Raw genomic sequence first — 71,552 nt, forward strand, 5'->3', positions numbered from 1 at the left:
TCCAAGCTTCCACCAGGTGCCAGCTTGAGGCTTTCTGAGTGATCCGGAATCACAGCTAGTTATGCAACAGGCAGGGCCAGATGCCAGTACTTTGTTTAAGAAGGGAGTGAAAGGAGCTGACTGACGAGCTGGTGATGCCAATAGTGACGTCATGTACACACCTCATGAATAGTCCCGGATCCACACACAGATGTACTGCATACCTAAAGCCTCTTTATAAACTTAGCCATCTATAACAAACTAGCATGGACCTCTGTTGCATTTGGATACTATTCTGAAGTCATTCAGAACAACTGTGTTCTACAGCCCTGCAAGGACTCTGCCACTTCATAATGGTGGAAGATTGCATGACTAAATTACAGCCCCATGTCAAAAAAACCTCCCTGCTCAAATACTGTGTGGTCTGTGTTTTTCTTTTGCCTCTGAACCTTTTCCTTCACAAATAGTTTGACAGAAATATTAGGGGCAGTTGGTAAATGGGAGTTCTCACAAATCGCAAACCAAGCACATCAGCTTTTATAAAAAGGTAAAGGGACCCCTGACCATCAGGTCCAGTCGTGACCGACTCTGGGGTTGCAGCACTCATCTCGCTTTATTGGCTGAGGGAGCCGGCGTACAGCTTCCAGGTCATGTGGCCAGCATGACTAAGCCGCTTCTGGCGAACCAGAGCAGCGCACGGAAATGCCGTTTACCTTCCCGCCGGAGCGGTACCTATTTATCTACTTGCGCTTTTGACATGCTTTCAAACTGCTAGGTTGGCAGGAGCAGGGACCAAACAACGGGAGCTCACCCTGTTGCAGGGATTCGAACCGCCGACCTTCTGATCGGCAAGTCCTAGGCTCTGTGGTTTAACCCACAGTGCCACCCTATAAGCTTTTATAACCTTTCGGTTATTTTAAACAAGCAAACAAAAAAGCATTAATAAGAGGCAGTGGCAGACAAACTGGCACTTCTCAGCTAGGAAGGGGACACAGCTTCTAACCTCAAAGAATGGATAATATCTTACAACACATACTCTCCAACTCCAGTTTTCCTCAACTCTCCCATACACCATGGGGAGTGAGAGGTTAAAAAAAAAACCCTACCATGAACTGTACTGATGAAGCCCATGGCTAGATAAGCAGTTTCCTATTCATGTCACCGTCAGCAGTCAATGCTATAGGCTGGAGCCAGAATGAGGTCTCTTGGCACTTGGGGCAAACAACATGAAAAGTGCCCCTAAGCAAACCCCATATTTTATTAAATAAAATATCAACAACAATTCACAAAATCATAGAACTGTGGAGTTGGAAGGAATCCTAAGGGTCATTTAATCCAACTTCCTGCAATGCAGGAAACTCAACTCATCCATGACAGATGGCCATCCAACCTCTGCTTAAAAACCTCCAAGGAAGGAGAGCCTACCACCTTCCAAGGGAGACCGTTCCACTTGCTCCAAGTGCTGTTTATCGTTTTATTACAAGTACCGGTATGTTTCCAAGTTTGGTGAAGACTCCGTGGATTTCAGGAGGTCTCAACTTGTTGCTGACTCAGAGAGAACTGATAGCACTTGGGTGTTTGAATCTTTGGATATCTGAGGACATTTCTGCAGGATATAACTCACACTTGTATTTTAGCACCAAATAATGTTGTTGTTGTTTAGTCGTGTCCGACTCTTTGTGACCCCATGGACCAGAGCACACCAGGCACTCCAGTCTTCCACTGCCTCCCGCAGTTTGGTCATACTCATGCTGGTAGCTTCAAGAACACTGTCCAACCATCTCGTCCTCTGTCGTCCCCTTCTCCTTGTGCCCTCAATCTTTCCCAACATCAGGGTATTTTCCAGGGAGTCTTCTCTTCTCATGAGGTGGCCAAAGTATTGGAGCCTCAGCTTCAGGATCTGTCCTTCCAGTGAGTACTCTGGGCTGATTTCGTTAAGAATGGATAGGTTTGATCTTCTTGCAGTCCATGGGACTCTCAAGAGTCTCCTCCAGCATCAAATAATAATCTCACCTAAATGTTAATTTTGTATATAGTGTGCATAATGTCAATAATAACAACAACATTAATCATGATTTGGGTGCCCCCTTCACTCACAGGACCATGGGGAAAACTTGCTTGCCCCACCCTTGTTTTGGCTCTGTTATAGAGCAAATGGATCACAGGCACTAGGCTGCTGCGTTTCAAGATGGGGTGAACTCTTGAGTCCAACAGCCAGTGGTGTTGTACAGTAGGAGGGGGGATTTTCTATGTCCCTGCATGACTTGTTGCAATCCCCAATTAATAATTCTATTAGTCACCATGAACCTTTCTTTTGCTAAACAAATATGGAACATAAATATGGAAGATGAGCAAGATGCTTGTATTAATTCCATTCTAAGTTCTTTACTGCCACAAAAAGTTATCAGACTCTGACAGAATATAACACGTGTCTCTATTATCCTGCTCAGCTGGGCACAGGGAGGAGTGGAACTCTTTTCTCCTTAGTTGCCGGAAATGTTGTGCTTTGCTGCCACTAAGTGTCTGTCGTTGAGAACAGCAATGTTGTTGAGGAGCACACGCACACATCCACACACCTGTTCAACTAGCTAGGATTATGAATGCATTGAATTCTGTATCACCTGTGCTCCCTGCCAACTCTTTTTATCCTAGTCACTTAAATGTGAGTTTTGAAGCAAACAGTGGGACGTCTGGGTCTCCCTTCGTTAAGAGGGTGTTGGGGATAGGCTACTGTCAGGCTGAGGTTGGGGTGCCTGTAGCCGGTCACCACTGTGTTGCAACCATCATGTCCTAGCTGAAAGGAGCCCTGTTGTTGTTGTTTAGTCGTTTAGTCGTGTCCGACTCTTCGTGGCCCCATGGACCAGAGCACACCAGGCACTTCTGTCTTCCACTGCCTCCCGCAGTTTGGTCAAACTCATGCTGGTAGCTTCGCGAACACTATCCAACCATCTTGTCCTCTGTCGTCCCCTTCTCCTTGTGCCCTCCATCTTTCCCAACATCAGGGTCTTTTCCAGGGAGTCCTCTCTTCTCATGAGGTGGCCAAAGTATTGGAGCCTCAGCTTCAGGATCTGTGCTTCCAGTGAGGACTCAGGGCTGATCTCCTTAAGAATGGAGAGGTTTGATCTTCTTGCAGTTCATGGGACTCTCGAGAGTCTCCTCCAGCACCATAATTCCAAAGCATCAATTCTTCGGCGATCAGCCTTCTTTATGATCCAGCTTTCACTTCCATACATCACTACTGGGAAAACCATAGCTTTTACTATACAGACCTTTGTTGGCAAGGTGATGTCTCTGCTTTTTAAGATGCTGTCTAGGTTTGTCATTGCTTTTCTCCCAAGAAGCAGGCGTCTTTTAATTTTGTGACTGCTGTCACCATCTGCAGTGATCATGGAGCCCCCAAAAGTAAAATCTCTCACGGCCTCTATTTCTTCCCCTTCTATTTGCCAGGAGGTGATGGGCCCAGTGGTCATGATCTCCGTTTTTTTGATGTTGAGCTTCAGATCATATTTTGCGCTCTCCTCTTTCACCCTCATTAAAAAGTTCTTTAATTCCTCCTCACTTTCTGCCATCAAGGTTGTGTCATCTGCATATCTGAGGTTGTTGATATTTCTTCCGGCAATCTTAATTCCGGCTAGGGATTCATCCAGCCCAGCCTTTCGCATGATGAATTCTGCATATAAGTTAAATAAGCAGGGAGACAATATACAGCCTTGTCGTACTCCTTTCCCAATTTTGAACCAATCAGTTGTTCCATATCCAGTTCTAACTGTAGCTTCTTGTTCCACATAGAGATTTCTCAGGAGACAGATGAGGTGATCAGGCACTCCCATTTCTTTAAGTGAAAGGAGCCCTAGGGAACTACATTTCCCAGGCTCCCTGCTACTGCAGATGTTGCTGTTCATGGACAGTAGGTAGAGGCTCGTGAGAGAGCAGAAGTAAGGCAAAGTCAGACATTGTTGCTGTTGCTGCATGCTGCTCCTGTCCCACCAGAAAAAAATGACACAGAAGTGCCTCCTCCTGCTGCCTTTTCTCACCGGAAGACACCTCTGTTGTCATAGTTAATGTGGAATCATGTCTGGTGAACCTGCTTTATACTATTGTTATCATCATCATGTTGTTGTTGTTGTTGTTTAGTCGTTTAGTCGTGTCCGACTCTTCGTGACCCCATGGACCAGAGCACGCCAGGCACTTCTGTCTTCCACTGCCATGAGTTTGGTCAGACTCATGTTTGTAGCTTCGAAGACACTATCCAACCAATCATCATCATAATCACTTTTAATTTGTATACCGTCTTTCTATCTTACAATACTCAAGGTGGTTTACAAGCTGAAGAAACAAAGAATGTACAATGTACAATCTAATGCCATACAAAAATGTGATAATAAAGCATAGCTTTTAAATAAACAATCTACATCAAATAAAGTAACATTCAACCATTGTTATGTTGTTGTTTGCAAGCTGAAACACCCACAAAATGGATTAAAGATTTTTTATTTTTAAAAGAGAATTGCTAATGGAAGTGATTCATTTTTATGACTAAGAAGCTGTTCATCTAAGACAAGTTATTCAGAGACCTGAGTTTTTTCTTCCATTTGCTTACCAAACTTTTATCAGCTTCCCTTCTGCCCTAGATGGAGCTCTCACTGGGTGGGTGGTTGAAGATACACTGGGTGGGTGGTTGAAGATACCCTCCTGGCGTTCACTTTAGTCTCGCAACTGTGGAGTTTTTTTGTTTTTGTTTTTGTTTTTAATTTGAAAGACTCCCACTTCATATAGTTGCATCCTATGTGGTTTTGGCAACAGATGAGCTGAGGAAATTAACATGGAGGACAGGTCTCCTGTGTAGTTTTTGTATCAGAGCCACTGACCCTCATTTTTATGTGAGGACTACGGGAAGATTTCCACGTAGCCTGTTCCAGCCACATAATTTTAAATTCTGAAAATCTATCCCCTGTACTAGCCCACAAGCACTGCGTAGACAGGCGGAGTCCCCCCCAACTCCAGGTGACTCCCGAGTGGAATAATGACTCAAGACAACGCGCTATGGGATTAAAATTGGCCACAACTTTATTAAGTTTCGGATGTAGGGAGACCTTGGCTCAGGCATTGGGCGTTTATCCTTCCCAGTCCCCAGCCGGGGATCTGGGAGACATCAGAGTTATCCAGAATGTGTGGGGACTGGGCTGGCTCTGGAGAACATATCTTCAAGCAGAGAGCCCGCCCTCCGTTTCGCTGCCGTTGGAGGGGAGAGCAATGACAACCTCTTGGTGTATGGCCAATGCCTCCCCTCAATACCCCTTTAAAGGGGAACCCTGGGATCACCGCCACAAGGGTGGTTCACCGCTTCATCTCTCCCCCCCCCCCAATTTAGGAAGATAGACTAAAGGATTACGCCCAAGGCCTGAAACCACCAAAGTTGTGACGTTTTGCTACAGGGAAGGCAAAACCTGCCAATGCAGGAAAATTCCTTTCTGGCCCTTCAACAGCAACCATGACGTAGCAGCGCCTGCATACCTGTGGAGAAGAGGTTAACCTGCAAAAGAAGAATTATGGTAACTGAGGGAGGGCAGGGTGGGAAAAGCTCTGGAGTCAACTGACACTTCGCAGGTAATATTCACCTTCTGTCGTGTTGGCAGGGTGGTCCCTCCCCCTACCTGGCCAATCCCCTGGCAACGCCTCCCCAGGCAGGATTGGGCAACTGGCTGAGGTAGGCAGAGACCTCCAGGTATCCAGCCTGGGGAGGGCAAACCAGCCCGTACTACTGGGAGCCACACTGGGATCCAGGGGGCTGCGTGCGACCACGCAAAAGGTGCCCCCCATTTGATGTGGGGAGCGGTCATTTCTGAAGCTGGATCAGTTTATGAGTCCTGCTGCTATTAGGAGTCACTGTGACAGAACTTCAACTCTTCCAACTGTCATCCTCTGGAACCCAGGATAAAAGCAAACAGTTGGCTGGCTCTCTTGGAAGTGGGAAAGATGGCTCAGCAAAACTGATACAGCCTTGGCAAAGAAGGTACTTTAAAATGTGAAGTGGTATAGAAATAGTTTAAAGAAAGAAAGAAATGCTTCATTTGGGCACAAGATAATGCCAAGTATGGCACCCCCATGCCAATAATACGCAATATCGCAATTCATTAATCTGATGAAGTATTCACTCTTTCTGTTTAATGATAATAATGATATAATTAACTATATAATTATAATTACAGGTTGCCAATATGGTATAGTGGTTAGAGTGCTTTATAATATTATTAACATTGTAGGAAGGACAAAGAGATTCTTTTGCATATATTGAGAATATTAAATAGGTCTTTGTTATTACTTTGGTTTTATCATTATGCTTGAGGCCTTCAAATGAGTTTTTTTTAATGCAAAGACCCATATTTAGCTTTCAGTTCTACCATATGTCTGCATTGAAAAAACAGGAGAAATGGAGGTTGAGTATTATTGCTGCCTGTTCATAAGAAATAATTTGATCCTGCACAAATCAGTTGCTTACAGTTTAACAAAGTAGTCCATTTTTTTAATCTATTATCTTTTCTTTTTTTAAAAATATATCTTTATTTTTAACGTTCATACCCTGCCTATTTATTCATTTGAGATCCGCACGGCATCTGTTTTGTTTGTTTGTATGAAACAAACAAAACAGAAAACAAAAGTAATCCAGTTATACAGAGCAGGAATAGGGAACCTTTGTTTCTCCAGTTGACATTAGACTTCAGCTCCCATCACTCCTAGAGATGGTCACCGGTCAGATGAAGTAGTAGAGCAACATTAGGAGTACAAGTTCCACATCCCTCACAGAAACAAAGATTTGTAGAGTTGGAAAGGGACCCTGAGGATAATCTAGTCCAACCCCCTCCAATGTAAGCATATGCAGCTGTTTCATAAGTGGACTGAATCCTTAAATCCAAGACTTTACTTTTCCCCTGTGGCATTCACATGTAGTAGAGAAAGGCAAGGCATTTAACTCAGGAGTGCATTTGCATACCCTCCAGCATATCTCCAAGGAAAATAGAGGGACATTCTGGAATCAAATCAGAAACCTGGATGGCTTCTGCAAATCCAGGACTGTCCCTGAAAAATAGGGACACTTGGAGGGTTTGCATCTGGGGTGGGAACTAAATCTTCTTTCTGCCATAGGTGAACCCAGGGTTTGGAACAGGAAGCAGGTTTCAGCTTGCAGTTTCCATAGCACCTAAGGGAACTCTTTGATGACCAAGCATGTTGCTTTTACCTGCATCCTTGTTGTCTTTCTTGATCACTGTATATATTGTGTGACTATTGGGGGACCAGCTTTATATATAGCTTTGAATTAAATGCACATTTATATTATTTTTACAATTACAGATGGCGCTGTTGCAGCTTTATCTTGTGCTTGCCGCTGTTCTACAGCTTTCATCAGGACTTTCCTACAATATAAATAGTAAGTTGTATTTTACTTTATTTCACCTTCCTATTCTTGCATACAGGTTAGTTACTAGTGCACTGAATCTCACAGCCATGCATTTGCATGTGCTGTGATTTGCAAAGGACTCCATAAAGATCAGAACTTTATTTTGCCCGAGTGATGTATCACTATAGGGCCCACCTTTCAAAGGGAAATGTGTGCACACAGTTTTGGGAACTGAATCCCGTATTTTTTTATTTTTTTTACTGCAGCAGATGCAAGAAGCTTCTTAAAAAAAACCCAACATATTAAAGAGCAAGAGATATTTGCTAACAATGTTGAATGCGTGTTGTCTAGGAGTCAAGTGAGCCACAGTGAGAGAGCTTGGAAAGATAGGTTAATTTGGTTCTCCAAACCCATGCAGTCTAGCTTTGGTTTAAAGATTACCATAAATATATTATTTATTTTCTTATTGCCCACCCTAAACCCTACGTCTCCCAGTAAAACTTCCTTCCTGAGACTGTTAATAATAATGAATGTTGTTATTGTGGTTATTACTACTGTATTTTTTATTTATCACTCACAAAAGCCAATGCTATCCATATCAGCCCACAATTTCACTTTTGATTTGCGTTTTAGTATATTCAAGTTCTGTAATATCATCTTTGAAAATATTAGTGATCATATTTTTTTCTCACTCAGTGGGGAGCAATTCGAGTTTTTCTTGCTACACAGAGGATCAATCTATGACATCTAAGACAATTAAATTGTTTCTTTCAGATGACACTTTGGTAAGTTTCCAGCAATGTATTTCCAGTTGCAATTGAATGGGGAGTAGCTCAGCAAATACATTGGTACCTTGGTTTACAACCATAATCCGTTGTAAACCAAAACAGGTTGTAACCCAAGGCACGCTTTCGCCAATGGGGTCTCCCCCCCAAAAAAAGGGTTGTAATCCAAAAAAACGGACACGCACTTCCGGGTTTGACATGGTTGTAATCCAAAAAGGTTGTAATCCAAAACGGTTGCAAACCAAGGTACCACTGTAACGCACTTGTATTAAGGCAGCGGGGAATAACTTGCCAATGCACCCTTCTTTGGTTCGGCAGAATAAGTTAATCAATTCTTTTATTTTCTTCCCCAAATTTAGGAAAAGGAAAGGGAATGAGAAAGTAATTAAAATAAGGGCATGGTAATATTATATAAATAAATAAATACAAAAGTAATAAAGAACTCATCGTCAGTTCACATTATGGATACCATAACCATTGGTGCATAAATCATAGAAGCTCATTTAAGTTCTCCAAATGTCCAGATAGATATCCACAAGAAGTTGATATCTAGATGACATATGTTTAAATGGATTGTTTGCTGTCATCACTAGCTGAATCGGAAGCGGTTAGACTAAGAAGCTTAGCTAAATGGAGTGAAATATTATTGGTTGTTCAGACTCCCCTTGGATCTAACAACACCGTATGTTATTTAAAGAATTTGTATTTATTTATAGGTATCAAAACAAAACATAGTATTGCAGTTTGTTTATTTAAATAAACAATAAAAGGGTGTTCTAGCTTCTGAACTTACTGCAGCTATGAATATAGCCAGGTAATTTCTTTTACATGCTGCAGGGCTAATGAGTCTGGAATCAGGATTCTCCCTTTCTTCCCTCCTGCCATATGGACAGCATTGAACTTCATGGAGCTACATCGGGGTTGCCAACCTTTTGGAGGGGGGGCAGTGGGCACATTTTGAATTTGAAGGAAGTTCTGTGAGTGCCAGTCACAAAATGGCTGCCATGGGGAGTGTGGCATAACACATCCTGGCTGCTGTGCGGGGCATGGAAAAGACACAAAATTAGACACATTAGTACAGCCATTGCTGCTGCTCCCACCCTCTTCCTGAACAGCCTCCCCATGGTTGGCAAGCAAATAGGATGGACCAACAGGCAAGAAGGGAAACCATCCCTGCCAGTTTTTGCCCTGTGCAAATCCTTCAAAACCAACCAGATTGTGAGGGGCATTTTTTCTCTTTTGAGATACAGTGGTACCTCGGGTTACATACGCTTCAGGTTACATACGCTTCAGGTTACAGACTCCACTAACTCAGAAATAGTACCTCGGGTTAAGAACTTTACCTCAGGATGAGAACAGAAATCGTGCTCCAACGGCGCGGCAGCAGGAGGCTCCATTAGCTAAAGTGGCGCTTCAGGTTAAGAACGGACCTCCAGAACAAATGAAGTACTTAAACCGAGGTACCACTGTAAAACTTAAAATAAAAAGCTAGAAGAAGGCCTGGCCTGGTGAAGTCTCTCCCCTCACAGGTCTTCCTCCAGACATTGCTCCCTTATGAGGAGTCCCAGGGCTGGAGGGTAGGGCAGGGCAGGTGGAAGAAGGCCTGGCCTGGTGAAGAAAGCCTTGCCAACACAGCCTCAGGATATTGTCAGGGATGAAACAAAGGGCAGCCTTGATTGCCCATTTAGAAAGGAAAAGGAAGGATGGCAGGAAGGGGCCTTGGGGTGCAACAGAAGGTCAAACTTAAACATTTTAGGGATTTTGGCTAATTAAACCATTTATGGCCTTTTAAATGTGTCTGTGGGGGATTTATTGTGGGATTTTTTGCCATTATGTTATGTATTTTGTGCTTTTCAGGTATATTAATTTGTTAGATAATTATCATTTTCTATACTTTAACCCTAAACTTCCCAATTCTCCGTGGCACACTTGCCCATGCCAGCCAAAAGCAGGCAAAATCACTTGAGAGGGCAAGGGCAAGTTTGTGTCGCACAGCGGTAAATTAATCAACGCAGAGTCTTCTTTATAAACAGAATAAAACTTTTACTTGAAGAAAATAAACTTGTTCAGAAACAGCATAGTTTAAGAGCATACACAGAGTGCTCATAGCAGCTATCTTAGGCTTCAGAGAGGCACAGTTTTAGTTACTGATTAATTGGGAGTCCTGCAGCCGCTTGCTCTGTCTGCAACAGCTATACATTTACATACTGAGCTGAGACTGACTCTGATAGAGACTGCATTACAGACTGACGCCCAGAGAGAAAATGGCTACTTTATATAGGAAGAATGAGTCATCACTCAAGATGAGTCATGTGTCATGATGAATTAGCAATTTACTGTTAGCAGTTACAGCTAGCAGGCTTGAAAAGATTGTGTAAGGCCTTGTAGGCCGTGCCTAGGCCTAGCCAGCTTCTGCCCTCAAAAACCTTTGTCTCATGACAAGTTGTCCCACAAAAACGAGGATTTCTGCCTACTTTTCCTTTTTGACTCCTTAAATTATTATTATTATTATTATTATTATTATTATTATTATTATTATTATTATTATTTTATACCCCACCCATCTGGCTGGGTTTCCCCAGCCACTCTGGGCGGCTTCCAACCAAATATTAAAATACAGTAGTACATCGAACATTAAAAGCTTCCCTAAACAGGGCTGCCTTCAGATGTCTTCTAAAAGTTTGGTAATTGTTGTTTGTTTGTTTGTTTGTTTGTTTGTTGCAGCTTCCGCTTTTGAAATCAATGCAGGTTGCCATTTAAAGTTTTAATAATTCCAGATGTTGTGGATTTGTGCTTCATATGTTAATCCTGGGTTTTTTTCCCGTTAAAGACTGTCCGCTGTCATTTGTATAATATTAATAAACCCGACACCGAGGAGAACAGACGGAAGAATCTAGTTCTTTTTACTTCAGTTGGTCTTGCTCCCAGCATCCAGATCTTCAACAGTACCTACTCCAAAGTCTTCTACTTCAAAATGACTCTGGTAAAGCATTGCGGAAGGGCTCATAGCACATCATTTACATGCAGAAGGTCCCAGGTTCACTCCCTGGCTATTTCCGGTTAAAAGGGATCAGGTAGCAGGTGGTCACCTCTGCCTGAACTCAGGACAGCCACTGTCACCAGAATACTTATTAAACAATGCCCTAACATTCGGCTGGAAACTTACAGTGGTCCAAAGTGTAGCCCAAGGACCGCATGTGGTCCTCAAGACCTTTTTTGGTGGCCCTCAGCAACATTTGACACCCCCTCAGCCCTTGCATTGCCTTCCCAAAGCCAGCTAAGTGAGGTGCTTGGTTTGGGAAAGGAGGCGCGAAGGCTCTGGCAAGGTCCTAGAACCCTATTACCTCCTTCCCGAAGCTGGGAAAGCGCTAACTGCATCAAGGCAGTTTGTTGCCCACAGATTACATGGTCAGAGTACTCTTGCAGCCCACTTGGTATAAAAGTTGGGCCGGCCTGAGCTAGATCTGACTTGGTTTAAGGCAGGTTCCTGGGGTGGATCTACACTCATGGTTTTTAACGTTAAGGAAGGCTTAAGGAACGGTTTTAATAACCATATGGACACATCACGTCCTACTTTTAACGTTCATAATGCTTTATTAAAATGTGATACCAGAGGGTGCTGCAGAGCAACCAGCAACTGGCAGTAGGGAGACAGCTGTTTTGATTTTTAAAAGATGTAAAAAAAGAAAAAGAAAGATGCTTTATTTTACAAGTATGCCCTGTGACGTTTTGTAACGATATATCTAATATCGTTCTAATAACGTTAAACAAATCAGTGTAGATCCAGCCCTGTATCCCCTTTGAACTATGGTGTGGTATTATATAATTTTTGAAAATGTGGGGTTTTTTGTTTTTATTATGTATTTAGTGTTTTTATATTGTGATTTTATTTTGTAACTGCCCTCAGATCTGTGGATATAGGGCAGTATACAAATGTAATAATAACGATAATAAGCAATAAGCAATAGAGTGGCAATTTTAACTTAACCTTTTCCTTAAAAGAATGCAAACCCCACATGAACTCTGCAAATAAATGCATGTGAAAAGCATTAGCAGGAATCAAGTATCATAGTCATGGAGCTTTTCCTGATGTGCTTTACATTGTTTCCAACAGTGTAAGGTGCCAGTGGCATTTTCTGTATTAGCAGGAGCCGGGCACCTTATTCTCTGGATCATGTTGCAGCATGCCAGAAAGGGGAAGTTTCTGCTTGCTCTCTGCTACTTCAATGGAGGATGTCTACTGGTGGCTACTAGCAATGATGGAGGCGATGCTGTGCCCTCCATGGACCATGGATGCAATGCTCTGCTTCCACAGTGGGAGGCTGTATGCTTCTGAATACCATTTGTTGTGATCGTAGGAGGGTCGTTCCATGTCAAGTTATCCAACTTTTATACCTCATGTCATCCAATTTTCTTCATATTTTGCACACTTGTTGAATGAAGAAAACTAAGTTTAAAACTTTTTTTTAAAATCTCAGCCCATTTTTTAGTTATGAAGGTTTGAAATTTTAAAAAATTGACAATTTTAGTCTTCCTGGATTACACAAAAAGCTTAAGAGCTCAGCCCAGAATTGAGGTACATCAAAGCTAAAAACACCAATCTCTTCATAACTTCATGGGCTTTAATAGCACATGTCACATAATGGACTTACTTTAAATTTTAAATGTCAGCTAAAAAAAATATTAAAAGTGATTAAAAAAAAATTAATATGGTTTTGAAAAATCCCAAAACATTGTATGGATTATTTAATATTTCTAAGGGCTGCTTGCAAAATTTCATCTTGGGGTCTCACTGGGATCACGTATATATATATATGGAGAGAGAGAGAGTACATACATGTCTGCCATATTGGGTTCTATTTGTGATAAATAGGTCTTTTGGGAGTAAAATATAACAGAAAAAAGCAAGACTTCAAACTATAATATCAGTTACTTTAGGCATTTCTTTAGAAAGTTTTTCAATTGAAAGGTATCTGAAAAGCTTGTCAGGCTTTTCTTTTAAAAATGTGTTCCAAAGCCAAGTGATAGCTTTCTGTTGCACAATAGAATTAACACTTTGAAAGAATTTTTGTTAGTACTTCATTTCATGAACATTAACAACAAAAAACATATCAAACCACTGTGAGAAACAGTTCTTAAGCTATGAGACTATCAGCTATGAAAATTCATAATTGGAAAATCAGTCCGCACAGTAGTTTACCTAAATGTATGTGACTCTTCAAGTATTTAAGACTAAAAATCTTGGGTTGCCATCCTTTTTTTAAACAAAAGGGAGACGGTGTGGATTCGTGGAGTATTGAAATCAACCGAGAAGAGTTAACATATAATACAGGTGAGAGATTTATAATTTCCACTTATTTATCCTCACTGGCTATTGATGCTTCCTTGTGTTGTTGCTGCTGTTTTTGTACTCACGTAAGTTGGTGAGTACATTTCATTTCAAAAGAAACATTTCGCACAAAATCCTGCTAGCAGGGGGGAAATTTGGAAACTTGGTAGTGAGCATTTGGCACAATCTCAAATGGTGCATAAGTAGTATACCAACTTCAGTGGAGATAAAGCAAGTTTCGGGATAATGTATATTGCATTCATTTTGACTGTGATATTTTTGTAACTTAAAACAAAAAACTTTTTGTAACTTGAATAGAAAAAAATAGAAAAATTAATTGGCTAGAAAAAATATGCAGGAATGTACATTACTAAGAATTCAGTTGAAGAGCAGTTCACCATTGTAGGCAAATTTGAGAAGAGCATGTAGTTGTCATCAACTTTGGCGATCTCTCGTAGCCAAGTAATATTGACGTAAGCATACAGCAATATCCACTTGTGTCTATCTGCAAGTGGAATGAGTTTCCAATTGTGCAACGAGTCTTTGCCCACTGAAATTTGCTCCAGAGGGTTTGGTCGTGGGGATTGCAAGAGGGAGAAGAAAAGAAAACCCTGTTGTGCGAGCAGAGGCCTGTTTGCTTGACGTTGGATATCACCCATAATACTTGTGTACTTATATGACTAATCTGTCTCTGTCTTTCTCGTACATGCCGCTGAAACAGATATTAATCCAATTGAGGAATGGTTTGTAAAATTTAATATGCATCATGGTTTAAATATGTTCACTACTACGGGAACCTTGTTGGATGTCATACGAGGTACGTCATAGCTCATAGGGAGTGTTTGCGGTTTTGTAAGTAATTGTGGTCTTGTGGAAATTAGCACGGACATTAAGTTTTCTGAATTTATTCATATGATATGGAATGTTTTATTTATATTCCGCTTTTTTGGCCCAAAGGCTCCAAAGCAGTAAACAACATTGATACATATGAATACAAAAGAATTGAATGATAAAATTGCAACACATAAAATATCTCAATCAAAACAAACTATAATACTGGCAGGATTTCGATAGCCACCATCATGAAAAAAGAGAGCATCCCGTGTGTGTGTGTGTGTGTGTGTGTGTGTATGTGTATGTGTATTTTACTAAGAACAGGTCTAAGGAAGGTACTCATTACTTGAAGCGGTCTCCTAGTACTCTTCAATTTCCAGCAGACTTAGACAACCTTGTCTCTTCTGTATGCCTTCACCCACTTCTGTATTTCCCCCTACCTTCCACCACAGTGATGGCAGTCCCATTCCCATCCCCCACCCCAACCCTGGACCAGACTGATAACATCCCTTACTCACCTCCAAGGGTGTCTCCACAAATTTCAGAGATAGTTGCATATTTCCTTCACTCTTTAAGTAAAAAGCAGAAAGAATTTTTGCTTTCTTAAACATTAGTGCTCTTTTGCAGATCCTCTTCTTCAGTGGTATTGGACCCTTGGTGAAAACGTGAAAGTTCATGATACATTGTCTAAAGTAGCCAATATCAAAATAGCAAAAACTCCTTGTGCAAGTGATGTAGCATTACTTGGTCTGATCTATAAAACTAAAAATATAGGTAAGTATCTTGCATTTTTACATAATTAGCTGATCCACCAGCTTCATTTTCCGACTGGGTAAAGTGGGATGTAACATTTTAAAATAAGTATACTTGTTTACTCAGAAGTAAGTCCCATTGTGTTGACTGAGTTTCTCCCAAAAAGCTCAGCAACTTTTACTTCTAGAAATACAGCAACTCTAGGCAGCAGGGAAAGGCCTTCTTGCTGCCATGTGCTTTGAAAGGAGTAGAGGAGCAAGCTCCCCTTAGAGCAACAGGACTGAGGACATTCTGTTGTTCTCAGAGGGCCTGGTGCAGCTTTCATGGACAATTCCCTCTCACAGCAATGGAAAAGACTTTGTTGTTGTTGTTTACAAAAATATCATTTGCAGTTTTGCAAACCTTGTGCATCGCTGGCACTATTTTAGCTCAGCAAGCAATGACACTTGCATACTGAGCATTCAAAATAGATGGAATAAATGGTAGGTATGCATTTTTTGAAATGGTATTCCCCCCCCCAAAAAAAAGAAACAATTAATTTGAATTAATTGCTCACTGGTTTGTTTGTTTTTAGTCAAATATGTGTATGATGGTGAAAAGCATGACTACTAGAGCATTTTCCTGAGAATCTCAGGTGGGAAGGAGAGGACAGGACACAACCACTACACTGCAGCGTATTCTACAATAACCACAGGAATACGCCAGGGATATGTTTGCAACTGTCCCCCACCCCATACCGAACCACCTGCTTGTGCTTATTAACTTAGATATGTGGTACTAGTAAAGCAGACAAACATGCTTTCTTTCAGTGTGTGCAAATAGGTTTGAGCTGAGTTTTTAAGGTCTGTAATTGTATCTGTGGATACAGGGGTGCTTATTTCCTGATTTTGCTGCTGTTGGGGTGATAGGTTGTTCTTCTACCTAGACTCAACATATATTTGTAAATAAACTCAAATATCACAGAGAAACCTCCAAACCAAACCAGCTACACTGCTGAAATTTCTGGGAAATATGAAGCTTTATAACAGTTTAATAAATGCTGGTAGCCTGGCTTTATACTGTGATTCAGTTTTCATGTAATGATTAGTTTTCTTTTGTATTTGAAGGACTAATTTTAGGATTGACTGACAGTGGATTTACGGGTGAGGATACGGTATGGTTTAACTTGTCTGCTACCATTTGTGCCATCTTGGAAAACGGTAATTACTCTATAAACGGTAACATAGCTTCTCTATTTATAAGAGTGTCACTATAGACTGCACTCAGCTTTTATGTGAGCCAGATTTGGGGGGGGGGGGAGTGTGGCCTATATTCAGACCAATACAGTAATTGTAGGTGTCAGAGTGAAGGTTGTGGTGTGATGTGGTGTTGTTCAAAACCCTAGGATCTGGAGAGCCCTCCCTCATCCCTTTTCTTTGGACAGCGATAAGAAAGAATCTCTGCCTCCTTGGGTCCCAAATTTCAGCTTCTTGGATATGGGAACCCTCATCCCTCAGCATTTAGGGTCTTCTCTCCCTGGGGTGGGATTGACAGGTCAGATTCTACAGCCTGTTTAGGGCTTTTGACTGACGCCAGCCTTGAATCTGGCATGTTGGGCTACTGGTGCTTTCAGCTGTGGTTCCCCGGGTTGCCATTTTTTTTACTCTGGAGTGCAGAACCTCCAAGTGTCCCTATTTTCCAGAGACAGTCCCAGATTTACAGGAGCTGTCCCGGTTTCTGATTTGATCCCAGAATGCCCCACTTTTTCTTAGGATAGCCCTATTTTCATCAGAGAAATACTGGAGGGTATGGAGTTATCTGACCCCCAAGGCATCTGAAGGCAGCCCCTATAGGGAAGGTGGTTTTTTAAATGTTTAATGTTTTATTGTTTTTTATAAATGTTGGAAGCCACCCAGAGTGGCTGGAGCAACACAGTCAGATGGGCAGGGTCGGAAAAGTCAGCCTCTATTCTTGCTGCCCCCTGAACTTGCCTTTGCTATATCTTTTTTTAAAAAAAATGCAGCAAAGGAGCAGGGTTCGAAAGAGCAGATTTCATCACTCCCCCTCTCTAAAAACCACATAGATCTAGACCTTCTTCAAATGCATATCAGGTGCATGGATTGCTCAACAGATCTGGGTGTCTCAATATGGGTGTAATTTGCCATGTCTATAACAAGTAATGATAGAAGTCTGAGAGATGCAACTCAGGTTACTCACAGTGCCTTTTCTCTCCTCAAGATTGTTACGGACTTGCGCTTGTGGATCTCACCGTAACAAATACTCGTCTTGTACTCCTCACCTCACTAGGATTATTTATCAGTGATGATCTGCGCATTGTAACTGGAAAGCTGTTGCAGGTACGTATGTGTACTTCTAAATATCCCTGTGTCCCCTTCCCCCAATCATCTAATGTTTTAAAAACCACTGGTAAGCATACTGCGAAAAAACTAAGTTTGGAAGATCTCCTCCTGAAATCTATTAACAGTTCAATGCCATACAGGTCTGCTCAGAAGATAATCTCGTTCAGTTTAAGACTATAACCCTACTATACACATTTCGCTGCAAGTAAGTCCCATTGAACATGGTGAGAACTATGTCTGGGGAGGCACATCTAGGATTGTGTTGTTAATCTGTGTACTAATCATTCTCTCTCCAGTTCACCTGATGAACTAAGTGTATGAAGAGGCTAAGCTGGTTGCTTCGTATGTGAACCATTTTAACCTTACCAAACTTGTGGTCTTTTTCTATGCTAGGGGAAGTGGGAAACTTTGGAAAGAACTTTTTTAAAGGTCTTGACAGCCTGGAGCAACCTAGCCAGATGGGCGGGGTATAAATAATAAAATTTATTTTCATATTCCCATGCTTCACTTTTGCTGCATATTTTGTGATTTTAAACATCTGTCGGGGTCTCTCAATAAAGAGTACTTGCCCCAAACTTGGATCTTGGTATCCAGGACTTCTCCTTTCTGTACCTTTTTTTTTCTTTGCACCAACAGTAGCTTTGCTGCAATTAATAGATACCTCTTATATTAAGATCAATCTCTGTGGCCCTGCTTCAGGAGTGGTACCTTTAGAAGTGAAGGGGGTTGTGACAGGGCCTTTTCTGTTGTAGCCCTTGTCTTTGGAAGCCTCTCCCCAGAGAGTTTTGCTGGCACCATTGTTGAATTCTTTTTAGTGATGGGTATGGTACTTGATTTCCTTAGGTGTTTTAGCTGTTGGTTTGTAGCTATTGCTTATTTCCTGTTATCTCACAGGAAAAGTACATGCCCTGGCTAGGTTGCCCCAGGCTGTTGGTGGAGACAGGCTTCTTATGTCACTCAAAACAACCAATGACCATGTTAATAATATGGAGTGTAAGTGGTAAATGAATATGTAAAGTAATACACTTGTGAAATTGCTTGTGAAAAGTGTGGGAAAGAAAGTGATGATTCATACAATTTGGTCTTATTGTGTTTTATTTCAGTTCAACAAACCAACCTTATGTGGCTTTGAAATGGTGAGAAATTGCTAAATGTTGTGTTTGTTGTTCTCAGTGGTGTGTTTTTGTAACATCTCACAAATAATGTTTTCTGAAACTCTTTGTGGCATTCATTTTGTTAGCCATTTAGAAATAAGTGTCCCAAGGATCATAAATCACGTAGTATACGGATCCTAACAATGAAATCCAGAGACCCTGGTACACTGGGCAGAATGCTAACATTGGCTTAGTATTGACATCAAATGTGTTGTCTGAATCCTGTGCATTTCCAGCTGCAAGTTCAAATGTAAGTGGCAGCACTCTAAAGGAGAGAAAACATAGCAATATATTGTGATACACACACCCACACCCCAGCACTGACACAATGCAATCTCTGTATGTTAGGCAACTGACGCCTGCAAGTCAGCCGTGTTGCTTCCATGCCCTCACCCACCTCGACGACACATAGAAGACAGAAGCTTGCAGGCACACACACAGAGCCCAATAAACATAGCTTTCTAGCGACAACACAATTGACGGGAAAACTCACAGGAATCAGTTGCTTGATAGCCAACGCCTTGCTTTTAATATTCTCCGAAGACACTGAACTTCATTTCTCCACCCCACCCCACCCCACCCCCCATGCCGACCAACTGCATGGTTTGTAGACAGGGGAATTATTGGGCTGTCTTTGTTTTTATTTTTATTATGTAATCTGCGTTTTTTAATTGAAATTTATTGTTGTGAACTGCCCTGAGATCTGCAGTTATAGGGCAGTATATTAGTACTACTACTACTACTACTACTACTACTACTGGTTTATCACAGTCGCAGTTCACAGAGGAATTGCTGTGCTGAGGGGTGTGTGTAGATGAACTCCTTTTACTCTTGTCCCAGTCACGGGGCCATCCTGGATATTGCTGGAGTAACAAGCTGAATGAGGGTTGGAGGAAAGGATCCCTCTTGGCCCATTCCCATTAATACAGAAAATAGAGCTATAACTCACAAAAACGTTTGTAAATTGCTTAGAGGCTATTGCAATTAAGCAGTATATAAATTACTGTGATAAAACAGTGAGTTTTGAAAGCAAGACACAGGATACTGCATTGTATAGTTCCAGTTGCTAGTTTCCACTTGTGTGCTATAATTTCAGAGGACAAGAGGAATTGGGTCGCATTGAGGCCATATAGCTATCCTTTGATCTGTGAATTCCCTGACAAGGTTATATAAACAGCTGTCAATGTGTTAAATCAGAATTCTGTGCTGCATGAGAAGAATAGAAAGAGGCAGTGGGGTAGTTTTCTTTTCTCATGGCTATCATTGGGAGCTGGAATGAGATCTTGGGGAAGTTGGTATCTCAACTACAATTTGCTCTGCTTCTGACATCTCTGTAATTCTGTCTACTTTTGGCCATCAATTCTCTTGAGTTGTTCCGCCACCAGCACCACTACTAATATCACTGGCATTGCCACTAGAAACTAGAAAGCTAGTGCTGACATTTGCCAGTATTGTCCACTGTCTTCCTTGGCTCCACAGAGGTTTTTAGGCAATGTGTGATAGTTAGAAAGGACGACTTGTGCCTCAGCAGACCCTTTCAGAATCTTAACAGCTATACTATGTGAATTCACTTGGCATGCTAAGTATTTCCTTGTCTTTTTCCGCCCACAGGATGATTATCTTAAAGCTGAAATATGGTACAACCTCCAGTGTCTAGCTAACAAAGAATTATATGAAAGTAAGGAAACCAGGGACTCAGCTAGATTGGTAAAGAAGAAGTGATTTATATGCGTTGTATATGCAGGTGGCACTGTGGTCTAAACCACAGAGCCTAGGGCTTGCCGATCAGAAGGATGGCGGTTCAAATCCCTGCGACAGGGCGAGCTCCTGTTGCTCAGTCCCTGCTCCTGCCAACTTAGCAGTTCAAAAGCACATAAAAGTGCAAGTAGATAAATAGGTACCACTCCGGCGGGAAGGTAAACGGCTTTCCGTGCGTTGCTCTGGTTTGCCAGAAGTGGCTTAGTCATGCTGGCCACATGACCCGGAAGCTGTACGCTGGCTCCCTTGGCCTATAAAGTGAGATGAGCGCCACAACCCCAGAGTCATCCACCACTGGACCTAACGGTCAGGGGTCCCTTTACCTTTACCTATAAGCAATATAACATTGTGAGACCATATGGTGATGTTGAGTCCGGTTTTCACCCCTATCGGATTCCTCTGTTTAAATTTACATCACACTTAACTGAAACGTTTTCTTGATGTGTCTATATCCAGCCCAGGTGTGAAGCAAGAAACGGAGAATCTGTAATGTTAAAGCATGTCACTACAGTCCCTCCACCCCCACTTTAAGAATAAAATAAAAATTAAAATCTTGGTATATGTTCACATGGCCTTTTAATGTGGTGACAATCATTATATATTATTTTGTTGAAATATCTATAGGTGGCCCCCCTCATATCAAGGCTGTGTGCAACCAAATGTGCAAGTACAGTCAGTCATAAAATACCATAAAAATTTCAAAATGATCACAAATAAGTTTAAACTGAATAGACTAGAACTGGCCTAAAAAAAAAAGTCTTCAAGAGATGTCTCAAAATTAGCAGTGAGGAAGCCTGCTGAACCTCTGCTCCAAGAGGATTCCAGAAAGTGGGACCAGTGTTACTAAATACTTGACTTACAACTGAAGCCAGTGAGGCTTCTGAAACACTGGGTAGTCCGGTCTTAAAGTTACCAATGCATGGACTGCAGTGGTCAAACTATCCCTGTATGGGTGCTCCTACCTTACCAGATGAAGCTGGTAAAAGGCAATTCTAGCCACAGAAGTCAATTGGGTCTGTAATGACACAATGTATCCAGGAGTATCACTAAGCTATGTACCTGCTCCTTCAGAGGTAATGCAGCCCTATACAGAACAAGCATTGGCCTGTCTTTACGCTGGCCTTTGAGGTGTAAATTTCAAGGACCCACCTTATTTTTGCAATTGTAAGTTGTTTTAATATTGTGTTTTTAAATATATATCTCCTGAACATGGGAGCCCACCAGCCTACAAAGCCTCTGAGGCCTTTGTTTTCCCAGAATTCAAACTCGCTTTATTTGCCCTCATCTGGTCCATCACAGCATTCAGGCACTGGTCCCAGGTCTTGCACAGCCACTCTAGATTCAGTCACAGAATCATAGAATTGTAGAGTTGGAAATAATCCCAGGAGTCATCTTGTCTCATTCTCTGCAATGCAGGAATCTCAACTAAAGCATCCTTGACAGTTGGCCATCCAGCCTCTGCTTAACAACCTCTAAGAAAGGAGAGTCCACAACCTCCTGAGAGAGTCTGTCCCACAGTCAAACAGCTCTTGCTGCCAGATGTTTCATTGGAATCTCCCTTTTGTTTGTAACTTGAAGCCATGGGTTCTCCAACGTTATGGAGAAATATAGCTGTGTCATCTAATGTCCTAATGTCTGCTTCCAATGTCTTCATGTAGCTGTTGAAAAGCATGGGGGACAAAATAGCACACTGCAAAACTCCATAGTGTAAGTGGAGGCAAAGAGCGCTCCCGCAATGCTTTCCTGCAATAAACCAGCTCAAGCCAGAGAGCATGCCTCTCCGCTCATATACACTTATATATTTTAAGGCATGTAACAAAAATAATTTCAAAATTTCACCCTGAGTTCTTTTTAACTGTTCACATGAAACTGGGTTGATGCCTTTTGTAAACTATATTTTAGAAGTGCAAGCACTGAGTTGTAGCTAATATATTTCTGCTTTTATTGCAGCGGACTATGTTGGTCTGTCATTCAACAAAGATAAGTCATTGAGCCAGGTAAGGCAAAGGACGATAAAACCTTACGAAAATTTGCCGACATATAATAATAATAATAATAATAATAATAATAATAATAATAATAATAATAATAATATTTTTAAAAATATTATTTATATCCCGCCCTCCCCAGCCGAAGCCAGGCTCAGGACGGCTAACAACAATCAAATAATCAAACAATCAAAGAATCAAACATTCTAAAAATATTTCATTATAAAAATTAATTAAAATCAAGTTGATGGCAACCATTAAGCAAAATTCTGTGCAGGTTGCCAGAGGAGGGAGTCAGGCTTCGCCCTGACCAAAGGCCTGGTGGAACAACTCTGTCTTGCAGGCCCTGCGGAAAGATGTCAGGTCCGCAGGGCCCTAGTCTCTTGTGACAGAGCATTCCACCAGATTGGAGCCGCAGCCGAGAAGGCCCTGGCTCTAGCTGAGGCCAGCCTAACCTCTCTGAGGCCTGGGACCTTCAGGATGTTTTTATTTGCAGACTGTAGGTTTCTCTGTGGGGCATACCAGGAGAGGCGGTCCCGTAGGTACGAGGGTCCTAGGCCGTATAGGGCTTTAAAGGTTAAAACCAGCACCTTAAACCTGATCCTGTACTCCACCGGGAGCCAGTGCAGCTGGTATAGTACCGGATGAATGTGGTCTCGCAAGAGATGGGAGTTGCCCCCTCAATCCCATATCGTCCCGTCCCAGCCAGAGGACCTCTGTCTTCGAAGGATTTAACTTCAACCGGCTCCCACGTAACCATCCAGCCACAGCTTCCAGACATCTGGTCAGTGTGTCTGGGGCCGAGTCAGGATGGCCATCCATCAACAGATAGAGTTGGGTGTCATCGGCATACTGATGGCAACCCAGCCCAAAACTCCGGACAAGCTGGGCGAGGGGGCGCATAAAGATGTTGAAAAGCATCGGGGAGAGTATCGCACCCTGAGGCACTCCACACACCAAGGAGTGGCGCGATGACAATTCCCCCCCAAGCGCCACCCTCTGTCCCCGACCAGAGAGAAACGAGCGCAGCCATTGAAGGGCTGTGCCCTGGATCCCCACGTCGGCAAGGCGGTGGTCCAGGAGTTTGGGATCGACCATGTCGAAGGCTGCTGACAGATCTAGAAGAATCAGCAGCCCCGACCCGCCTCGATCCAGCTGCCTGCGGAGATCATCTGTTAGGGCGACCAGAGCCGTCTCGGTCCCATGACCAGTGCAGAAGCCGGACTGGAATGGATCGAGAGCCGATGTTTCATCCAGAAACCTACCAAGCTGTTCAGCAACCGCTCTCTCAATCACCTTACCCAGGAATGGAAGATTCGAAACCGGGCAGTAATTGGATAGATCTAAGGGATCTAATGATGTTTTCTTTAAGAGCGGACGCACCACTGCCTCCTTCAGTTCCCCTGGGAATATCCTGGTGCCAAGGGACAAATTGATGATATCCCCTGGGGGGCCCGCACCTCGTCTGGACACGCTCTAATCAGCCATGACGGGCACAGGTCAAGAGGACAGGTGGTGGGCTTTCCAGCTTGGAGGAGTCTGTCCACATCGGCTGGAGATATCCGGTCAAAGTGGGCCAATACTGGACCCGAGGACAGTCGAGGGGCCTCCGGTTCATTTATTGTATTGGCAGGGAGGTCATGGCGGAGCAATAGGACCTTCTCCGCAAAAAAGCTCGCAAATGCCTCACAGCTGTGTGTCAGATTGTTATTTAAATTTGGCTGTCCTTCAAGGGACGTTAAAGACCTAATTATACTAAATAATTGCGCTGGGCGAGAGCTAGCGGATGCAATGGAGGCCGAGAAGTAAGACTTCTTAGCGGCCTTCACTGCCATCTCATAGGTTTTCATAAAAACCCTATAAGATGTTCTTTTTTAAAAAAGATATTTATTGAGTTTTTCCACCTTTATACATTAAAAAATCAAAAAGAAAAAAAGAAAAAAGTTAAAAACACATAAAGTTTACAATCCTTATTTTCAATAACATATTTCCCTGACTTCCCCACACCTCCCCTTCTTATATTCCAATTCAAATTGTTAATTCAACAAGTTCTTGTCCCCAATTTTTGACCTTTTTATATTTAATTCATTTAAAAAAAAAACCAATTTTAACTTATAAACATCAGTATTTAAACATCAGTACTCATTCTTAAAACTTTTTTCTAAAGTCGACCCAAATTCCCTTCCACGAATTCCCCAATTTTCATACTAATAACAAAACAAAATAAAAAAAACAGATTATAATTCTGCACCCTTTGGATTCCCAACCCCCCCCCTTTCCCGGTTTCAATCCCCAACCAATGTCCATCAGTCTTAGTCTACTATCAGCCTGGAGACCTCATGTCCGAGGCTCTTAATTCTCTCTCAATTCCTCTCTGCCGGTTTTTTTGGTAGTCCTTAATATTAAACACCAGATCTCGGAGAAGCTCTGTCCCGATAGGGTCCATATTTCTTCCAGCCAGACCTCCATACTTAAAAGTGGAGCCTGAATCTTGTTTCTTACTCCTTTTAAGTCCAAATGTCCCAAAAGCTCCAACTTTCACCTTAATCAAATTTGTAATCCATAGGTCTTCAGATCTCCACATAAGGAGATCTCTCCATTCTTCAATCTTCAATTCAAAACAGTTTTTCATCATCCAGTACTTATTTTCCTTTGTAGCCATCATGTCAGGCCTCTGGCTCTCCTTTGTCATGTGCAACATTACATCTCCTCCTTCCTTTTCCTCAGAAACAACATATATCTCTTTCTCCACACTCTCAAATCTTTCAAGTTTCTCTTCTTGTCCAGCTGCATGGACTTCATGAGTTGAGTCCTTATCAAATTCAATGGATTTGTTTACTGTTAAGTCCAGAGTTGCAACATTTGTAGCCAAAACATCAATTTGGCCTTGTAACTTTCCCAAGAGAAGAAACACTCTGTCCAATTTAGCTTGAATTTTTCCTCCTTCAGCCATTCTTGTAATGTCCCAAGTTACTTTATCTTCCTTCCAGTTCAAATCCAAAAATCAAGTTAGTTTGTATCAGTTCTTCCTTGTTTTCAACAAAATATAACCAAATTGTAGCAAATATATCCAGCAGAGATAGCAGAAACAAAGTTCTCTTTTTCCTTCTTGACAGCTAATTTGACAGCTGTCAAACTCTTCTATATCTGCTCAACAGGCTCTCTCGCGGATCACTCCCGGGTCCGGGGGGGTGGCACTTCAGCTCTCAAAATTAGCTCTTATCCTCCAGTGAAATTACTTATACTGCCAAATCGTGAAATTAATGTCTTTTACCCAATAAAGAAGAAATTCTCTCGACCTTAGTTAGCTAGTCCTTGCTTTAGATTATTTATAAGATGGGGAGACGGACTTCCTGTTTGCGCCTTCCCCGATCGTGCCTAATTCAAAAAAATTTTTTTCTTTACAAATCCAATTTCCGTATTACTCACGGGTTGTTGCTTTTAGAGTCCAATTGTTCACAAGAAGAAGTCAGCGCTCTCCGACCATGGCATGCGGCTTCACTCCGCAGGAGACTCTCAGCACCGCGCCGCTCACCCCGTCCCCCATTCCGAAGCCTTTAAAAAGGCTCCTTCGCGGGTCGGGGGGCGCAAATGGCGCCTGCCGAGTCACCAAGTTCACAGGCTTCAGCGCCTGTGATTTCTGAGGGTCCCCGTGTTGCCGCAGTGGCAAGACCCGGATCCTGCGAAGCCGATTCCCTCCGGAGCTCGGAGGGAATCCGCCATTAGCCGATGGCGCTAACCCGGAAGTCCAACCCTATAAGATGTTCTTGAGGCTCCGTCACGGGCACCCCGCCATACTCGCTGTAGCCGTCTGAGGTCCTGCTTCATTTTCCGAAGCTCCTCGGTAAACCAGGGAGCCCGGTTTCTGCAGGGTCGCAGAGGGTGCTTAGGTGCGATCTCATCTATGGCTGCCAGGAGCTGGGTATTCCAGACCTCAACAAGCTCAGTCAATGAGTCGCCAGGGGGAGCAAGGTCCCGCAAGGCTTGACGGAATCTATCAGGGTCCATCAGCCTCTGCGGGCGAGCCCAAATCGGCTCGCCACCTAAGCAGGGTGGGGGTGGAAAGTCAATCCTGGCTTTCAGAGCGTAGTGATCAGACCATGGCACCTTCATCAAAGGAGACATGATCACATCTATACCGGCGCCAAAGATCAAATCCAGCGTGTGGCCTGCTTGATGTGTGGGGCCCGAAACAAACTGGGAGAGCCCTAGAGTCGCCATGGAAGACACCAGGTCCAGAGCCTGTGAGGAGGGAGTGGCATCAGCATGGATGTTGAAGTCCCCCAATACCAATAGGTTAAGGAACTCCAAGGCCCAGCCGGCCACCACCTCCAGCAGGCCTGACAGGGTGGCTGTTGGTGCGCTAGGTGGCCGGTACACCAGCCAGACAGCCAAGCTCACCTCAGAGGCCCACACTAGGCCAACACATTCAATGCCGGGGATCAATGGCGATGGTAGAGCCCTGAAAGAACAATCTTCCCGGATTAATAATGCCACCCCTCCCCCCCGGCCCACAGTCCGTGACTGGTGGAGGACGGAGAAACCCGGGGGCGCCATCTCTCGTAAGGTAACAGTTTCCCCTTCGCGCACCCAGGTCTCCGTCACACAAGCCAGATCAACCCCCTGCGAGGGGGGGTTTGGTGTTGAGGTTTGGTGCATTTAGTTGAGGTTTGGTGCATTCTGTTCAGTACATAATTTGACTTCCTGGCCACCTTGGCAAATTAATGTTCAGAAATCAAAAGGACAGTTGAGCCAATTTATTACTGGAAGCTTTTGTGGTCGCTATCAGAGCTTTTCGGGAACTGGCTGCCATATCCTACTAGGATAAGTTCAAAGTTCTTGTATTTATTTACAAAGCCCTTAGCTTGTAGCATAAGGAGCTTATGATAGCATAAGGAGCATCTCAACCTTTAGATCACTACCTGATCACTGAGGTCTTTGGAGGAGTGACTGTTTGGGGTCCCCACACGGCTTGTATTCACCAAGGGCCATTGGTTCAGTATTGTGGGTCCAAAAAAGCAGGTTCAGAGCTCCAATCCAAAACAGGCTTCTGATCTAGGCTTCTCAGTCCCACAACAGTTTCTGGCAGAAAATTCTATCAGTCTAAACATATACATAGGCCCTGCTTTCTGCCTGCTAGCCATGTAAAAATTCACAAAATGTCCAAATGTAAAGAATTATTCTATGCCTCGCTATACACTCCACAGATTCAGATATCTGAACATCCAGAGTTTACCCACTTTCTTAATTCCTTGCATGTTTGTGCTTTGCTAGTCGGTGGCAGCTATTTGGGGGAAGAAACCATGCAGGGAGGGAGCGAGAGAGAGAGAGATTGGAGAAATCAGAGCAAGAGAGATTGGACAATTTATTTTCCCCCTTTGTCTTTCTTTTGCTGTTAAGCTGCAGCCATCTCAGGAAGAAGCCATGGAGAGACAGGATTGGGGTGGGGGGGTGGGGGAGATCATACAAAAACTACGGTTAGAAACGTTTGCACAGGAATTGATGGAAATGATGTGAATGCTTGCCCATCGAATGATTTCCAGGGAATTCATAGTGTTTGGTTAGTAGGACCTGTGTGTACTTTTTAAAAAGCATCAATAATGTGCAATTTGGCCCTTGCTCTTGTAAAATCTTCTTGCTTTGCTTCTTGTTTGCTTTATACAGGAGAGGCCTGCTGAGTGGAGCACTGACACGGCGAGTTGCTGCCACTTACGAGGAAGGAGGCCAGGAGGGGCAAGGTAATGGGGAAACCACTGCTGCATGGGTGCATCATCATCAACATCTTCATGTTGGTGCACCGTACAGCTCTGACCTTTCTGTTGCCTTGGCCCTCCACTCCTGGTCAGTGGCAGTGGCTGTCCTGCTAGGAGGCCAGGTACACATCATTGCCCCTCCCCACTAGCCACTCCTGTATACTCAGAGCTCAGTGGATTCTTTAGCAAAGCTTTTAAGTTCAAACAATGATGTATTCCTAAATCAATTACCGGTACTTTGCATCCTTTTCTTCTTCTTGTTTTTTTTATTAAAAAACCAGGAATCCACTTGTTTCTATAGCAATGATACATTTCAAAAATGGCACAGCTGCTTGCCTCACAAAATGAAAGGTGAAAGGCACTTTTCCAGACGGGTGGTTTCTTTTCTCGTTGATTATGAACAGAACACTGGCATCGCTTTGTTATTGCAACAGGTACAGTGCACCAAAGGAGTCCGTTTTAATTGATAACTCTGAACAGATGGCAATTTGCTGCTCTTGTTTAGAATGGATTCTCATTTTTTGTGATGTGATTGATGGTTTGGTGAAAGCATTTTAATTGAATTAGAAAGGGGGCAATTAGCAATGGATGGGACAACTGATTGAAAGCCCCCTCTCCCCATTTTCCCTGGCTGACCCACCAATATCAAAACTGTGTCCTGCAATAGCCTCAACTCCCTCCCCACCCCACTGCCAAGCTGAGTTCCTTCAGGAGGAGTGGTGGGATATTAATTAACTAATTAACACATAAACTTCCACAGTTCACCTAAGTTCACAGGTAGTCTATGAATGCCTTTCTGAAGAATATAGATCCTTCTGTTCCCTTTCAGTTCCACGATTCCAATATATATGTTGGATATTTTCTTCAAAACAATGGCCACGGTGATGTTTTAAAAAGGAAACATTTTAAAATGAGGCATTGTATCTTCTGGTGCTCTGATCCCTGCAATTGTTGTCTTTTCTAAAACATCTCTTCTTCTTTGTCAGTTACAAATGCCACAGGTGCCTTCTCCCTCCCTTAGAAGAATAATTAGTCGATATATTTTTGATTGCCCCTTAGAAGGCAGAGGAAGTGCCCAGATAGATTGCATCTGGGCACCTCTTCTACTTCATTCTTAAGGTCAGTAAAAGTGTGTTGTTGTTGTTTAATTGCTCTTGGCCAGTCTTTCCTTCCCTCTGAGGCACGAGGGCATTCAGCTAACTAAAGGTCCTGATTCTGGGACTCATAGGTGCCAATTCCCTGGGGCCCTGGGTGCCGAAACCCCCACAAAATTCCCCATGAAGGTGCCGCGCACCCACAAATTTTGGTGTCAGGGCCAAGCATGCTGCATGGCACCCACAACCCTGGGCACCCACGGTCGCGGGGCCAAGCTGACACTCCTGCTGGGACTTTGAGGCCTGTCTAACAAGCACTTCCTGAAGAGGCAGAAGCAGCAGTGTGGTAGAAAAGAAAATGAAATCCGTACCTGGATTACTTGATCTTCTTGCAGCAGAAGGGCATTCTGCCCATCTGAGTACAGTTCTGGCTCCATATGGCAGCTGTTTGAGCCAGCTCTTCATGTATGTTCCCTTTTCTCAGCTTCTTTTCTGAACTTAGAGGTCCCAGCCTCTTAGAAAGTGCTTATTAGCTGTTCCTAAGGGATGAACCGAGATGCGGGTGGCGCTGTGGGTTAAACCACAGAGTCTAGGACTTGCCGATCAGAAGGTCAGCAGTTCGAATCCCCGCAACTGGGTGAGCTCCCGTTGCTTGGTCTCTGCTCCTGCCAACCTAGCAGTTCGAAAGCACATCAAAGTGCAAGTAGATAAATAGGTACCGCTCCAGTGGGAAGGTAAACGGCATTTCCGTGGGCTTCTCTGGTTCACCAGAAGTGGCTTAGGGAGCTGTACGCCGGCTCCCTTGGCCAATAAAGTCAGATGGGCACCGCAACCCCAGAGTCAGTCACGACTGGACCTAATGGTCAGGGGTCGCTTTACCTTTACCTTTAAGCAATGAACCAGGGCCTTCCCTTCAATGAACACATAGCTGTCAACTTTTCTTGCAAGGAATCCTATTCGGAATAAGGGAATTTTCCTTTACAAAAAGGAAACATTGACAACTATGAATGAACGCCTTCCTGGCAATGAGAAGGTCTTAACCAGGTATGAATTTGCTCTTGTTAGGCAACTATACCTGCCCAGTTCTAACACTCTGCTTAGATACTGTGTTTCTGCTGTATCATTTCTTTCTTTGATAATGCATATGTTTAACTGTATTTCCTTCTTTTTCTTCCTAGAATCGGGCATTGATATCAGTGCATAAGTTAACAGACGGCAGCATGAATAAAAAAAGAAAATTCCCAGCCTTCTGGTTTCCAGATCCGCGATTTATACCAAAAGGATTGTATTTTCACACAAACAGCCATTTTCTGTATGCATATGGCAATCAGGTGTGTAAGAAGGAAGGTATATTAACAACTGGCACAAAGTGTTGCAAAGGTGGCATTCCAACCCCCAACCTCTGTCAATTGGTAGTAGGATTCTGGGGGTTCCAGACCCTCACCCTGCGGCCGTGTTTCCCTTGAGAATCAAGACACAGAAGTCACACATCCTCCAACATTTCTTCGATGAAAATTATTGTTCCATAACAATAATTCTACTTTTTATACCCCACACATCTTACTTGGTTGCCCCAGCACTCTGGGCAGCTTCCAACGTATGTAAAAACATAATAAAACATTAAACATTAAAAAAAACCAACTTCCCTATGGATTGCCTTCATACAGCTCGGGGGTTGGATAACTCCATGCCATCCAACATTTTTCCAATGAAAATAAGGATATCCTAAGGCAAAGTGGGACATTCCTGGATCAAATCAGAAACGGGATGGCTTCTCTAAATCAGGACATCCCTGGGAAATGGAGACAGAGGGTTTGAGTGGAGGCTGTCATAGCTTTAAGAGTTAGGATTTATTCACATAGTTACACCTGAATTTAGATGGAGGGGGTCCAGATCTTAACAGCACGGTTATCTCAAGAGAGGCTTCCCCCCCCCCAGCACTGCAGTCCAAAGCATCTTTCCCAGCTTCCCCGCGGCCTGCCTGCCAAGATCATGCTCCTTTCCTTTTTCTGTTCCAAGCCTCCTGCCCAAAGCCCCCAACTCTTCTTGTGACATCACACCCAGTTACCCTGGCAACCTTCCAAATTTCCTGTCTCTGTTTATATTTTAGGGGGGGCGGGAGGGGAGGACAGTTCTCTTGGATTGCCAGTGGCCCCATCTTAATGGCTCTGTACTTAGCTTGTGGCTAGGGTAATCTTCCTTTGTCCTGCATGATGGTTCAGCCTGCATTTTTACATTGCTAAGCTGTCTCACACCTGGGTTAAGACATCAAACCATTATTAATTTCTTTTTTTAAAAAAAATGGGTGTCTTGATTCTGGTGGGCAGTGAGAGCACACCTTGCTCCAGGAAGAGAAAGTGGTTTGCATTGAAACTGCTGCTACAGCGGAGAGGAAAAGGCTCTGATTTGGCAGCAGTTTCAATGCAAATTTGGGCAGTTGCCTGGGACGGCTCACCTGACTGCCCCCTGGCATGGTCATGATGTTGGGTGATTGAAAGGTGTGTTGTCCTGCACACTGGTCAAAAGTTGGCTTGCTGGATGTGCTTGAGTAAGATGCATGTAATCTGAGTTCTGCAGGCACGCAACAGAGTTGCTTTCCTGTGGGATATATTGTCCAGTGACTTGTTTCTGAATATTCATTCATTTGAGCATAACTCCCAGATCACCCTTATCTTCAGAGTGGTTAATAGTCAGGAGCTAACAGAGAGACAGCCAAACCTCCGTTCCTCTCCCCTGGAAGTCTGCATCTATGTGACTTTTTGTAAATATTCGTCACCATCTTCAAGACAATGTGGTGGGTGCTTCTAGGTATTTCAAATGATGGGGTGTTAGAGGAGGAGGAGTACCTTTGTTGGGGGACACGCTGTGCTCCTTCTGGGGTAGTCTGTCCACCTTTAGTTCCTACCTTGTGCTCAACTCTCACTTGTGGCTCCTATTAGCTGTCAGTATGTGACAGCGGCCACACCCCAGGAAATGGCTTTGAGTGACCTGCTAAACCAGGTGAGGGTTGCTGATGGGTTTCAAACCTTTGATGAGTTAGGGACTTACCCTGCTTGGGAAGACAGGCTGTGGTGGATTGAGCAAATAAAACCCATTATGAGTCCAGCGGTCAAGTAGATGGTTTCTGCACATTCTGTAGAAGGACATGAGGGGCAGGTGAGGCTCGTCAGCCTGGTAAGATAGCCCATCTAAGAGAAGGAAAACTCTGGTCCTAAACCTCTGCTGCGTTCTGGGCTATATTAGGGAGAAGAAAATGCTAATGAGCAAACCCTACACAAATCTGGTCTGGAAACCCTAAGATGCTTGGATAACTCCTTGTACACCTCCTTCCAGCAACTCCTGCAATCAAGTCAAACAGATTCCTCACTGGCCTTGCAGACAACTTCATTGTCCAGAAAGTGGGAGAAGCTACAAGAGGAACAGCCATTTTAGATCTGGTCCTAACCAATGTTGATGACCTGGTTAGTGGGGTAGAAGTGGAAGGATCATTAGGCGCGAGTGATCATGCTCTTCTGAAGTTTACTATACAGCGGAAAGGAGCAGCCAAGCATACTAGGACTCAATTTCTCGACTTTAAGAAAGCCGACTTCATAAAACTTAGGGAAGTGCTGGGTGAGATCCCATGGACAGTAATACTAAAAGGAAAGGGAGTTCATGATGGCTGGGAGTTTGTTAAGAGGGAGATAGTAAAAGCACAACTTCAGGCAATACCAATGAGACGGAAACATGGAAGGTGCCTAAAGAAGCCAGGGTGGCTATCTAAAGAACTTTTAACTGAGTTAAGATTAAAAAAGGATGTGTACAAAAAATGGAAAAGGGGGGAAACCACCAAAGAGGAATTCAAACAAATAGCCAGCACGTGTAGACACAAAGTCAGAAAAGCTAAAGCACAGAATGAACTCAGGCTTGCTAGAGAGGTTAAAAGCAACAAAAAAGGCTTTTATGGGTATGTTCGTAGCAAAAGGAAGAACAAAGAAACAGTGGGGTCACTCAGAGGAGAAGATGGTGAAATGCAAACAGGGGACACAGAAAGGGCTGAACTCCTCAATGCCTTCTTTGCCTCAGTCTTCTCCGATAAAGAAAACAATGCCCGACCTGAAGAATTTGGAGCAAATGATTCAGCAGAGGAAACACAGCCCAGAATAACTAAGGAGATAGTACAAGAATACTTGGCTAGTCTAGATGTATTCAAGTCTCCAGGGCCAGATGAACTGCATCCAAGAGTATTAAAAGAACTGGCAGATGTGATCTCAGAACCACTGGCAGTCATCTTTGAGAATTCCTGGAGAACAGGCGAAGTCCCGGCAGACTGGAGGAGGGCAAATGTTGTCCCTATTTTCAAAAAGGGGAAAAGAGAGGACCCAAATAATTACCGCCCAGTCAGTCTGACATCAATACCAGGGAAGATTCTGGAGCAGATCATTAAGCAAACAGTCTGTGAGCACCTGGAAAGGAATGCTGTGATCACCAATAGTCAGCATGGATTTCTGAAAAATAAGTCATGTCAGACTAACCTGATCTCGTTTTTTGACAGAATTACAAGCCTGGTAGATGAAGGGAACGCAGTGGATGTAGCCTACCTTGATTTCAGCAAGGCATTTGACAAGGTGCCCCATGATATTCTTGTAAAGAAGCTGGTAAAATGCGGTCTTGACTATGCTACCACTCAGTGGATTTGTAACTGGCTGACTGACCGAACCCAAAGGGTGCTCATCAATGGTTCCTCTTCATCCTGGAGAAGAGTGACTAGTGGGGTGCCACAGGGTTCTGTCTTGGGCCCGGTCTTATTCAACATCTTTATCAACGACTTGGATGATGGACTCAAGGGCATCCTGATCAAATTTGCAGATGACACCAAACTGGGAGGGGTGGCTAACACCCCAGAGGACAGGAACACACTTCAAAACGACCTTGACAGATTAGAGAACTGGGCCAAAACAAACAAGATGAATTTTAACAGGGAGAAATGTAAAGTATTGCACTTGGGCAAAAAAAATGAGAGGCACAAATACAAGATGGGTGACACCTGGCTTGAGAGCACTACATGTGAAAAGGATCTAGGAGTCTTGGTTGACCACAAACTTGACATGAGCCAACAGTGTGACGCGGCAGCTAAAAAAGCCAATGCAATTCTGGGCTGCATCAATAGGAGTATAGCATCTAGATCAAGGGAAGTAATAGTGCCACTGTATTCTGCTCTGGTCAGACCTCACCTGGAGTACTGTGTCCAGTTCTGGGCACCACAGTTCAAGAAGGACATTGACAAACTGGAACGTGTCCAGAGGAGGGCAACCAAAATGGTCAAAGGCCTGGAAACGATGCCTTATGAGGAACGGCTAAGGGAGCTGGGCATGTTTAGCCTGGAGAAGAGGAGGTTAAGGGGTGATATGATAGCCATGTTCAAATATATAAAAGGATGTCACATAGAGGAGGGAGAAAGGTTGTTTTCTGCTGCTCCAGAGAAGCGGACACGGAGCAATGGATCCAAACTACAAGAAAGAAGATTCCACCTAAACATTAGGAAGAACTTCCTGACAGTAAGAGCTGTTTGACAGTGGAATTTGCTGCCAAGGAGTGTGGTGGAGTCTCCTTCTTTGGAGGTCTTTAAGCAGAGGCTTGACAACCATATGTCAGGAGTGCTCTGATGGTGTTTCCTGCTTGGCAGGGGGTTGGACTCGATGGCCCTTGTGGTCTCTTCCAACTCTATGATTCTATGATTCTATGATTCTAAGTTATATGGTCTCAGTGGCTGCCCCCAGTCATCCGTTTAGCTGCCGCATGTATTGCCCTGCTTTCCTTTGAACCACATCAGCAAGACCAAGAGGGGGGCCTTGTTTTTCTGGGCAGCCCATGACCTCCACACTCACTGCCCAGGCTTGTACCCCCTTTTAACATTTACATGAAGGCGCTGGGATAGATCATCAGGGGGTTTGGGCTGGGTGGATGATACCCAGCTCTACCTTTCTTTTAAATTGGAACCAGTGAAGGCAGTGAAGGTCCTTGTGAGTGCCTGGAGGCGGTTGGAGGATGCATGGTGGCTAATGGATTGAGGTTGAATCCTGACAAGACAGAAGTACTGTTCTTGGAGGATGGGGCGGGCTGGTGTGGAGGACTCCCTGGTCCTGAATGGGGTTACTGTGCCCCTGAAGGACCAGGTGCGCAGCCTGGGAGTCATTTTGGACTCACAGCTGTCCATGGGGGCACAGGTCAATTCTGTATCCAGGGCAGCTGTCTACCAGTTCCATCTGGTACGCAGGCTGAGACACTACCTGCCCACGGACTGTCTCGCCAGAGTGGTGCATGCTCTAGTTATCTCCCGCTTGGACTACTGCAATGTGCTCTACGTGGGGCTACCTTTGAAGGTGACCCGGAAACAACATGCGGCAGCTAGACGGATGACTGGGGGCAGCCGCTGAGACCATATAACACCTCTCCTGAAAGACCTACATTGGCTCACAGTACATTTCCGAGCACAATTCAAAGTGTTGGTATTGACCTTTAAAGCCCTAAACAGCCTCAACCCAGTATACCTGAAAGAGCTTCTCCATCCCCATCATTCTGCCCGAACGCTGAGGTCCAGCGCCAAGGGCCTTCTGGCAGTTCCCTCACTGTGAGAAGCAAAGCTACAGGGAACCAGGCAGAGGGCCTTCTCGGTAGTGGCGCCCGCCCTGTGGAACGCCCTCCCATCAGATGTCAAAGAGATAAACAACTACCTGACATTTAAAAAACATCTGCAGGCAACCCTGTTCAGGGAAGTTTTTAATGTGTGACATTTTAATGTATTTTTAATCTTTGTTGGAAGCTGCCCAGAGTGGCTGTGGAAACCCAGCCAGATGGGTGGGGTACAAATAATAAATTAATATTATTATTATTAGGTCACTTCAGTGCTGCTAACACAGTGGTTTGACTTCACCCCTAGAGGCGCATTCCATTGTCTCTCAAGACAGATGGATGCCAACAAAGATCTCTTATACAATATTCATTATTGTCTCTCCCCCTCCCTTTTAGGTGTGGATTTCTTATGATGGAGGCACCACTTTTGCACCATTATTTACTTTAAATGCTGAGATGATTATAGATGTAGATTCATGTGTTTACACCCAAGCGATTATATTTGTGACTGACGCGGCAAACCTTTGGTACACTAAGGCAGGTAGGAAAACATTAAAAAGTGGAGTCTCCTGCAGTCTTTGAAGACTCAAATATGAGATTAGGCTAAGAAACCAGGTCCCCCAACCTATGTGTTCTCATAGCTAGATAGGGAGAAACAAGTGGAAGCACCTGATGCACCTAAGAAATTCACTCTCTGCTGGGCAGAACCAGGGAGCCCTAAGGGTGCCCAAACCAAGAACCATGTAGACTAGAGACATAGATGCACTGCATCTTCTATGACTTCTATTTTAAGTGAGATTGCAGGAACTTGGGTGACCAACAGCAAAGGCTATTATCTTGTCTCCTGATGCCCCTATTTTCACATTATTCTCCAGGGAATAAATGCCCTATGCATTCTGCTTGCTGATATCTCATAGTGTAGTGTGGTTGGCTGGGATCCAAAGAGCCGTTGCAATCTTCTAGTGGGTCTTAGAAGCTTTTAATCCACTCATTTGTTGCTGCAGCACCCTGCATCTACCCCCACCTTCCAAAACCCTCAATTGCCTACCAATCCATTCAGACCATGAGGCACAAGGAGCTTCTTCCAAAAAGGAACAACACCTCCTTGCATGCTTCAAAGTATTTGACCACATATGACCTTGCTAGATCCTGGCCCTTAGGAACTATTGTCTGAAGTTGCATAATTTAGATATACTTTATCCTCATCAAAACGATCTATTTCCTCATTGCATTGATTAAATATGGGTTGGAAGAGCTGTTGATCTCTCCAAATATCCACAGAAACCTATTGTTCTAGAATAAACTCATGCTTCCTATAATAATAAGATTTGATGCATGCCCATTATTTATATTTCCCCTTTTCTGTAGGTTTAATGAGATATGCCAAGGTTTTCCCCCCGGCAAAGGGTATCTTCAACATGTACTTTGACCACCTGGGAATATTAAATCATATTTCTCTGAATGATACAATTGACTCATTTGTAAAAGAGACGAGTGTGGATGTGGACACTTTATTGAAGGTTAAGTATGCTTTTGATGCGTGAATGAAAAATGTCTATGAGATTGTAATAATTGTTGTTCTTGTTAAGGAGAAACCTTCACTCTTCCAACATGTCAAAGTAGGAAGCTAGTGCTAGAATGGACACTGGAGTCATTAATCCAGCATTTTTTCACCACTATCCAGATATCCTTATTATAGATGTAATTCTTTTTTTAAAAAAAATTAAAAGTTGATTTCAGAAAAGCCACCATTATAATGGGTTACAGCAAGTAAGACAATTCTGTGGTTCCTGAAAAAAATAGCTGCTCACTGCTTTCTGGGGGGGAGCGGGGGCGATGTTTGCGGTCCCTCAAGCTCTGGCCTCACGTGCTCCAGTCATTGCAGGAAATCTCTCCCCAGTCCCAGGAACCCTGGTCGATTCCCTGCCAAGAAGGACCGTTAAAGCTGGCAGTCTGGGCATTGGCTGTTGCTCCTGCCTGGCCTGGCAGCAACACCTTGAAAGGCGGTGGGCCTCAGAGGCGCAGTCGGGTCCCAATAGCTCAATCCGAGCCATATTTCCTGTATATGTGCCCTATATGCTGAGGGAGTGCATTAATGAAACTTTCAGAAAACCATTGAGTTTGCCCCACCCCCTTAGCACAGGCAAAGTCACATAATGCTTCAACTAAGTTGCCACCTTCAACTCCTTCACTTCTTTCAAGTGGGACTTGAAAGTGCTTAGCTTTAACTGACTCCTACCATTATCTTCAGGGCCCTGAGCAAATACTGATTTTTAAAAACATAGTCTTCTACTCATTAGAAATTTAAGAGAAACTAGGGAGAAATTTAGTACTATCAGTATTATTTTTTGATTACTGCAGCTATGTCTGTGCTGCTTAATTACCAGTTTCATCATCATCAAACCTTTTATTGGCATCACATACCAACATCCATAGCAATCAATACAGAATTCCCGCCTTCCCAGTGACACAAAACATTTGTCAAATGAAAGAGACAAAGCAATCTAACATTACATCTCTAGGTCTCCAGGGAGATCAGACGTCTGCAGTGTGTTTCGACGACAAAAAAACAGAAAAAGATATTTAGCCAATAATTTGGTGAGCTCCTGATTGTTCCCCAATAATAGAAAATGTATGACCTCTAACTCTGGTTTCCATTTGGGGATGCAGAGTTGATCTAGGAACTGCAGGCGGAGATCAACATATAGTTTACATTTAAAAACAAGTTGCTGTCCCTTTATGTTAAACCGTTGTAGCCCTGGGGAAAGAAAGGGATCTAGCAAAACTTCACTAGGGAGAGGATCTTTATCTGTTGTGAGGCAGATGTGTAACCAGCATGTAAGAAATCTCGTCCAGGCTGCAGTCTATACCTTGTGTTGACCTCCTCTAGACACAAGCTGCCTGCACTCATTCTACCAGCTGGGTAAACCCTGGCAGCCAGACTGGAATTCCGTAGAGCAATTGAGCTATAACTTTGACGTTGAAGACCTTGAGGGCAGAGGGGATATGTGAATTACCTCTTGTTATAAATTACAGAAAGGTAGCCGTGTTGGTCTGCCATAGTCAAAACAAAAAAAATTTTCCCTTCCAGTAGCACCTCAAAGACCAACTAAGTTAGTTCTTGGTATGAGCTTTCGTGTGCATGCACACTTCTTCAGATACACTGAAACAGAAATTGCCAGATTTCTGAATTTCAGAAATAGACTGGAAAGAGAAGCTGCTGAATTGCAACTCATTACCAAACTTAAAACCATGGAGAGACCTGGTCTGAACAAAGACATTGGATTCTTATCTCATTATACATGACAAAGCCTTTTTTCACCTTCTCACCCCTTGCTTTTTCCTGTAAGACCTATTGCAGTCGTTAAGAGTCGTCAACAGGCTCATCACAGCTATCTGCCAATCACCCTTTCCCACCACCCTTCTGAGTAATACCCCTCCCCACCTTCTCACTATATAGAGGGATCTGGCAACTTCTGTTTCAGTGTATCTGAAGAAGTGTGCATGCACACGAAAGCTCATACCAAGAACTAACTTAGTTGGTCTTTAAGATGCTACTGGAAGGAAAAAAATTTTTTGTTTTGACTCTTGTTATAAAGAAACACAGTTTCTAAGCAATTTCCCCTCTGATTGCTATTATAAATTAAATTATCTTTTTTAAAATTCCTATTTATTCCTAAAATTGTTTAGCAAGTTTTGTATCTATAAACGCATGAATATATATATATATATATATATATATATATATATATATATATATATATAATTTTCTCACTTTGTTCCAGGATATTGACTTAGGTTTTGAATGTCCTTTGGCTGTACAGTATATCACTGAAGAGCAGATGTTACTTTTAAACCACGAGCCACTGATAGCAACAAAACGTGTGAGATTCAGTAGTCTGCAAAGAGGCAAAAGATTAGATTATGAGTAAATATCAATAACAACATATGTTTTGTTAACAAGCAATGTCTTGTTCTGTTGGGTTTTTCTTTTTAATGTACCCTGCTATTTTACAGAATATAGCAAAATAGCATCTCTCTAATTTGGTTAAATTGTTCAGAGGGTTGCCACTTTCTTGTTCTGCCTGCTCTTAGAACCACTTTGTACTAACATTTGCAATGTATACTGTGTAATACAAGTTTCAAACAAAACTTGTAGGCTTCAAAAATATATCAGTAGGTGATGTGTGTGTCATAGGAAATTGGAAATGGTTTCTGCAGTGTGTATGATGATGACATGGTTTCCCATGACTTCATCATCTGGGGGGGACGGGGACCCACCACCACATTTGGAGCAAAGACTGCTGGAGTCTGCTGTCTTCCAGGGATGTGATATTGCTAGAGCCAGAAGGAACAGGTTCAGATAATATGGCCCATGAAATATTGTACCTACTGGGTGTACCTGACTTGGAGATTAAGGGGTATTTTTGTGTGATTTGATTTAATATTTGTATTCTGCTTTCCCCACAACAAATGTTGAGTTCAAAGTGGCTCACAGTAACAATAATACCATTGCAAGTTAACAGACATTGTGATCATGGTAGTAAATTCAAAGCACAGGAGAATATAAAGCTAAAGACAAATTCATCAAAAAATTACTACAATTCAATACAAAATCATAGTGATTCAAAAGATCAGAAATAGCTGCTGAACAGCAGCCCTGTGCCAGCTGACATGCTTGAAACCACAATTTTCTCTTAGTACTATTTTCCAGCAAGGGAATCTTAGGAACTAGTCAAAATTCATAAAAAATCATTAGATGTGTGATCTGACATCATCAAAGTGGTATTAAATGTATGCTTCTTTTTAATTCAGGCCAGGAGGATCGTGTATAATCAGAGAGGTTTTTAGGACACCAGCTCCTCCGGGCTTTATATCATCTGTACTGGTAGATGTTCTAGATCGGTTTCCTGTTGAATCTAAACTTGATAGCCCTTGTACAGCAAATACTTTAAGAGTTTTGCCCCCTACAGGGACCAGTATATCACACAGGCTTCAGCTGACTTCTCGAGGTTTGTGCATCACCTGATAATGAAAAGTTTTTGGAAGGAGGGTCTTTGGCTTATGCTAATCACACTTCAGGGGGGAAATATATCGGAAAAGAATTGTAGGGAATACTATTCGTCTAAGATGGGTTGCATGGTGGTGGCCCCTGCCCAGCATTTCTTAATTTCCTATGTAGCCTCTTTTATATGTTCCTCGCCATCCAGTCATTTTTATTTCTACTAGATCCCCTTCCTAAATCAACAGCCAGCCAATCAGTCTCCAACTATGTGTAAATTCATAATTTTCTTATGGAGACAAAATGGCAAAATGAAGGAAGGATATGGATGGTGTATCCCAGAAAAGTAAGGTAAGGAGTCAATCTGGTAGCCCCATAAAAAGAAGAGAAAGAGCCCCCAATTTCCAGCCTGTGAATGAAGCATGGGATTTCAGCCTTCACTTGACACTGCCTGCATTTCTGAGGTTTCTAGCAAAATAAAAAGTTTTATGAGCTGTGGGAGTTACAGGGCTGCTGTTGACTAGGAGAGTCACACAGGTAGTGGCAGTCTGTCAAAAATTAGGAATCTAAACTTTACATCAAAGAAGCCATAGCTTCAGGTCAGTTTATCTTTTGTGTAAATTAGGCATATTCATAGCAGCAGCAGCAACAACAACAACAAAGGGAAATGCAGCTTCTGCACATTGAATGATGTTTTCATTATTTTCTTGTTTTCCAGGTCCTTATATGTTCAAACCAACCGATCTTGAGAAAACAGTGGTGATTCCAGGCAGTAGCAGTTTCTTCATTGTTCAAGTTGTGGATGACCAAAATGCTTTAGGAGATGCTACCATGCCTAATAGGGTGCTTTTAAATACAGACATTCCACCTGGGAGGTGGTTCTTGTATGACTTTGGCACTGTAAATAAAAGAAAATGGAAAATTGTTGTTGACATATGTAGATATACAATACAACAGTTTGATGACCTACCACGCCATGCCATTAAATACTTGGATATTGGGTCAAAGCTGGAATTGAAATTCAGAGTGACTCCAGTTAATGTAGGTAAGACTGCATATATTTCTTGTCTCTCTATGTATTCTCTATAAAATGTCTGAAAATGTTTGAAATCATATGAAAGCAAACTCTTTATAAGTTATGATCCTCACTCTAATAATTTAACTGAAATTCAACAAAATGTATTTTACATATATTTTTATCCTATTGACTCCCATCCTGCCTACAGATCTTTCATATGGATTTCTCATTTTGATGTGCATTTGTACACAGATGTATATGAAATAAGGGTACACTGGAATCAGCCAAAATCCTCAAGTATTTTTCAACCCAACTGCAGTCTCAGAGTGGAGCTAAGTTTTGCCTTTTGTGAGAGGTTGTTCTACAGGAAAGAAATATTGGAAATAAACATCATTCTCATTGTTTTTTCCTTCCACAGCGTATAATGTGTTTCATAATAGGCTAATGTACATTGCAATTGGAAGGCCTTCTCTTCTGGATGTGAGCACAAAAATTTATTTTGACGACAACAATAGCAATTTAATCGATATCACTGTTCACAGTAGATTTTTTGAAAAGGTAACATGCCGACAGCTCTTTTCAGAGTACCTTGATAAAGTACACACAGCTTTAATGTGCATTCAGACTCCAAAAAACTATGTTAGCAATCTTCTCCCGTGTTTTTGTACAAAACAAACTTATGTTGGTTGTAGACCAGTTTACGCTATGGCTTTCCTCACAGAACCCTCGAAATTGTAGATTAATGAGACTTGGTTGCTAGATGTGTTGGGCATTCATTGCAGATGTTAGAAGGTGTGGCGGTGAGCTGGCAGGGAGGGGCCAGCTTGTGTGCTGGGAAAAGGCATTGGGTTGGATACTTAGTGTAACCTGGGGGTGAGAGGGAGCCTCTCCTGTTGGACATGTAAAAATCTCAGAGTACCCTGGTAAAGGCGTCTGGGTTGAAATCCGAAGGTCCAGATGACATGAGGTGGGGGTGATGAGCCAAGGGCTTCCGTTCAGTGGCCAGGGGCTGTCAGCTTAGTTTACCAGCATCTTGAGGGGACCCTTAATCCAGGACTGACCCTTGTGAATAATCATCCAGCAGTCAGGTAGGATGATTTGGGATACACACCCAATGCCTATGCTAAAACCTCATGGCCAATTTATTTCCAAGTTTTCCTCATGTCGTTTTTGTTGCTTACTTCCCAGTTCCCAAGGGACACTGCCCACGGGCCTGCAATCCCCCTCCCACAAGCACAAGCACATTTTAAAAGCTATAAAATGTTAATCAGCCAAACGCCTGAGAAACATTTTCACCTGGCAACTAAAGATATGCAATGAAGGCGCCAGGCAAGCCTCCCTAGGGGGAGCCTTCCACAAATGGGGAGCTACCACAGAAAAGGCCCGCTTTTGTGATGGCACCCTCCAGACCTCTTGTAGAGAAGGCACATGCAGAAGGGCCTCAGGTAATGATTACAGGGTCCTGGTTGGTTTATATAGGGTGAGGTGGTCCTTGAGGTATTATAGTCCTGAGCCGTTTAAGGCTTCATAGGTCAAAGCAGCACTAATTGGCAGCCTTTGGGGGGAACGCAACACTGATACAAAAACCAGCCACTCATAGTGTTACACTCCTTTTAATAGCCCTCACCCTACCCCTAATCACCTTCAGGCACCAGTTTAGCACAGACACAGCTATATGGTATAAGACTACACTACAAGGTTTACTGAAAGCAATGGGATGCAAGTTATTAATGACTAGAGTGCAATTGTATCTTACACAGGCATTCCGTTCAAAGCAGTCTGCATATCTGCAAAAATGTGTATACTCAAATCATTGGAACTGGACCCCTTCATGAGCATCCTGGGACTCCAGAAGCCCTGAAGTGCTCTTGCGAGATCTCACAGGTCCATCCAAGTTCTCTTAAAATCTCCCAGGAGCACCCCAGACCCATCATGCAGATAGGCAAAGCATAGCAGAGATAGCTTAAAAGTTATTTTTTGCATCAGATTTTCCTGGTGCAAAAATAGCTTTTAAGCTCTCTGCCTTGCTTCTCAAGCAAGGTGCTCGCCTCCTGCCAGCTCCTTATTCAACTTGCAAGATTTCAACCAGCCAGACTTCAACTGCGTATGGTTGAAATCAGGCAAGTTAAATGCATGTATGACATGGTCGTACTGTAGGTCTATTGTTATGAATGGGGCCCAGTCCCAGCTATCTTTACCTGATGTGTGACCCTTGTCTTTATATGGATATATTGTTGTCATACGTTTGTTTTGGAGTATTAGATTAATAATATTTATTATTCCTGTTTGAGAAACATTTGTCATATGATAATTCTTAAAACTATTCCAATGGAAGACAGAATTTGGATTTCTTCTAGTACGTACAATGCACACATGCTGTGCTGGCGAAATGAATGCAAATGCCTTATGTCAACAGCCATGCTTGCATGGATAAGGCTCTATGGCAGGGGTCAGCAAACTTTTCTACCAGCGGGCCGGCTCACTGTCCCTTAAATCTTCTGGCAGGCTGGACCACACACACACACACACACACACACACACACACACCAGCAGAGGGGGCTTCTCTCTCTCCCCCAGCCCCTCCCTCCCCGATTTCCTACCTCCTCTGGCGGTGGTTGGGAGCCGGCAGCGGTGGCGGCAGCTCTCGCTTCTGGAAGAGCTTTCCCGGGCACCAGGCACAGGGCCAGCAGGCATGCCAAGCTCTAGCCGAAGCCCTGCGATGCGCCCATGGGCCTCTCTGTCCATGGCTGCCTCGCAGGCCAATCCGAAGCCTCACCGCCCACGAGCTGAGGAAACCTGGCACGGCTTTGAATTGGCCAGCATTGCTGCCTGCCCAGAGGCAAACAAAATTCTTTGCAATTTTCCATAGTGTTTGTTTTCTTTTGTTATAACGATTTAATTTCTGACTTATTTATAGTGGGTTTCCCCCCGTGTGTAGATCCATCCCATGATGGGAAGCTAATTATATTCATCTATGTTGGAGACCAAGTAATGTTATGCTTTTTCATAAACATCCCTAGGGTAAAACCACCATAGCTGTTATCGCATTGGGATCTCTCCGATGTGAAGTGACAACTCTTGTCTTAACGCTGAAGAATTCCTGCTCCTATCTTAAATCAATGCACTATGTTCTATCTGCTAAAACCTCTCCTTCAGACTGGCTAGTTGAGGATGTCAGCGCTGAACCAAATGGCTCAGCGATTGCCAGACTTTTAAAGCAGCTACCGGTAAGGATCCTAAATCCCACATTTTAGTTTAGAATTCTTTCGTACCCTTTCTTAAATGTTCTGAACAGGGGAAGGGCACAGATGTATCCATTGTTCTATGAAGCCCCGGGATACATTTTTCCAAAGCCATAAGCAGGCACAAGACTCCTGAGTTGGATGGATTTAAGTGTGGCCCATGAAACAGAGAGCAATGCTGAGGACATCACTACACTCTCTGGTATCTGTGTCAGTGAAGCAGACAAGTAAAAGCTAACTTTTCTTTTGATAGAAGGCAGGGTCAACATTTCCAACTGTCTTTTTTAAAAAAATCAATTTTTTAAATGTTTCATTAATAACAATCCTATGGAGGCCACATTAATTCAATGCCAAATCATGCCAAATCACAATACAATCAAAAGAGCCAACTAAACAGTTCCGAATTAAACATTTTTGGATGACTTCCCGTGTTCTGGATATCAGGAGTTGATGTTATTCCTTGATCCTGCACCAATTCCGATCTTAATCATCTCCAGATCAAAACCTTGGCACTCAGTGGCTGATTCATTTCGCAGGTTACCATTCTCTTTCTTCCAAAACACGTATGTTTCTTAAGTCCGAAATTCAGATACATCTTAAAAGAAACAGAGTTACCTCCGCTCATGGCGAATGCATTGGGGAGTTTCCAATTTGTGCAGTGCTATGCCCTCAGCGTCCCTTCAATACGTCTGGGCTTCAGAGGTCTTCTCAGGATATTTGAATCAGAAGCCCTTTTATTTCCTTTCCCCCCTTTCTTTTCTTTTCTTTTCCCACTCTTTTATTATTTTCATCTTCATGTTTTTTTCCTGCCTTCCTTTGGTCCTGCTCCTGGTGTTGTTGTTGTTTTTATGTCCTCTGCTCTGGGTCAATGAGGGGGTGTGTGCACATGAAGGTGAGGGCTGGCTGGTGAAGGACCCTGTGTGAGAGGCAGGGATGGGAAGGTCTCCCAGGGTGGGAGGCTGGAAGAAAGGAAGCTCCCAGGTGAGATCTGGGAAGAACCACCCCCTTATGTGTGAGACACGGCTTGAGATCTACCTTTGAGAGAGGATTGCATTTCTCTTTCTCTTTCTGTTTTCATTTAGATTAGTTTGCTTTTTAAATTTGTTCTTTTATCTGTATTAATAAAGCCTTAATAATTTTTTTTTTTTTTTAAAGAAATCTGTGCTGCTGGTAATAATTGTATGAATACAGGGTTGGGGAGATGACACAAAGGGGAAACCAGTCTTATTTTTCATCATATAATTTCCCTCTTTTTTCATTTACAAAGATTATCACACAAATAAATTTATACAACCAATTAGAAAACATAAAATCATTGACCCTTTCTGTGCTTACTTATGTTTTATCTTTTATCACTGCATAGCCAATTCATATCTATTTACTATTTATCCTTTGTATTTTATTTAAATGATTTTCACTGCACGTTTTTATGTCAGTCCCGCTAACGATTTAAGTTGTTTGCAAAAATTCTTCAAATAATAAATTTTCCCCATTAAAATGTGTTGTTTTTTGTACAGGTGAACTACAGGCCACCATCTGTTTTGGGAGTTGCTGTTCCACTCACAGAAAACTTCTATAATGCTGACCCCAGCAAACCTAAACTGAGGGATTATTTTACAAATTCAAAAGTAAGTCTTCATAGCTACTCCTGTAAGAGCTTTGAGAATGCACATTTTTAAAAAAATGCTATCCATTTTGCACTCCATGCTGTTGCATGTTCTTCACATACATATACACGCATTAAGAAAAGAGATTTCTAATTAAGAGGAGAATATTGAAATTCAACTTCCAGATAAGCATTTCTATAGAGTTTTCCCCAGAACTTAGGCATCCTGCTTGCACATACTATAGACTCAACATCTGTCTGCTTCCCACTATAAATAGCTGGTTTTTGCATATTATTCTAAGAAAAATAACCTGAAAACTTGGGCTCGAATCCTTATGTTTTAACTTTATGGCCACCTCATGGCCACCTCATATCACTTGCCAAACCTTTGCAGTAATAGGATAGATAGGATCAGAACATATGTTGACACAATTGCCCAACTACTTTCCACACACTCAAGATAAATATACTTCAGGAGTAATGGGAACAATTTGAAGCACCCAGAGCAGCCTTTTTTTGCCCTAGGTGAACTCTACTGTCTCACCCCGTTTTACAATCCTCCATGTTTTCCTGTTCTATCAACAAGAGGCAGTAGAGGATTGCATGCATAGCTCATTTTGCACTATTCCATATATTCAAGATATTGATATTTTACATCTCATTAAAGACTCTCAAAGTCAACTGTATCAAAGCTGCTTAAGAATATTGAGAGTGTAGAGAAGAAAAAGGGAAAGGCTGAAAAGCAGGCAGAGAACTTCATCTGCAAAATCATTTGCTGTCACCCAAGAGCCCCAATGTCCATTCAGCTCATTTGTCTCTTCCTCAAGAGAATGCTTCTCTTCAACCCAACTGCATATCACGCTTCCTGTTCACTAAGGAACAAGAGTTATTGCATAGTTCTCTTTGCCCTGACTCTCCCTTTCTTTCTGACAACCCTTTTCCACCAAATTTGAACACACTGGGTTCTCCAGTCCACTGATAGTTGAAAAACTATAGACTGATTCAGAGGTCAAATGATTTCCATTGCATATGTTGGTCTACTTTGTAAGCACAGTCGAGAATTGCCTTGATTATACCTTCTTTGGGACACGGGTGGCACTGTGGTCTAAACCACAAAGCCCAGGGCTTGCCGGTCAGAAGGTCGGCGGTTCAAATCCCCACAACAGGGTGAGCTCCCATTGTTCGGTCCCAGCTCCTGCCCACCTAGCAGTTTGAAAGCACATCAAGTGCAAGCAGCGGGAAGGTAAACAGCGTTTCTGTGTGCTGCTCTGGTTCGCCAGAAGTGGCTTCGTCATTCTGGCCTCATGACCCGGAAGCTGTCTGCAGACAAACCCTGGCTCACTCAGCCAGTAAAGCGAGATGAGCGCCACAACCCCAGAGTCGTCCATGACTAGACCTAACAGTCAGGGGTCCCTTTACTTTTCCAACAGAATTCTGGACGGTACAAGCAATGTGCTGGCAAGTCAAACCGCTCCGCATGTGGATGTACAGAAAATATGAAGCTGTCCTTTTCTGTTGCCTTTTCTGATTGCAAGGAGAAGGTAAGGGCTATGCCTACATGTGCAGCTTTTTGTTTGTTATTCAGAGGAGATATGTAGTACAGTCATACCTCGGGTTGAATGTGCTTCAGGTTGAGCTCTTTCGGGTTGCGCTCCGCTGCAACCCGGAAGTGACGGAGTGTGTTACTTCCGGGTTTTGGTGCTTGCGCACCACAGACGCTCATAATGACGTCACAGGCATGCACGGAAGTGGCAAAACGTGACCCGCGCACGCGCCGTCACATCTTACGTTCTATTCAGGATGCAAACGGGGCTCCAGAACAGATGCCGTTCGCATCTGGAGGTACCACTGTATCCTGGAACCATTACATCCAGTATGTAAAGTACCGGGTATATCAAAATAACAGTACGTTAAGAAACCTAAGAAGGCAAAAATACCCTTAGCTACTGCTGAGAAGATGACAATGTTGTGACAGGCAAATATCTTTGGGGAGGGAATTCCGCAAATGGGGCATCATAACCAATAAATCTTTTCTCTGGCTGCCTTCTGCCACACCTCAGATGGTGGGGACACCTGAAAGAGAATTTCTAAAGACTCCCAGGGTTCTTCAAGGTGCTTGGGTCCCAAGCTGTATAGGGCTTTAAAGGCGAACTTAGAAATGGACTGGTAGCTAGTGAAGCCTTTTGAGCCACTCACAGTTACTAACTTAGCAGCTGTATTCTGCAGTAACTGCAATTTCTGAGCAGTCTCCAAAGATAGCCCCAGATGCAACCCAATACAGTAGTCAATCCTTGTTTCCAGATAACTGTGGCCAGGCTATCGCTTTCCAGAAGAAGCTGCAGCTGGCACACCAGCCTAAATTAATGTGAAAGACATTCCTTCCCACAAAGGCTTATCTGGTTCTCCATTGACAAAGCTATATTTAAGAGTGTGCTCAGTCTAAGAATTTGATCCTTTAGAGCAGTGTTTCCCAACCTTTTCTCAACCGTGGCCCTCTTCTGACCTTGTGTTCTTCCTGTGGCCCACCCCACATGGACGTAGCCAAGAGGGGGGCTTGGGGGCAGCTGTCTTCCCATAAGTAAAAATCAATTAAAATCCATGCAGAGCCGGTGCAACGCTGCCGACGGGCCCTACGCTCATTGGCAACATCTGATGGCCCTGATCCACTAAGCGCTGAGGTGGATTGCACCCTGCACCTTGCAGTGTCAGGCCAGGCTGCCACCGAACCCAGCACTGGCAGCAACAACAAGCAACTCTGGCTCGCCCAGCCCTACCCATTGCCACCCCACCACCGCACTTACCTGACCTGGGAGTTCTGGACTGCGGGCTCTACTGGTCAAAACGGGAGCTTCAGCGATTGCCCTCTCTTTCTGGAAACAAACCAGGACTGCTCCAAGAAAACACACGTGGCAAAAAGGAATGTTAGGCCCTGCTGGGCTGCCTCCTTACCAGCTTGTGAAACGCTACTTTAGAAGGAGTGCAACCTTATGCATAACAGATTTAACAGATGTGCCACCTACCCACAGAATCTCAGACCTTCTGGGACTGATTTTCAGTCCATTGGTTTTCATTCAGCTCATTACCAATTTGTAAGTCCAGCATCAGACTTCCTATTTAGCAGAACTAAACCAGATTATGTAAATACTTACATTTGTGTCATTCCATGTCTTTCCATGCAGGCATCATTTTAATGTCAGTGATTTCTATATATGTTTCATTGCCAGGCCCTGCGAATGAAATTCCCAGTATCAAGGCTTCCTCTCTATTTCACCATTAAGGATGAGGGTCGCTCTGTAAATCTGACATCTCCTTATTTTATCACAATCATAGAAGTCAACAACAGAACCAACTGGAAAGTTTCAGGTAGGGAGCAGAAGAATCTTGGGATTCATCATTATCTTTCGTATCGGAGAGGTTCTGTTGGAAATACTTGTCGTCAATGTATTTTCAGGCTCTCTTTCTTGCCCTATAGTAGGTGTGATGAACCTTTGGTCCCCTGTATGTTGCTGAATTCCCATCATCCCTATCCATTGGCCATGCCTGCTGGGGCTGTTGCAAGTTCTAGTTCAGGGAAGACTTGATGTGGAAAGATTTGAATCTAGTCCAATTCTTTCTGCATGCAAAACCTATTACACCCACAGACCCTTAAGGCCTGAAACAAGCATAACACAACCCATTGGTTTACCATGGGTACACCCCTCCCCCTAGCTGTTCTTCCTCCTCTAGTTCTCCTGCTAGCTTTTACCATGACTAATTTCAACATGAGTAGAAAAATGAGAGTACCCCTAAACTTTTTTTAGAAAAAAAGCACTGCTGTTTGTTAACCTCTGGAAAGCCGCTGTAGAAGACCCTGAGCAGCTCTAATACATCATGCTGTGCCTCTGATACCTTTCTTACTTTTACATTTCATGAGAAATAGATCTGGCTATTCATCTGTATTCAGGCCCTACTGAAATGTAAAAAAGAAGGAAGAAACTCAAACCTACCACTCTGCGACTGTTTTAACTGTTTTTTCAGGTACCAATCAAACATCAAGTATGTTAAAAATGAAAAAATATTTGGAGCACAGACTCAAAACTGAACTATATAACCCAGATGGCCTATCTATAACGATAACTGTAAGTGCCAGAGAAAATACATACAGTGCTACCTCGGGTTACAAACACCTTGGGTTACAAACACTTCGGGTTACAAACACTTCGGGTTATAGACTCCACTAACCTGGAAGTAGTACCTCGGGTTAAGAACTTTACCTCAGGATGAGAACAGAAATTGCACGCTTGCAGCACAGCGGCAGTGGGAGACTCCATTAGCTAAAGTGGTACCTCAGGTTGAGAATGGTTTCAGGTTAAGAGCAGACCTCTGGAATGAATTAAGTTCGTAACCAGAGTTACCACTGTACCTTAAACCCCAACTCTTCTTACCTTAAACTCTTTGTACCTGGGTGGTCCAACTTTACAAACAAAGTGTGTCACAAGAGTACTCAAACCCTTTCAAAGTGCCCCAATTTTCCTGCATCATCCCAGAATTTGAAGAAGCCATCCCAGCTTCTGATTTGATCCTTTTGTTGTTTAGTCGTTTAGTCATGTCCGACTCTTCGTGACCCCCTGGACCAGAGCACGCCAGGCCCTCCTATCTTCCACTGCCTCCTGCAGTTCTTCAGACTCATGTTTGTAGCTTCGAGAACACTGTTCAACCATCTTGTCCTCTGTCGTCCGCTTCTCCTTGTGCCCTCAATCTTTCCCAACATCAGGGTCTTTTCCAGGGTGTCTTCCAAAGTATTGGAGCCTCAGCTTCAGGATCTGACCTTCCAGTGAGCACTCAGGGCTAATTTCCTTAAGAATGTATGCGTTTGATCTTCTTGCAGTCCATGGGACTCCTCCAGCACCATAATGCAAAAGCATCAATTCTTGAATTGATTTGATCCTAATTCAAAAGCATCAATTCTTGAATTGATTTGATCCTAGAATGTCCCATTTACCCCCTCCAGCATCACTGCTGACCCTGGGGAGGAGGATGCTGCGCTTTCGCACAAGTTAGCATGGCACCAAAAGATATGTCCTGATTTTCATCAGAGGAATGTTGGTGCCATGCTGACTTGTCTGTGTACCTCGACACCGAACCTGCGGGTCACACAAAGCCTAGTGATGTGGGCAGGTGGTGTGGTGGAACAAGGCCTAAAATTGATGCATGCCCCACCCCTGTGCTGCCTTCCCAAAGCTGGGTAATAAAGGCATCAGGCCTTGGGAAGGAGACAGGAGGGCTCTAGGATCCTGTCAGCCCTCACAGCTCCTTCCCAGCACTTACCCAACTTAAAGAAGGCAGCACGAGGGTTGGGGAGGGGGCATCAGATGTTGCTGAGGGGTGGGGGAAAAAGCCTTGAGGTCCACATGCAGCCCTTGGACCACATGTTGGGCCACTGTGCAATATACATTTGACATTGTGCTGCTGTGGTCTAAACCACTGAGCCTAGGGCTTGCGGATCAGAAGGTCAGCGGTTCGAATCCCCACAACGGGGTGAGCTCCCGTTGTTTGGTACCTGCTCCTGCCAACCTAGCAGTTCGAAAGCACATCAAAGTAAACAGGTATCGCTCTGGCGGGAAGGTAAACGGCATTTCCGTGCACTGCTCTGTTTTGCCAGAAGTGGCTTAGTCATGCTGGCCACATGATCTGGAAGCTGTCTGTGGACAAATGCCGGCTCCCTCAGCCTATGGAGCGAGTTGAGCGCCGCAACCCCAGAGTCGTCTGCGACTGGACCTAACAGTCAGGGGTACCTTTACCTTTTTAATTTGCATATTAATTCAAAATATCAGAAATTTTCTGTTCCAAGGATATAACACAGTTGCTAGCAACACTGATTTTTAGGCTGTAGTTATACAAACAATTGAATGCATGTAAGATGCTTTTCTCAATAAGCAGCTCCTGTCTGTTCTACGTGGTACTGCACATTATTTCTGTGAAACATTTCAAGTGAACATGAACACTTTATATTTCGGTTATAGTTTATGACATTTAAGAGAATCGGATTTTTAAAAAATGGAGCAGCAATATTGAGGCAATATTGCACCATGTGCCACATTGCAGTTCAGCCAGCCATATCTATATTTCTGTTCAGGTCATACAAAACACTTATTTTCTTTCAGCAACCAGATCACATTAATAGCCAAGGATTACAGTTTTAATTTAAAAAATGAAAACAAATGTTACTGCATATTAGTAACAACTTTCCCCCCCTTTCCAACAGGGATCTGAGCTTTTCCATTTCAGGGTATCAACTATTCCTGGAGTCTCCTTTTGTAACTTATTTGACGAATTTCAGGTATTGTCATTAGCTCTTTTTTAAAAACAACAACACACAAATTACACACAGAATGAATTAACAAACATAAAATAGGATACAAGATTGTACAAAATGTTCCCACATATTTAGCCCTTACTTCAGCACATTCCCAGAGAACAGCAGGAATTAGCGGGTGCAAGGGGGACTGGAGAAGGACACTTTAGGAAAACACACAGAAGTGGAAGCTAAAGCAGACTGGAGCGCATATATATATATATATCCTCATACAGGGTGTGTTTTTTAAAAGAGGCCCCGTAGAACATGTGTACTCTGTATCCACAGGGCCTCTTTTAAAGGACTCACCCTGTATATATGAATGATTTTCTGGATGCCAAGGCCCAGAACTGAGGCAAGTACTCTTTAGTGACAGAAGCCCAGCAGATATTTAAATAGCACAACTGTGACTTTGGTCATTGACTAAAAACACTGCAAGGCAGTGTCTTAGCTCACAAAGCAATAGCTTTGAATGGTGCCTGAAGATTTTGCTTTGTCACTTCTGTTGTACAAGCTCTAGAAACTTAATTGTGTGTGGGGTTTTTTTAATTAAAGTTCAGAGTTTGGGCCATGTGCTGGCTCTGGCACAGCAATATGCCCCCTGCCCTCTTGGCAGGCCTGCCAGTGCCAAACATATGACCATGGAAAGGCTGCCATCTCAAACAAGAGCTAATAGGGTCACTTGGATAATTTGGGCCAGGTTAACTTTCTGCTCCAGCCTTTCCAATTTAATGCCTTCCAGGTGATTTTGGACTGCAAAGGGCTAATGGGGATGGGAGTCCCAAATGTCTGGGAAGGCTAGTCTGCTCTGGCTGGCAGCACCTCTCCAATATTTCAGGGAGAGTTCCTTCCTAGCCATGCTACCCCAAATCTTTCTGAAGTAGAAATAGTAGTAGTAACTGAACCTTTGGCCTTTTGTAAGCAAAACGTGCTTTACCACTGAACTGTGAGCCTTCCCTCATAGAAATGATCGACTGAGAATACAAGGAAAAACCTATGCTTAACACAGAGAGCCATACTTTCTTAGCCCATACTTTTCTGGGTATTTTATTTTACGAGGTACAATAATAATGCAGTATCTTGCAACAAACCGCATGCAATGCTTACCAAATTGGTTTCCCTATAAACTCAGATGACTGTTTCTGTTCCCCCACCACTTAGATTTGCATATGCCAGCTTTCGCTATCACTTAGACCAGTTTCACTTTCTTGTTGTCAACAGGATGAGCAATAGTCAATTTAAAGGGAAGTGACTGTTGGAATTACAATATTTTCTGTTGCAGATTTATATTGACGATTCTCCACTGGCATTCCCAGGAAACTCTCTTATCACTTCAATGACGACTATTTTAATGGGAGGCATTATTTTTGTGGCATTTATTCTGTATGTATTTGAAATTGAGATACGGAACTTCTTAAAAAGGAAACTAAGAAGAAATAAAGTGGCATCAAAACCCCCACCCAAGAGAGCTTCAGTAAATTCTGGTGATTCTGCAGGAAGTTGACTGGCAATAGTAATAACGTTATAATAATGTGTTGGTTTTTAAGACCCCCTGTTCCTTTTATCAGTAACTATGTACCACAAATGTTAATGGTATTTTTTTTGAACGAACATATGTACAACTATTTCATCTTTAGCTGTAGTCTTTCTGTTTAGGAAAAATATTTTTGAAAAGATGTGATGAATTTTCACTTGTTGTTCCTTAGGATGAAATGCATTTAGTCGCTGCTTGTCCTGAATTTTACTGAAGTTTATTGGGCAAGATTCCACCCCCCTCCGAAAATGTCACTGAAGCAGTATACAATAAAATAGTTCATATATTTAAAATACACTGCACTGCTAAATGTGTCTACTTACGCCTCTGTTTATTTTAATGTACAGGTTATTTCTGGAACTCTCTAGCTTTCTCCATAATCCAGGGCATGTTTGCAATTTGGTCTCTGGTTCCTCTGCCCCTTTGAAATCCAGCTTGCACTTCTGGGAGTTCTCGGTCCACATACTGCTTAAGCCTGTCTTGTAGAATTTTAAGCATAACCTTGTTAATGTGTGAAATGAGTGCAATTGTGCGGTAGTTGGAGCATTCTTTGGCACTGCCCTTCTTTGGGATTGGGATGTAGACTGATCTTCTCCAATCCTCTGGCCACTGCTGTGATCCACACGACGGTCACCTCCAGACTGGATTATTGTAACTTGCTCTACGTGGGGCTGCCCTTGAGACTGACCCAGAAACTCCAGCGGGTGCAGAATGCTGCAGCGAGACTCCTTACGAGGTCTTGGCTGCGAGATCACATTCACCCGGTGCTATACCAGCTGCACTGGCTCCCGGTGGAGTACAGGATCAGGTTTAAGGTGCTGGTTTTAACCTTTAAAGCCCTATACGGCCTAGGACCCTTGTACCTACGGGACCGCCTCTCCTGGTATGCCCCACAGAGAAACTTACGGTCTTCAAATAAAAACATCTTGAAGGTCCCAGGCCACAGAGAAGTTAGGCTGGCCTCAACTAGAGCCAGGGCTTTTTCGGCTGTGGCTCCGATCTGGTGGAACACTCTGTCACAAGAGACCAGGGCCCTGCGGGACTTGACATCTTTCCGCAGGGCCTGCAAGACAGAGCTGTTCCACCAGGCCTTTGGCCAGGGCACAGCCTGACTCCCTCCCTCGGCAATCTTCGCGGAGCTCTGGCCCAATGGTTGCCAGTGGCTTGAATTAATTAATTTTATAATGAATGGTTTTAGAGTGTTGTTTATGCTGTACTTTTGTACTGTTTTATTGTTGTTAGCCGCCCTGAGCCCGGCTTCGGCTGGGGAGGGCGGGATATAAATAAAATTTATTATTTATTATTATTATTATTATTTTCCAGCATATTGAGTGTAGCACCTTAACAGCTTCATGTTTTAAATTTTTAAGTAGTTCAGCTGGAATATCATCACTTCCACTGGCCTTGTTATTAGCAGTCCTTTCTAAGGCCCATTCGACTTCACTCTCCAGGATGTCTGGCTCAAGGTCAGCAACCAGACTGCCTGGGGTGTATGAGACATCCATATCTTTCTGGTATAATTCTTCTGTGTATTCTTGCCACCTCTTCTTGATGTCTTGTGCTTCTGTTAGGTCCTTATCACTTTTGTCCTTTAATCTTTGTACAAAATGTTCCTTTCATTTCTCCAATTTTCTTGAACAGATCTCTGGTTTTTACCATTCTATTGTTTTCCTCTATTTCTTTGCATTGCTCTTGTCTCTCCTTGCTATTTTTCATTCAATTTCTTGTATCCTTCACTATCTCCCTCGCATTTTGCTTGCCTTCTCTCCCCCGCTATTTGTAAGGCCTCGTTGGACAGCCACTTTGCTTTCTTGCATTTCCTTTTCATTGGGATGGTTTTCATTGCTGCCTCCTGTATAATGTTGCGAGCCTCCATCCATAGTTCTTCAGGCACTCTGTCCACTAAATCTAAATCCTTAAAGCTGTTCCTCACTTCCACTGTGTATTCATAAGGGATTTGACTTAGATTGTATCTTACTGGCCCTGTGGTTTTTCCTACTTTCTTCAGTTTAAGCTTGAATTTTGCTATAAGAAGCTGATGATCTGAGCCACAGTCAGCTCCAGGTCTTGTTTTTGCTGACTGTATAGAGCTTCTCCATCTTTGGCTGCAGTGAATATAATCAATCTGATTTTGATGCTGCCCATCTGGTGATGTCCATGTGATGTCTCTTGTGTTGTTGGAAAAGCGTGTTTGTGATGACCAGCTTGTTCTCTTGACAGAACTCTATTAGCCTTTGCCCTGCTTCGTTTTGAATTCCAAGGCCAAACTTGCCAGTTGTTCCTTTTATCTCTTGACTCCCTACTTTAGCATTCCAATCCCCTATAATGAGAAGAACATCCTTCTTTGGTGTCATTTCTAGAAGGTGTTGTAAGTCTTCATAGAATTGGTCAATTTCAGTTTCTTCAGCACCGGTAGTTGGTGCATAAACTTGGATTACTGTGATGTTAAAAGGTCTGCCTTCGATTGATATCAATATCATTCTATCATTTTTGAGATTGCATCCCAGTACAGCTTTCGCCACTCCACTCTTTTGTTGACTATGAGGGCCACTCCATTTCTTTTACTGGATTCTTGCCCGCAGTAGTAGATATGATGGTCATCCGAACTGAATTTGCCCATTCCCGTCCATTTTAGTTCCCTGATGCCCAGGATGTCAATATTTATTCTTGCCATCTCATTTTTGACCACATCCAGCTTACCAAGGTTCATGGTTCTTACATTCCAGGTTCCTATGCAATATTTTTCTTTACAGCATTGGACTTTCCTTTCCCTTCCAGGCATATCCGCGACTGAATGACCAGCCGCTTCATCAGTTCTGAATCTACTTGTACTTGTCCTCCGCTCTTCCTCAGTAACTTGTTGGATGCCTTCCGACCTGAGGGGCTCATCTTCCTTCTACTTCTACTTATGCTTCATTGACTATGCAAAAGCCTTTGACTGTGTCGACCACAGCAAACTATGGCAAGTTCTTAAAGAAATGGGAGTGCCTGATCACCTCATCTGTCTCCTGAGAAATCTCTATGTGGGACAAGAAGCTACAGTTAGAACTGGATATGGAACAACTGATTGGTTCAAAATTGGGAAAGGAGTACGGTAAGGCTGTATATTGTCTCCCTGGTTATTTAACTTATATGCAGAATTCATCATGTGAAAGGCTGGGCTGGATGAATCCCAAGACGGAATTAAGATTGCCAGAAGAAATATCAACAACCTCAGATATGCTGATGACACAACCTTGATGGCAGAAAGTGGGGATGAATTAAAGAACCTTTTACTGAGGGTGAAAGAGGAGAGCACAAAATATGGTCTGAAGCTCAACATCAAAAAAACGAAGATCATGGCCACTGGGCCCATCACCTCCTGGCAAATAGAAGGGGAAGAAATGGAGGCAGTGAGAGATTTTACTTTCTTTCTTTGGCTCCATGATCACTGCAAATGGTGACAGCAGCCACGAAATTAAAAGATGCCTGCTTCTTGGGAGAAAAGCAATGACAAACCTAGATAGCATCTTAAAAAGTAGAGACATCACCTTGCCAACAAAGGTCCGTATAGTAAAAGCTATGGTTTTCCCAGTAGTAATGTATGGAAGTGAGAGCTGGACCATAAAGAAGGCTGATCGCCAAAGAATTGATGCTTTTGAATTATGGTGCTGGAGGAGACTCTTGAGAGTCCCATGGACTGCAAGAAGATCAAACCTATCCATTCTAAAAGAAATCAGCCCTGAGTGCTCACTGGAAGGACAGATCGTGAAGTTGAGGCTACAATACTTTGGCCACCTCATGAGAAGAGAGGACTCCCTGGAAAAGACCCTGATGTTGGGAAAGATGGAGGGCACAAGGAGAAGTGGACGACAGAGGACGAGATGGTTGGGTAGTGTTCTCGAGGCTACCAGCATGAGTTAAACTGTGGGAGGCAGTGGAAGACAGAGGTGCCTGGCGTGCTCTGGTCCAGGGGGTCACGAAGAGTCGGACATGACTAAACGACTAAACAACAACATTTCTGCAATACAATTTTATCCACTGGATCATGGTCATCAAAAGCTACAAATCCAAAGCCCCTCTTTTTACCAGATTGTCTGTCTGTAATTATTTCAATTGTGTCGATTTTTCCATATTCCAAGAAGTAGTCTCTAAGGTGATGTTCCTCAGTATCTTCTTTAATTCCACCAACTAACATTTTTTTCACAGTAACATGAACTCCAGGTTTTCCTGATTCCTCCCTGGCTACAGCTCTTTTCGGCTCAACTACTGTTCCATCAATGGAATGAGGTCTGGCAGCCAATTGCTGCATCAATTTCCGCCATTGAAGAGAATGTGACAAAACCAAATTCTCGTTTGCTTGCAGGGTCTCTCATAACCACACAATCCGTTTACTTTCCCCATTGCTCATAGCAGTTTCTCAAACTTTCTTCTGTTGTTTCGATGCTTAAGCCACCAATGAGTAGTTTGCGGAACTGCTCTTTTCCCCTTCAGTCACTCCCCAGATCTCCGTGAGGCATTTTTGGCTGGTTGAGGAAGCAAAAAGAAGGGAGGAGGAGAAAGTTGCTTTAAATATATGTATCTGTAATGGTTCTAGGGGTTGCTCGTGTGTAAGTTGCCGCCACTCCTGGCTAGGTTACCTGGTTGAACCCTTTCTGTCTGGACAGCCTCTCTCTCCATGGCTATCTCAGTCGCTGGCAGAATCCGTCAGTGGGTGTTTCTTGAACTTCTTCCAGCAAAGAAGTTCTTTGACGCCAAGTCTCCTCCCACTCTCCCTGCGCGGAAGTCTTCTGCGCAGGGAGGGTGTGGGCAGCGGAGGACCCGTGCTCTCCCTGCTGGTCTCCGGCGAGGAGTCCTGGATCCTCCTCTCCGATTCCCCCATGTGCCCCCCTTCCGCACTGGTGTCACGCTAATTTCCTTCCCCAGCAGATGGGCTGCCTCTCTCCCTACTGGGACCCTCTCCGGCATCCTCCCGGAGCCTTCCCTCCGCCTCTGGCTCCGATGGCAGTTCCCTGACATCCACCTCCCCCCCAGGACCCCCTCCACCCCCGGCCCGACCTTCTGATCCAACCTTGTCCCTTTCCTCTGCCGACGATGCGGGGAACCCCCTGAAGGAGCTGTCGCCATCCTCTGAGGATTTAAAACCCGCTTCCCACCCGCTCCGATCTCTTCCCGCGGGGTGGGCCTCCCAGTCTGATTCTTCTCCCTTTGACACCTCCCCTCCCTCCTCTTCGGAGGCAGGAAAACCCACAAAGTCCTCTTCGTCGTCTGTGGTTCCAAATTCTTCCTCCCAGAATCTCGCTAGTGTTGGTTTATCTGGGAACAGGCTGTGGAATTCTTCCACCAGATACCCGTCATTGATCGCCTCAGTGGGGACCCACGTGTTTTCTGACCTGGGTTCTCCCTCCCACGCTACCAGGTACTCCACCTGGCGCCCTCGCCACCTTGAATCGAGTATTTCCGTGGCTTGGTTGTGGTGTTCCCTCTCCTCTACCCGCGGGTGGGTGGTGACTCCTCCCTCCCGCCCCGGAAATTCCTGCCGCTCCCTGTACGGTGAGAGTAGGGACCTATGGAACACCGGATGTATCTTCATGCTGTCAGGCAAGTTGAGCTTGAATGCCACAGGGTTCACCTATGTGTTGCCTCAAAAGGTCCCAGCCGCCTTGGCTGCAACTTCTTGCACCCTCCCTTTAGGGGTAACCCTTGGGTTGACAACCACACCCAGTCTCCCACCCGTATGGCCTCCCCCTCCCGACGGTGCTTGTCTGCCTGCCTCTTGTAAACTTCCTTGGCCCACTCCAAGTTCATCTTGAGTTGCTGGTGCAAGGCCTCCATTTCTTCCACAAACTGCTCTGCCGCAGGTACACTCCATCCTTCCTCCCCCCTCCCCGGGAAGGCCCTGGGGTGACACCCATAATTGGCCATAAACAGGCTCATTCCCGTGGACACATGTTCCGCTTTATTGTACGCAAATTCAGCCAGCACTAGTTTCTCTACCCAATCGTTCTGTCTCTCGCTGACGTAGCAGCGTAGGTATTGCTGGAGTATACTGTTCGCTCTTTCTGCTTGCCCGTTGGTTTCCGGGTGTCTCGCCATCGAGAAGCCCACCTTGACCTGCAGCAAGCTCATGAGCTTCCTCCAGAACCTGGAAGTAAATTGTTTCCCACGATCTGAGATGACCCTCGAGGGAGCCCCATGCAGCCTGAAGATGTGATCCACAAACAACCTGGCTGTCTCCTCTGCCGTCACTGCATGTGAGCAAGCTATGAAATGGCACATCTTCGTTAGTAGATCGACTACTACCATGACTGCTGTCTTCCCCCTTGACTTGGGCAAATCTGTAATAAAATCAATGGGCATCACCTCCCAGGGTCTTCCCGGCGTAGGTAAGGGTTCCAGTAACCCCGCGGGGGCAGCCCTCTCCCCCTTTGCCCTCTGGCAGCGGTCGCACCCTGTACATATTCCCATACATCCTCCCTCACTCTTGGCCACTAGAACTGCCTGGTGACGAGCAGCATGGTTTTGTGCTGTCCAAAGTGCCCAGCTGTTGGGTTGTCGTGAAGTTGTTTGAGTACCTTCCCCCTCAAGGTCTCCCCCGGTACATACAGCGCCCCCTTATAGTACAGTAACCCTTCCTTTTCCTCAAACCCTCCATGGTTTTCCCTTCCGTCCTGGAGTTCCCTGATTTTAGTTTGAGCGAACACGTCGTTTCTAGTAAGCTCAGCCAGTTCTCGTTTCCCAACCAACGCTCCCCCCCACACCCATCGGTTCTCAGGGAACACGTGTCGGATCTCCGGCGGTCCCTCTCCTTCCATGTACTCCGGCTTCCGGGAGAGAGCATCTGCTCTTACGTTTTCCTCTCCTGGCACGTATCGGATCTCGAAGGAGAACTTGGAGAACTCCTGTGCCCATCGAATCTGTCTCTGGTTGAGTACTCGCGCGGTCCTCCAGTATTCCAAATTCTTGTGATCAGTACAAACCTGGATCTTGTGCTGCGCCCCTATTAACAGATGTCTCCATCGGCGAAATGCCGCATAGATCGCAAGCAGTTCGCGGTCATACACCGTATAGTTTTGCTCCGACTTGCTCAGCTTCCTCGAGAAAAAGGCACACGGCCTCCAGCCCTGCTGGGCCCCTGGCTGCAAAAGTACCGCTCCAATGGCTCAGTCGGACGCGTCGGTCTCCAGCCTCATGGGCTTCTCCAGATCAACGTGTAGGAGCTGCTCTTCGGAAGCGAACGCCTTCTTCAGTCTTTCAAAGGATTGTGGGCACTTTCTGTTCAGGCGAACTTCTTTTTGCTACTGAGACAATCTGTGATGGGCGCTGTCAAGTGGGCGAAATTCTTGATGAACTTCCTGTAGAAGTTGCTGAACCCTAGGAACCTCTGCACATCCTTCCGGGTTTTGGGGGCCTTCCATTCCAGCACTGCCTGCACCTTGCTTGGGTCCATAGCTAGGCCCTTGTCTGACAATTTGTACCCCAGAAACTCGACCTCTCTGGCGTGAAATTGGCATTTTTCCAGCTTGACCCACAACTGGTGCTTCTGCAGTCTCTTTAGCACTTCCCTGACGTCTCTGACATGTTGCCTCTCATTGTCCGAATAGATTAAGACGTCGTCCAAAAAGGTCACGCAGTTCTTGTACAGCAGGGACCCCAACACGTGGTGCATGAATGCTTGAAAGCAGGCGGAGTCCGATTGTAATCTAAATGGCATGACTAAGTACTCAAAAGCCCCCAGGGGGGTGAACATGGTGGTTTTCCATTCGTCCCCCTCCCTTATCCTAATCAAATTGTACGCTCCCCTGAGGTCCAGCTTGGTAAAAAAAAATTTCCCTGCCTCACCCGTGTTAAAATGTCGTCAATCCTGGGCATTGGGAAGGTCACGGGTTCTGATACCAGGTTTAACACCCGGTAATCTATGACTAATCTGAGCTGATTAGTCTCCTTTTTGTCCACAAAGAACACCGGACTGCCCCCCACCGCCTTTGATTCCCTTATGAACCCCCTCTTCAGGTTCTTGTCAATAAACTGCCGCAACTCCTGCATCTCCCGGTCAGACATGGCATACAGCTTACCCACCGGCAGCTGAGCCCCTGGGAGTAAGTTGATTTGGCAGTCAAAGGGCCTATGGGGGGGGTAGTCTATCCGCCTCCTTCTCGCTGAAGACTTCCTTCAGGTCAGCATATTGTGGTGGCACCTCCCCTTTTGTTTCCACCGCCAGCCCAGCCACCCTGGCCACTGTCATTCTTGGGTCCCCCCCCCAGACAGTGTTCCAAGCAGTAAGCTGACCCAAAGGTGACTGACCGCTGATGCCATGACGCTACTGGATCATGCAGTGCCAGCCAGCTCATCCCCAGTATTATTGGGGGTCCTGCCAGTGTGGCCACGTGAAAGGCAATGGTCTCCGTGTGCCTGGAAACCCTCATTCGCATTGGCGGGGTCTGGTGTGTCACTTCCCCTCCCAGAAGTTCCCTGCCATCGCTGGTGGTCACTTGCAAGGGAAAATCCAGGGGCAGCAGGTGGAGTTGGTGCTCCAGAGCGAAGTCCCTGCTGAAGAAATTGCAGGAGCTGCCCGAATCCAGCAGCCCCTCAACTTTGACGGGGTGCCCATTCAGGAGTTCTAGCACCACTTCGATGGCTATAGCTGCCCTGGGAGGGTCAGGCTGGGGCACTTCTATTGGTTGCTGGCCTGGCTGCTGCCCCCGCTAGTTGGCAGCCAGGCGTTGTCATTTCCCTGTGCCTGCCTTTCCTCCCCCTTCTCCTCACAGCCAGCAGCCCCCACCATCCCTTGCCAGGCCTTTCTTTGAGGGCAGACCCTGGCAAAATGTCCTGGCCGTTGGCAGAGGAAACACTTCTTGGTGGTTTTCCAATCCTTCCCCTCCCTCTTGCGACCTTCACTGGAGTTTGAAACCTCGCGCGCGCCATCTATTTCCATTGGCTCAGCCGCCTGGGAAAGCTGCCTCGGTATTTCAGGAATATGGCAACGTTCCCCTCTCACTTCATGTTTCTCCTGAGCCCGTGCTTCCTGCCGCACTCCAATCGCAAGCACAGCCTGGGTCAGCTGATCCATCGACTGTGGGCGGGGCGCGCGGGACAGCTCGTCCTTCACCGTTGGGGACAACCCCTCCTCAAACAACATTTGAATCGGTTCAGAGTCCAGATCCCACCCGAGCCGGTGGATCAACATCGCAAAGCGCGACCAGTAGTCTCTAACTGACTGGCTCCCCTGCTTGCACCCCATCAGTTCTCGCCGAGTCACACTTTGCTCTACTTCACTGGAATACATCACATTCATTGCCTGGAAGAATTTCTTAAGGTCCTTCAAGGCATCATTTTGCGTCGCCATTAGGGGCCTGATCCATTCGCGTGCCCCATCTTCCAGATGCCCCACAATGTAGGCTACCCTCTCCCCATCATCAGCAAAGTCATTATGCTGTAGTTCCAAAGCGTACTCTATTTCCGCTCGGAACGCATTGTAGTCCTGGGGTTTCCCCCCAAACTTGTGTACCAGCCCCGGTACCTTCCTTGCTATGGGGGTGGGTCTGACCTGTGCATCCTGAGTCCGTCTTTCGTCCAGCCGCGCCATCAGGAGAGCTACATGCTGTTCCAAGTCTCGGTTTCTCTCTACCAGACTTTGCACTCCAGCTGCTTGCTCCGTCTCTCCGGCTCCCCTGGTTTGGCTCATCGTGCTGCCTCTCTGGGGCTGCGCACAAGCAACGTCGGTGCACTGACGGATTGCTGTAATGGTTCTAAGGGTTGCTCGTGCGTAAGTTGCTGCCACTCCTGGCTAGGTTACCTGGTTGAACCCTTTCTGTCTGGACAGCCTCTCTCTCCGTGGCTGTCTCAGTCGCTGGCAGAATCCGTCAGTGGGCGTTTCTTGAACTTCTTCCAGTAAAGAAGTTCTTTGACGCCAAGTCTCCTCCCACTCTCCCTGCGCGGAAGTCTTCTGCGCAGGGAGGGTGTGGGCAGTGGAGGACCCGTGCTCTCCCTGCTGGTCTCCGGCGAGGAGTCCTGGAGCCTCCTCTCCGATTCCCCCATCTGCCCCCCTTCCGCACTGGTGTTACGCTGATTTCCTTCCCCAGCAGATGGGCTGCCTCTCTCCCTACTGGGACCCTCTCCGGCATCCTCCCGGAGCCTTCCCTCCGCCTCTGGCTCTGATGGCAGTTCCCTGACAATATCGCTGAGGTCTTTTTTTCTGAAGCAACGGCTTGGCTTGTGGCGAGTCCCCCTCTGCAGGCGCGGCAGCAGCAGTAGCAATGGAAGTGTGTGAAGCAGCTAACGACCTTTTGTTTTCTCAGTGGGCATATTCTGACTCCATTCTCACTGGCACTTGGTTATGCTATTAGAGGGAGATATTCTATTAAAGGATAATCGAAGTAGAAGATTCTGCGAGACCAAATAGGTTACTTATAAAACCACGCTCCGTACATTGTTTAGGGCGGAACACAAAGCTAAGCACAACCATCTAGTGGCATATATAAAAACAGCAGCCTTCAAAAATGGTGTTAGATAGAATAGTATTATAATAGTTATTCTTTATGGCACATTAGTTGCTCTGTACCTAAAAAAAAACTTTCTGGGAGATTTACAAGATAAAATACTACAGAAAGAAACAATTAAAATAAGAACATATTAAAAATAGGGACGTGGGTGGCGCTGTGGTCTAAACCACAGACCCCAGGCTTGCCGATCAGAAGGTCGGTGGTTTGAATCCCCGCGACGGGGTGAGCTCCCGTTGTTCGGTCCCAGCTCCTGCCCACCAGCAGTTCGAAAGCACCTCAAAGTGCAAATAGATAAATAGGTACCACTCCGGCAGGAAGGTAAACGGCGTTTCCATGCACTGCTTTGGTTTGCCAGAAGTGGCCTAGTGGTGCTGGTCACATGACCCAGAAGCTGTCTGCAGACAAACGCCGGCTCCCTTGGCCAGTAAAGCGAGATGAGCGCCACAACCCCAGAGTCGTCCGAAACTGGACCTAACGGTCAGGGGTACCTTTATCTTTTTTTAATAATGCAAAATATGTACGGTGGTTTTTCAACTATTTTTTCCTCAGAGTAGGCCTGGAGAAATTAATGAGCATGGCGGAGTTAGGTTCGTTAACTTAAATAGCTCTACTCTGAATAAAACTTAGTTGAGTAAAACCTAGTCTGAGTAAAACTTACCACCCCTAAAATGTTCACCCAATAACACTGGAAATAAAATTGTAAGTATCATCATGCCATTATACAAAAGTATGGTACAATCACACTTGGAATACTGTTTACAATTCCAGCACCACACTACAAAAAGGATAACGTGGAGTTAGAGAAGATTGAGAGAAGGGCAACCAACATGACAAAAAGCTTTTTAGTTTAGAGAATAAGGTGACTAAGAGGGGACATAATAAAAATATGGATGGATTGAGGAATGTGTTTTGCTTCCTCTCTCATAGCGTTAGGATTCATAGACATACAATAGAGGTCAACACTGGAAGATTCAAGTCAGACGAAAGGGAGCATTTCTTCACACAGTGCATTGCAACAGCCACCATCTTGGATGGCTCTAAAAGATTAGGATTAGGCAAATTCATGGAGGGATGGCTGTCAATAGCTACTAGTCATGATGGCTGTGTTCTGCCTCCAATATTAGGCGGGAATCAGAGTCATAGTGGGAAGCTCAGTGAAAATACCAACCCAGTGCGGCATCTCTAAAAAAGGCAAATTTCATGCTAGGAGCCATTAGGAAAGGAATTGGGAATAAAAACTGCTGATAGCATAATGCTGTCATATAAATCCATGATGCGACTGCATTTGGAGTACTGTGTTACAGAATGTCAGAGCTCTTCCCTCCCCCAGCTGAGTTCTCAGGTTTTTCTGAGGAGAGGAAATATCTGCTAATTCAGTGTATAGATACAGCCAGAGAGTGCTTTTTTGGCAGTATGAATGCTGCCCTCTAGTGTCCCTCATGTAAGTCATTTCTGCACAGCTGGTTTTTATATACCGTATTTTTCGCTCTATAAGACGCACTAGACCATAAGACGCACCTAGTTTTTGGAGGAGGAAAACAAGAAAAAAAATATTCTGAATCCCAGAAGCCAGAACAGCAAGAGGGATTGCTGCGCAGCGAAAGCAGTGATCCCTCTTGCTGTTCTGGCTTCTGGGATAGCCGCGCAGCCTGCAGTCACTCCATAAGACGCACACACATTTCCCCTTACTTTTTAGGAGGGAAAAAGTGAGTCTTATAGAGCAAAAAATACGGTAATTTTTTGTTGTCGATAGAGCTGGGTATAGGCAGGAGCAGAACTCTCTTCTCCTGAAGTGCAGAAAATGTTGTGCTTTGCTGCCACAAAGTGTCTGTAGTAGAGAACAGCAATGCTGAGGAGCACACACACACACACATCCACACACCTGTTCAGCTAGCTGGGATTATGAATGCATTGAAATCTGTGTCACCTGTGCTCTCCAACTTTTTTTAGTGACTTAAATGTGAGTTTTACAACAAACAGTGAGGCGTCTGGTTCTCCCTTCATTAAGAGGGTGTTGGGGATGGGCTACTGGCAGTGGCGTAGGAAGGGGGTGCAGGCCGCCCCGGGTGTTATCCCTGAGGGAGGTGACAAAATGCCGGCTGAACTCTTCTTGACACGGTCTCCTTTGAGGCAAAGGAGGCGTCCAGGGCGGTGGTGGGCTGGGCAAGGTCTGGGCACGGTGTGTTTGTGTGTTTGCACACGATTACATCAAGGGACTGAGCAGGGTTGAGTTACATCGCGTCCCCTTCCCACCTCTGTGGCCGGGGCCGAGCACATGTGCTCTCCCTGCCTGTCCAGGTCCCGCCCTCGCCTCAGGTGCTTTGTGTGTGTCTGTGTGGCCGCGGTTGAAGCTGTGCTGCTCACGGGTCAAGGCAGGGTCCCTCTGGGGCTGACACGGGCTCCCAAAAAGGGCACGGAGGCGGGAGAGGCTGTGGTCGCCTGCTGTCACCTTTCATTTGAGGGCCAGGGCTGCACGTTTGGGTTTCTTTTCCTGTGTAATGGGCTGTGTTTTTGAAGTTGTGAATAAATTAACAGGGCGACTCTTTCCTCCTCTCTCTCTCTCTCTCTCTGTGCCCCCTCCCACCTTTCCACATCTCCCCGCATAACTGTTTCCTGCCTCACTTTAGGCACTTAGGTGCTTTAGTCTGTGCCTGAAGCAAGAGAAACCAAGAAGATGATGAGGCATTAAGTAAAGCAAAGAAGAGGTGGAGTCTGAGGTGACAGGAACTGAGTTCTTTCCCACCCCTTAGGAGTGGGGGGAGAAGGGAAGGACAGTTGGAGGGGAGATGAGGGGAGGACCGTGGCAAATCGACAGGACTCCCGCATGAGGACCAGCAAGAGGGGCGGCAAACTCAGTGACCGTGACAGGCAGCATAAACCTTATCTACACCACTGATGTAAGTATCTAATTTTCCTTCTTTTAATAATTTCAATGGGGGGGCGGGGTTGACAATAAATTTTCCGCACTGGTGAATTCACCTGACCTTCCTACGCCACTGGCTACTGGCAGGCCGAGGTTTGGGTGCCTGTAGCAGGTCACCATTGCATTGCAACCATCGTGTCCTAGCTGAAAGGAGCCCTAGGGAACTACATTTCCCAGGCTCCCTGCTCCTGCAGATGTTGCTGTTCATGGGCAGTAGGTAGAGGCTCGAGAGAGAGCCGAAGTAAGACAAAGTCAGACATTGTCGCTGTTGTTGCATGCTGCTCCTGTCCCACCAGAAAAAAATGACGTAGAAGTGCCTCCTCCTGCTGCCTTTTCTCACTGGAAGACATCTCTGTTGTCATAGTTAATGCAGAATCATGTCTGGTGAACCTGCTTTATACTATTGTTATGTTGTTGTTTGCAAACTGAAACGCCCACAAAACGGATTAACGTATTTTAATTTTTTTAAAGAGAATTGCTAATGGAAGTGATTCATTTTTATGACTAAGAAGATGTTCAGCTAAGACAAGTTATTCAGAGACCTGAGTTTTTTCTTCCATTTGCTTCCATCTTTTATCAGCTTCCCTTCTGCCCTAGATGGAGCTCTAACTGGGTGGTTGAAGATACCCTCATGGCGTTCACTGTAGTCTCGCAACTGTGGGGTTTTTTTGTTTTTAATTTGAAAGAATCCCACTTCATATACCTGCATCCTATGTGGTTCTAGCAGCAGATGAACTGAGGAAATTAACATGGAGGACAGGTCTCCTGTGTAGTTTTTGTATCGGAGCCACTGACCCTCATTTTTATGTGAGGACTACGGGAAGATTTCCACGTAGCCTATTCCTGCCACATAATTTTAAATTCTGAAAATCTATCCCCACAAGCATTTCTGAAGCTGGATCAGTTTATGAGTCCTGTTGCTATTAGGAGTCACTGTGACGGAACTTGAACTCTTCCAACTGTCAGCCTGTGGAACCCAAGATAAAAGCAAACAGTTGGCTGGCTCTCTTGGAAGTGGCAAAGATGGCTCAGCAAAACTGACACAGCCTCGGCAAAGAAGGCATGTGAGAACCTTCCCCGAAGGAAGGACAGTTAAAATTATTTCCCTTTTAGAGTTAGAGCAGCCATTATTAAACAAGGGCGGGGGTGGAATAGCAGGGATTGTAAAGCCCCATATTTTTTGTTCTGTTTGCATGGAGAGCTTTCTGTGGATTTTTTTTGAGAAAAACAGAGGGATTGGGCATCTTTAAATTTGTCATTTACTGGCCTTGTAATCAAATAATATAAAACTGGAAATGGGTGACCTCTCCAAAGTTTGTGCTGGTGATATGAACCCTACCATAAGCTTTGGGTCACCCCAAATCATACATTATCATCTTCAGGAGACTGCCTTCTACAAGACAGCATGCAGTTACAATTGGCCCAATGATTTTGTTTTGCTGGATTTTTCTTTTGCTGCATTCCATTGGGGAGTATTACTGTATTTGCATGTATCTGACTCTCATTTGTAATGTTTTACCTGGATTTTTAGTAATGCTCTATTTAAGACAGAAAAACTACTTAGAGATTACTTTTAAAATGTGAAGTGGTATAGAAATGGTTTAAAGAAAGAAAGACATGTTTAATTTGGGCACAAGATAATGCCAAGTATGGCACCCCCATGCCAATAATAGGCAATGTAACAATTCATTAATCTGCTGAAGAAAGTATTCACACTTTCTGTTTAATGATAATAATGATATAATTATTTACATTAATTATATTATATTATATTATATTATATTATATTATATTATATTATAATAATGATATAATTATAATTACAAGTTGCCAATATGGTGCAGTGGTTAGAATGCTTTATAATATTATTAACATTGTAGGAAGGACAAAGAGACTCTTTTGCATATATTGGGAGTATTAAATAGATCTTTGGTATTACTTTGGTTTTCAAATGAGTTTTTTTCTTAATGTGAATACCCACATTTAGCTTTCTATTGTTCTACCATGTATCTCTGTTGAAAAAACAGGCGTAATGGGGGTATCTATGATTGAGTATTATTGTTTCCTGCTCATAAGAAATAATTTGATCCTGCACATACCAGCTGCTTATAGTCTGCATCTGGGGTGGGAACTAAATCTTCTTTCTGCCATAGGTGAACCCAGTGTTTGGAACAGGAAGCAGGCTTCAGCTTGCAGTTTCCATAGCACCTAAGGGGACTCTTTGATGACCAAGCATGTTGCTCTTATCTGCATCCTTGTTGTCTTCCTTGGTCACTGTGCATATCATGTGACTACTGGGGGACCAGCTTTATATATAGCTTTGAATTAAAGGCACATTTATATTATTTTTACAATTACAGATGGCGCTGTTGCAGCTTTATCTTGTGCTTGCAGCTGTTCTACAACTTTCATCAGGACTTAGCTACAATGTAAATGGTAAGTTGTGTTTTACTTTATTTCACCTTCCTATTCTTGCATACGGGTTGGTTAGTTACTAGTGCACTGAACCTTGCAGCCATGCATTTGCATGTGCTGTGATTTGCAAAGGACTCCATAAAGATCAGAACTTTATTTTGTCTGAGTGATGTATCACTATAGGGCCCACCTTTAAAAGGGAAATGTGTGCGCACAGTTTGGGGAACTGAATCCAATATTTTATATATATATATATATATATATATATATATATATATATATATTACTGCAGCAGGTTCAAGAAGCTTCTTTAAAAAAACCCACCATATTAAAGAGCAAGAGATATTTGCTAATGATGTTGAATGTGTGTTGTCTAGGAGTCAAGTGAGCCACAGTGAGAGAGCTTGGGAAGATACTGACTGAAGCACAAAGGTTAATTTGGTTGTCCAAACCCATGCAGTCTAGCCTTGGTTTAAAGATTATCATAAATGTATTATTTATTTTCTTATTGCCCACCCTAATTCCCATGTCTCCCAGTAAAACTTCCTTCCTGAGACTGCTAATAATATCAAATGTTGTTGATGTGATTATTACTACTGTATTTTTTTATTTATAACTCACAAAAGCCAATGCGATCTATTTCAGTCCCCAATTTCATTTTTTATTTGAGTTTCAGGATATTCTAGTTCTGTAATATCATCTTTGAATATATTAGTGTTCAATATATTTTTTCTCTCACTCAGTGGTGTCCAATTCGAGTTTTTCTTGCTACACAGGAGATGAGCGGAATATGTCATCTAAGGCAATTAAATTGTTTCTTACAGATAAAAGTTTGGTAAGTTTCCAGCAATGTATTTCCAGTTGCAACTGAATGGGGAGTAGCTCAGCAAATAATGCATTTGTATTATGGCAGTGGGGAATAACTTGCCGATATACCATTCTTTGGCTCAGCAGAATTAGCTAATCAATTCTTTTAGCTATTTCCCTCCCCCCCCCCACACAACCGAGTGACGCAAACGGAAACCACTATCAGCTCCCCGATTTCCGCCAGCGGCCACCAATCATGCTCCCGCTTGCTGCGACAAGAGCAGCTGTCTATTAGCTTCCGCAGCGGGAATCAGGAGGGCTAATGGCGGTGATCAGGCAGCTGTGATGCAAGCGGTTGTGTGCTGTGTTCCGGCGGGTGAGCGATTTTTGGGATCCCTCCCAAACAATCAAGCAGC

General features: G+C 44.1%; 2 protein-coding genes and 1 pseudogene across 7 annotated transcripts in view; 2 read left to right on the plus strand and 1 right to left on the minus strand.

Moving 5' to 3' along the window:
- Positions 1-5,900: 5,900 nt before the first annotated feature.
- LOC128407868 (cation channel sperm-associated auxiliary subunit beta-like) lies at positions 5,901-54,807 on the plus strand. 2 transcript variants are annotated; one of them, XM_053376805.1, is made up of 27 exons: positions 5,901-5,992; positions 7,330-7,405; positions 8,072-8,160; positions 10,991-11,143; positions 13,432-13,492; positions 14,211-14,306; positions 14,951-15,097; positions 16,183-16,275; positions 17,294-17,412; positions 18,519-18,551; positions 20,181-20,247; positions 22,278-22,324; positions 28,350-28,502; positions 30,341-30,493; positions 36,171-36,315; positions 37,143-37,294; positions 39,560-39,702; positions 40,590-40,786; positions 41,495-41,821; positions 42,213-42,352; positions 44,815-45,021; positions 46,554-46,664; positions 48,073-48,183; positions 49,867-50,005; positions 50,660-50,760; positions 52,887-52,961; positions 54,259-54,807. In XM_053376805.1, exons 2-27 carry the CDS (start codon positions 7,330-7,332, stop codon positions 54,478-54,480), a joined length of 3,357 nt encoding a protein of 1,118 aa, XP_053232780.1. In that variant the 5' UTR covers positions 5,901-5,992; the 3' UTR covers positions 54,481-54,807. The 2 variants fall into 2 exon arrangements, with proteins under 2 accessions (XP_053232780.1, XP_053232789.1); XM_053376814.1 differs by having other exon boundaries at positions 39,599-39,702.
- A 3,664-nt stretch (positions 54,808-58,471) lies between these two features.
- LOC128402374 (heterogeneous nuclear ribonucleoproteins A2/B1-like) lies at positions 58,472-59,847 on the minus strand (annotated as a pseudogene).
- Positions 59,848-67,800: 7,953 nt separating this feature from the next.
- Positions 67,801-71,552, plus strand: part of LOC128407835 (cation channel sperm-associated auxiliary subunit beta-like) — a 38,805-nt gene continuing 35,053 nt past the window's right edge. For 2 of the 5 annotated variants that reach the window (XM_053376708.1, XM_053376734.1), the window contains exons 1-3: positions 68,868-68,974; positions 70,275-70,350; positions 71,073-71,164. In XM_053376708.1, the coding sequence (XP_053232683.1) occupies positions 70,275-70,350; positions 71,073-71,164 (168 nt within the window). In that variant the 5' untranslated portion in view covers positions 68,868-68,974. Of the gene's footprint in view, positions 67,889-68,832; positions 68,979-70,274; positions 70,351-71,072; positions 71,165-71,411; positions 71,513-71,552 lie in introns of those variants that run through there. The other 3 variants (XM_053376716.1, XM_053376781.1, XM_053376754.1) reach the window with 3 other exon arrangements.

The sequence above is a fragment of the Podarcis raffonei genome, chromosome 1 (assembly GCF_027172205.1).
Source record: "Podarcis raffonei isolate rPodRaf1 chromosome 1, rPodRaf1.pri, whole genome shotgun sequence".
NCBI classification, from domain to species: Eukaryota; Metazoa; Chordata; class Lepidosauria; order Squamata; family Lacertidae; genus Podarcis; species Podarcis raffonei.

Coding starts and splice junctions, on each gene's coding strand:
- LOC128407868 (XM_053376805.1), top strand. CDS start 7,330: ATGGCGCTGTTGCAGCTTTATCTTGTGCTTGCCGCTGTTCTACAGCTT. Junction 20,248..22,277: donor TAACAAAGAATTATATGAAA/GTAAGGAAACCA, acceptor CTTTTATTGCAG/CGGACTATGTTGGTCTGTCA. Junction 39,703..40,589: donor GGCAAAAGATTAGATTATGA/GTAAATATCAAT, acceptor TTTTTAATTCAG/GCCAGGAGGATCGTGTATAA.